Raw genomic sequence first — 68,949 nt, forward strand, 5'->3', positions numbered from 1 at the left:
TCTTTAGCGAGCAGGGCTGCATCGGTCTGGCTAACCTCTGGCTTGTCTATAAGTACCATCATGGCTTATACTTCTGTTCATATGGCTGCATCGATCCGGTCGACCTCCAATGCGACTCTAGTGTAAGCTAGTTATCGACTCTTGTCTAGTTCAAGTATGGCTGCATCGATCCGGTCGACCTCCACTGCTTGAACTAGATTAAGGTCAAGTTATCAGCTCTATCTAAGGGTGTCGTCCTTCGGGTAGATTCATTAAGTTACTGATCTTGCTAATGTTTTTCATTGTTATTAGTTTATAGCAATATCAATCTGTCCGGTCGAGATCAAATTAGATTAGCCTTATATTCTTTCAGTTAGTTGCTCGCTTTACTACGACATGATGTTTTCTTACTCTGAGCGATGGATTATCCTTCATAGGCTATTTTTACTTTGATCTTGATCATGCATAGTACACGATTAAGGCATGAGTAATCTTAAAGAGGTTTGCTAGCTAGTTGAATCTGGTTTATACTTCACCATTATGGTTGCAACAATTAGGTTGATCCCCACTGATGGTACTGCAGATTGGAGGATGCTAGTTAGTAGATTTGTTCCTGGTTAGGCATGACCTTAGCTATTTGCTATGCTTGCATCGACTAAATTGCCGATCGCCTGTGTGTTAACGCCTACGGTGTGTGGCCATGATTCTGTTAATCATGAATAGATCTATGTGCTTTAAGGGTTTGATTTGTTGTCTCATGGCTGCATCGATTTGGTCAAACCCCACTATTAAAGATAGCAGGTTGAGTCTGAGGAGCCCATAGGTTTGTTCAAGTGAAATAGCCGATTCATCTGAGCCTTCACGTATAGCATGTCTTTCAGAAAGCCTGTCGAAGTATAGATGAGTTTGTGGATTCTTTGGTTTTTAGTTTGTTACTATCATCATAGCTAAAAATCAATTCAGTCGAACCTCACTGTTAGTGGTAACAGATTAGATTCAGAGCATTTGTAGATCTGTTCATATCAGATAGTCGATTCATTCGTATGCTATATCTTTTTCTGATTAGATTCATTGGCTCAATGCTTTACACCGACAACATCTATCTAGTTGATGATCTTATTTACATCTATGAGTACTATACCATCAATATGAAATTAATCACTGCTCACGAGCTTTACAATACGTAACAGCCAATTTTTGTGCGGATCGGCTATTTAGTCGCTCTTCTCATATAGCTGCTCCTGAAGCAGCACACTTGGAACTATCTGAGCATAGACCGGCATGTTCCATCTTAAATTACTAATAAATTTTCTCTTCTTGTCAATTATAGGGTCAAATTGATTGGCACGTCTCAAGAGGAGTACGTAGGACCGATCATCCCTTTGTTGAAGCCAGGCGGATCTCCAGCTCCATCGAGCAGACCCTTCTGTCTTGCTCATGTACCCAGCATGATTGACACATATTTGTGCCAACAAAGACACCTAAAATTGGTCTTTCCACTAGGTATGGCCTGTATGAGTATTTGGTCATGTCCTTTGGGCTGGCAAATGCTCCTGCATATTTTATGTATCTGATGAATTCGGTGTTCATGCCATCGTCGAGCTAAGCCATCACCTTCAGTCTCTTTCGCACACATTAGGATGAGGAAGCCTAGACCTAACATCTGGCATGACGAAGACTCACCTCTCACTACCATCTCGCCAAAATGCTGTGAGCACCATCGTGCTCTATGCACCACCGCGCGAGCATGCACGTGGTCAGAGCTCGTCGTCACATCACCAGAACCCTAGTCACCTAGGTTAGCTCCGTTAGATTACCACGTAGCTATAGAGCACCTCATTGGAACATATAGTGGCTAGAGACTGCTGGCATACCACCATGCACCCTCTGTCGTCTACCATTGTCACCGGTGAGCATGCTACGGTGGACCTCTGACCAAACCGAGGGTACCCCTAGGCGCGAAAGGTCACGGGGAGTGCAGCGGTGGTGACCTTGCTGTCGGTGGCTTCACCAACGATGAGCAGTGGTCGGTCAACCACTGTGCCCTATCTCTGTTTGGCTAACAAGTGGGGTCCATTGACCTCCGGGTCCCACGCGTCAGCAGCTGTAGCTTTAGGTTTTGTTTATTCTTTTCTTGAATTTTCTGCTATCTTTGGAAAATCGTATCTAGAGCTAGGAGTGTCCAAATTGAGTGAACCAAATTTTGTTGGATTCCTCATGAAGTGTAGTATTTGATAAAAATATGGAATCCACTATTTCTAGTATTTTTCTATGAGAATAAAATAGAGCTAGATAAATGCTTTTTGAATGTTTCCAATATTGTAAAATGCATAACTTGAGCTAGGAAAGTGATAAAAATGTGATTCTAATTTTGTCGGTCTTGTCTTGTCATGTACTACCTAGGAAAAATATTGGTTGCATAGTGATCTTGCTAGAAATAGGAGTTTGCTATTTATCTTGAATAAGTGCTAGATTCTTATGCTATTTTTCATGGTAAAAACTTGTATCCAATGAGCATGAAATTTATTGCATAGTGTTCTTGTGCTATGATGAAGCTAAGAAAAATATGAATTATGTTGTTTGACACATTTCAATAGGATTTCTTATTTATGTTATTATTAAACATGTTGCCTTGTCATTTCTTGCATAGTGTTTGTGGAATTTACTGTACACTTATGCTATATGTTGGTTATTTTATGTAATTATCTAAATAAATTAATAAAGGCATGAAAAGAATTTATTTAGGGATGGCCACTATATTTTCTAGTACTCATTTGATGTATGTTAACTATTAGTAACATTGGTAGTGCTCAAAGTACCATTCATGTATGTAGTGAAATATTATTTTTCCTAAAATTCACTTATAATGACTTTTCTGGATAGATTCTAGAGTAAAGCAAATTACATGGTAAAGATAATGTTTGCTATGAATCTAGTCTATAACAAAGTTGTATATAACTCACTTGTATAGCTCATGTTAAATTTTAATGGCATTTGGCCAAATGATTTGTGAGTTATGACTGCTCAAAGTTGGTCTTCAGAACTAGTTGTTCTCTAGAATTTCTAGACCAGATTTGAGAAATGTGATTGTTTGACCTTATTAACTTAGGAATCATGAGGGGATTATTAAAGATTAATTGTAGCTCACTTCATCAGCTTTCTAGATTGTGTTGTTGCATGTCTTTTGGGTCAGTACAACTCCAGTTATCAATTAAACTAGCAGCTGTTGTCTACAGCCCTAAATCTGTTGAATGCAGTGAATGACTTGATCATTTTATATGAGTTGATGTGATGATTTAGATGCTTAGGATGATTAAGATAAGTTGTTAGTTGTAGGTGCTAGACCTCTTACTGAAGATAAACAACTTTACTTTAGGTTGTTAGAGTTTGATGAGTGTGTAGTTCTTGTTTTTAAGAAAAGATATGCACCTACTCAGTAAAGTAAATATTAATCTTGTGTCATCATATCATTCATGTGTCCATCTATACATGGTTGTACCTTTTGTCATCACCTTCCATCTCTTATGCATTCATGACTCTTATGCTATGCATATGCATACAATAGGTTCCCCGGAAGGAGTGACGCTTCACGAGTTTGAACCCGTGCATCAGGACCAGTAGGCAGCTCAGGAGCAAGAAGTTCAAGCAGAAGGAGGAGTCAACGTAGATGATCTCCCTGAGTGTTCTGACCACCAACCTTCCTCGTTCTTGAAAGGCAAGCCCCGGAGCATTATAAGCCTCCTATGTTTTTACAAATATCACTTGCGTCCTTTATGTTTGATGCATTAGGTTATAAGAGTTGATTGAAACCACTTGTTGCATATATTATCCTTGTCCAGATAAATATATCTTGAATCCTTGGTAGGTCTAGGATTGAATTAATGCTTAGCCTTGCTTAGTCTGATAGAACTCAGGTGATTTCCTGTCACCTAAAACATATAGGTACATAACTGATCACGGTTGGCTATAATTGCTATCGTGGAAATAACCATGTGTTGATGAATAAAAAGGAGACCGAGCGAGATTTTGATAGAGAAGCACAAGGCATGGAGATCTTGGTGCCTATCTATCCCTGTCTGTGTCGGTTAAGAACCGATTCATGGTACGTCCTCATGTCATGTTGAATGCATGCCTAGCACTTAGTTGACCGGATAAGTCATTCCAACTATGAAGCCAAGTAGCTCAATTCAGGCCGGGCCCCGGTAAGTGAAAGTGCGCACACTAGAGGCAGTAAGGATGTGTGGAGAGCCAATGGCATAAGTCCAAGGGTGGGTTTGAGTCCTGATCTTCCTAGCAAATTGGTAGAATCTTTGAGGGTGCGGCGCTGATCGGGCCCGCAAAGTTGGTTCCTGAGTTGTACCAAAGGTGACCCAATGCGATCCTAATGAGGGAAGTATGGGTTTATGTTAGGAATAATTCCCCAACTGGGTAGGAATTGATTCGAATCACTGTCTCTCCTAGATAGTGAGAACTTGACTGAGCAGCGGCAACGTAGAGTAACTTAATGGAAACTTGTGGGTTATGATGATGCTCGAATTATTCTTATAATTGGATATGGTTACAAATGCTTGTTAGCTTAATCAAGTGATTGCTCTAGTACAGGTGCTAATCTAGAGATGCTTAATTGAATAGGTATTCAAATTGATGCTAGAGATATTAAATCTTCAAGTTATGTTACATAAGCTTTTATGCAAAATGTTGTCAAGCTAACTCCATCGATAAAGCCTTGCATACTCCTTGGTGTCATATTATTTCTAGTTTATGATTGGTAAGTCTAGCTGAGTAGATTCTCATACTTAGGGTTTATTCCCTCTTGTTGTAGATGACATGATGTACCATGGGTACTGTAATAACAGCCTTCATCCTACCGTGGATGAGGACTAAACCATGGGGCATGGTACTCATGAGTTATCACCTCTGTTCTGCTTTTGTTGGAATGACCGTGTTACTAGCATGTATCTAAACTAAGAGTGATGTTGATGTCAAACTACTTTGCTTCCGCTATTTAAACTTGGTTTGTAATAACTATGTGAACTCCGATGTATGTGAGATAATTGTGAACTATTTGTGAACTGTGATGTAACATGTGACTGGTAATGTTGAATCATGTATGATCTTGGTTTGTATGTTGGTTTGTTTGATATCCCTCGTGATTTCACCGGACTACCGGGTTTATATGGGCTCAAGTATGATGGTTTGATCACCTCTGTGATTGCTATTATACTTGTGCTCTTATAAATTGGATGGTTCTGTTATAGGCTTGTTTTTCGAGGGCTTGTGGGGCCAGTATTAGGGCAGACTCCATGTGGGTGTGGTTCACTTCCCTGATTGCCGCCACATAAATAGTTCCCTCTACCCAAGCCAGCCCCTTACCTTGTTCTCACCTGTTGTCGTTGTTCCTACAATCTAAAGGAAAGATAGAAGGAAAGGGGTTGAGTTCATGAGGTTTACCTATAGATCGTGTGCGTTGCTGCTATCACCATCTGATCCTTCTTTCGCCTAAATCGTAAAATGGGAGAGTGGGTACCTTCATCGGTGATGGAGGCAAAGCTGCAGCACCTCGTGGTGAAGGGTCTCCTTCCACCGAAGGAGGTCACCGGATGGAGGGCTCCTATCGATGAGGTGGTGCCCCTCCCGTAGCCAGGGGAGGTGGTGTCGTTTATCGACTTCCACAAGCGTGGGTTTGGGATCTTGGCATCCAACTTCCTTCGTGGTTTCCTTCATGAGCATGGAGTCCAGCTATAGCACCTTCCTCCTAATGTGGTGTTGCAGCTGGTGGGCTTCATCATCATGTGTGAGACCTTCCTAGGGATAGCTCCCAACAAGGACCCGTTCTATAGGGTTTTCGAGGTGAAAACCCACAAGGTGCACGGTTCTAACGGTGGCGCACTTGCTCCCATGGGCGGGATGAACCTTTAGATGCGCCATGGGTTCTCTTGTTGTTATCCATGCTTGCTATTGAAGTCTTCAAAGTTAGGTTGGCATGGCCACTGGTTCTACATTTGGGATGATGCCATCACGCCCCTTCCTCCTTTCTCCGATGTCGCACCGGTGAGGTTGACCTCGTGGAATTGGGGGTTTGATAGAACACGGCTATCAAAGGTGACATTGATCCTAGAGATCCTCGAGGGCTAGGTATCGGCCGGCTTGGATGGCGTCGTAGTTTTGCAAACCATGGTGGAGCGGCGGGTTTAGCCATAGAAGCAATGAATGACCCTGCAATGTGATTACTCTGGGTCAAAGATCCGACCTGTGAGACCATGGAGATGCTCAAAGTTTCTAAAGTTGTGAAGTGGGTCAAGGGATTGATCTCTTTTGGGACCGTTGTTGCGGCTGAAGGTGTGGTGGAGGCATTCTCGGTGAACTTCTGGCCTAACCTGGTAAGCCGCCTCGATTTGTCTTCCTTTCTTCGTTGAAGGTTGTTGGGTGATTAGTTTTGTTTTCATAGCCTATGCCTTCGTTCAACTCCCATTTCCATCTCCCTTATCCTAGAGGCGCCGAGAGCACCGCTCGGGAATAGGCGGCCACTAAGCAGAGGAAACACCTCAGGCAGCAGATGGCGTTGAAGCATATGGAGCATCAGAAGCGTGGTGATTCGCTGTTAGACAAGGACGATGATGAGGAGGAGGAGGAGGATTCTGAGGGAGAATCTGAGGACCTAGCAGCCCTTTAGAGCACCCTCGATGTCTTGCGTGGATTCGACGATGGTGTCGGACCGAGCAGTACCGATTGCTCGGCAGGCGTCATGACTAGGGAGAGTTTCATCTGGAAGTGGGTGTCTTCGTCACCTTCGAGGGGGCCGAGCCCAAAGCATCCCTATGCCACCACTGATGGCATCTAGGACTCCTCATGTGTGGCTCTTGTTGCCCCCTTCTTGATGGGGCCTAAGGCTCCCATCCAGGGAGAAGATATCGAGGACGCAGTGGTGATGGGCGTCGTGACTAGGGTGGTTGGTGAGGTTCGGTGCTCTTCCTTGGAGGTGCCTGGGGGGAGTGTACCAAAATCTCCTCCAGCACCTTTTTGCTAATGTGGGGGTCGAGCTCCCTACATCCCTAGCACTTCACATGGGGATTTCTGAGCCCGAGGATGCAGGGGCCACTAGAGGTCGCGGTGTGGAGGAGACCAGCCACTGTTCTAGTGGTGTCAATGTTGGTGCCTACTTTTGTGACCCTTTTCTGCTAGGTCACTTGTGGAAAGGCGGATCATCGTACCCTTTGTGGAACGCTCCACTAGGTACGTTGTTCTTCGATTTCTCCCTGACCGTGCTTGCTAGTGATGCTCGGTTGTCTGATCTTCGTCAATCTTGGTGATGCGGGGAGCCACTTCTAGGGTCCTTAGTCCTGAGATCTTCAAGGAGCAGTGCACTCCTTCCTATGCTGTTGGAGTCATTGGGCCACATCGCTGCCCCTAGGATGGTGATTGGGCTCCCTTCCATTGTGGCCCTTCATTTGCCACTTGAGGGGGAGCTTGACTTGGGCGAGGGCTCTCTCATGTGGACCCATCCCATGTGTTTCTGTGAGGCATTGTTCATGGTGGATGACATGTCTGAACAAGCCATGAGGAAAGTTGCCTCCCAAGGCCACGAAGGGGTCCAGGTGACCTTGGCCAAGATGGGCGACGCAATCGTCGTGGTCGCCCAGCTAGGCGCAGAGGCCCGGCGTTAGATGATCGACAAAGTGGCGGTCTAGGCATAGGTGAGCCTTTTCGTCTTTTGACTCTGTCGTGCCCATTTCACTGTTGCTGCGATTGTCTGATCACCCTTCTTTTCTATAGGGGTTGATGAAGATTTCAATGGAGAAGTCTCGGTTCTTACGCCTAGCCTATCAGGCGCAAGAGGGAGGTGCCGATGACCATGGTAGTATGGATGTAGTGGAGGCAGAGGTGCAACATTGGCATGGGGAGTTGGAGGCCTCCTAGAGGTCTAAGGAGGAGCTGACCTGCTGGGAGGCATAGGCTCGGTCCTAGATCGAGGCTCTAACATCCTAGGTGGACGATCTCAAGGACATGATGGTTGTCCAAGAGATGGAGCTCACCTCGGCTGGTGCTCCTCAGGATGTGACCGAGCAGGGGCATCATTACCTCAAAATTGAGTGTTAGAAACTGTGCTCCACTTGTAGCGATGAGTCCTCCTTTATTCTACGTTGTATCTCCACTCTATCATCGCATCTGGTCATGAACCAGCTATTTCCTTTCAGGGTTGTGCACGAGGGCGCTCTTAGATCAGGAAAAGAAGGTGGTTACGAACCAGAAGGTGCTAGAGATGGACAACCAGCTAGCAATGTTGACCCCCTCTGGATGGGTTCTCTACGACGTCATGCTTGGCGCTAGCCAAGGGAGTGCCCAGCTATCACCTTGCCTTGACGAGGCTGTCTCCAAGTGGATTCCCTGATTTCTAAAGGGGGCTCATTGAGGTGCTCACGCCACCTTGACGTCAGTTGGCTCACACTATGAATGTGTCGACACTGATGTGTTTGGATGAGGATGTGCGCCGGGGCAGTCCGAGAGCTACATCCTCACAATAGGTAGTGTTGTCGCTCGAGGTGCGGAGGTCATCATGAACAGAGTACCAACTGCCACTGTTCATCTCCAATTCATGGCTTTCGATGCATGAAGGTCCTCTAGTGTAATCATCCGGCATTTTGGGTACGACTTTTCTATAACGAAAAAGTATGGATTTTGTATGGACGGCACATGGTCGGCGCATTCATTTTGCCATTTTGCTGCTTTTTTGTTTTTCTTTTCATTTGAATTGGAATGTACTTTGTCCCCCCTAGCCCAGTGCTCATGGGTGCGTGTTTTAACCTAGGGGCTAGACCACAGGGCTAAAAGGTGCATGATCCTTTAGAGCGATGAGGCATCAAGGGTAGGTCGCAGATCCGGCATGATGTGAGAAGAAAGCTCTCGTGCAACGAGATTTTGAGATTTCTTTCCTTTCGCTCCTTTCGCCCTGTTTGAACGAGTTCCCTATCTCCTTTCAGACTCGTGCGAGTAAGAAATCAAGGTGTGGGTCTCTAGCTTGTTATGGCATGAGACGCCATCGGAAGGCGTTGAAAGTGGATCGGTCGCTGGGACGATGGCAAATAGTGTTGCACCATAGGCTGTGTCTGTGCGCCTATGTGTGTAGTCTCTACGAGTGAATCATGTTTGGCTACAAGCATGAGTTGGATCGAGCCACTTGGGAGTTAAGTATTTCTGAGTCGGAATGTGCGGGCATCATGGTATCTGGTTTGCGCTACTAGTGGGCCCTAGGTATCTATAACAATTGGCGAGCTTGTATGTGTATGTGCACATGCTTAAGTAGAGAGGCTATGGTCAAAGTGGATGTGACTGACCGAAGTACCGGAAGCTGTTCTGATGAGCTCCCGAGCGTCTACTCGTGATGAAGCCACTATGATATTCGGGCCACGAGCTGATGAGGATGCTTCTTCAGTGCTTGGGATGGTTGTGGCTGGCGCGGATCGTCCCTTTAGCTCACTTTGGGTTGACCTTTACCGGCTCGACATCCTCGGCAGGCCTGTGAGCCCCCGAGGGTGACTTCTTTGAGTTTGGCCCGTTGTGGCTTCTGGCCGGGAGGGCTCGTGTATTCTGATGCTTGAGCCTTTGTGGCACGACGACATCATGGTTGTTGCGTCCCTACCTCTGGGTGCGGTTGCCACTCCCAATGAGGGGCTAGTGTGACCTGTCACTATGGAAGTGGGATCTGAATGCTATGCGGTTTGGTCCGCTCGACGAGGCACGCGGTGCGCTCAGGGAGCCTAGTTCCTCGGATGCACGTGCCTCCAAGTGATAGCTAATAGTCTGCTAAGGCGTGATGGGTGGTTTGTCCATCAACCAGGGCTGGGCTCTAGTTTTGGGCTTGGCCCTTTGAGGCATGGTGCCGAGCAACAACCTGACCACTAATGACGTCGCCACATGGCGGCGGGTAATTTTGTCGTTCATGCGAGTCCTGACACGTGCCATCCCATTGGTTGTGGAAACATTGTTTGAGGCATGGTTCTACCATCGAACCTAGGTTTCCCACACTGGTGATGAGCACTGACCCATTGGTGCGGATAACCTCGTGGTTTCCCAAAAGGATGCGACCGATTGAGGCCATTCCCTGGGTGAGTTCGTCACGAGCCACGAACTTCTGGCTTCCTAGACAGAAGACCTGGCCATGGCCGGTGACGAGTGAGGGTATGGGCCCCCTACGTAGATGGACTCTAGGATGCTGCCATAGAGGGTAGTTCCAAGAGTGTGTCCGCCGAGGGCCACAAAACCTAGATCTCCATGGCGGAGGTTTGGGTCGTGGCTATAGGCAGACATGGGCACTGGCTCTTTGATGCCAGTGAACTCATAGTTTTCATGGCGGATATGGCCACCATAGGCCATTCCATGAGCGAGTCCACCGATGGTGCAAGGAGCCATCGCTTCCTTCTCAACAAACGAGGGTGCGCGACTGTCCCCTACCTAGCGCGTCAACTGTCGGTGTTTTGTAAACTAGACTAGTAAATTTATACGATTTTCGCATTGCTCTAGGAAGATGATGGTAGCATCTAAAAGATACGAGGATGTATACTGGTTCAGGCCTAAGCCCTATGTCCAGTCTTAGAGATGATCAGGTGCGTGTTTCTCACTTGAATGCTCTAAAGTTCTTACAATGGGGTGCAAGAACAATGGAAGAGGTTGGAGAGCTAGAGCTAGGAGATGGACTGCTTGAAGGAAAGCTCTAGAAACCCTACTACGATGGAGAATGAGTAAAATGATAGAGGATGTCTGAAGATGGTGCCCTGGCTGCCCTTATATAGAGTTCGGGGCCAGGGCTTGTACAAAGTAGTAGGTTCTCCCGACCGAAGGGTCGTGAGCCTGAGGGAGGCCCTAGCTAACTTGGCTTGCAAGCTATGTCATCTTGTGGTGCACGTCTGGTCGTGGTTGTCGTCACTGTCTTGTGGCCACGTCGTGGCATGGTGGTGCGTTGTGCTACTGTGTCGGCCATGGTGGCACTGTAGGCACGGTGGGGTGCTAGCCATCCTGTACGACGTGGTCTCCGGCATGGTCTTCGTCATCACTTCCTAGTTTCCTAGGGCGTCGTACAAGAGTTGGTAGCGGCCCCCAGGTCGTCGGTCACCTTGTTGGACAATGGAGCTGAAGGCCACGATCTCGATCGTTGGGATCGTGGTTTCCACCGGTCTGGATGGCCTCTAAGTCAAGGCCTTCGTCGTGGATCCCATCCCATAGTGGGTGGAATCATACATGCATCTTGTCGGGCCATATTTGGCCGGTGGTTATCGTACCAGTCGTCACCGCCTTGGGCGGTGTTGTCTTGTCTGAGCTACGTGACGCAGGGATGGCGTCTGACCGGACCGAGGTGACCGTTGTCCCCTCGGTCCTTGCGGAGTCAGAGTGACATGCCTACCCTTGTCAGAACGAGCGTGCCTGGCTGCGATCGACCTCTCCCCGTTCCTCCCAGGGATCGAGATAGTGGAGAGGTCGTACGTCTCTCGTACGTTGTGCGGCTGAGTCTGATGAAGGGGTCATGGCCGGCCCTCGCCTTAGCGCTTGGCCTGATTTTCTTGAATCAGCTGGGCGTCGGTCGTTCGGGCTCTAACTGGCTGATGTATCGTGAGCCGCTCGGCCTGCTAACTAATCGATGCCTTGAGACACCCCGAGGTTATAACCCTGATACTATTATTTCTGGCTAAAGTCTTGTGACAAAGGAGCCATGACTTCACTAGAAAAGAACAGGGGCCCACAATGTTTTGAGCATTGATGATATCCGCTCTAGCACAAAATGAGTTGAAGCATCGTTCAGAATTAGACAGTCAAGAGATGTTCCAAACCCCGCTACACTTCGAGTGCTCTTGTCAAACAAATTTATTATAAGAATTTCTCAAACATAATTTTTCTAGCACAGCTTCTATATATAATAATTTATGGATAACATAACTTATATATCTATATAAATATTTGTTGTTCTATGTCTTTCAAAAAATATTCTATACAAATTATCCCGCACAACTTGTTTTGCATAATTCATTTTAGATAAACATTTAGACTTAAAAAATGTTTATGTATTTAGGAAAATGTGTTGGTTGATATAAAAAAAGGAAAGATAAAAATGGAAGGAGAAACAAAGAAAACAAGAAAACTATGTGGATGTATTGTCGCTAAACTCATAAGCAGCTTAATTATATGTATCTAGCATAACCTTTTTTACATATTTTGTTTCGGATAAACTTCAACCTTAAAAATTGTTTAGAACAAAAAATGGATAGGTTAATATGAAAAATGAAAAGGAAAAGAACAAAAGAAAATAAAATAAAGTAGGAAAAAGGAATTGAGAAAAGTGCTTAGACCCTTGTCAGGACCATAGACAAAAAAAAAATAGCCATAGACCACGGACAATACATTCCTGCTCCACACTCCCACACGTCGCGCGGCACGGCACCCGCCCACCCGGCTCAACCTGCCTGTTGGAGACCATGAATTGTTCGGTCACTAAACTGGATTTGTGTATGTTTTATCATTAGGCCCCTTTATATCTCTTAATTTCTTTATAACTAGAAATGAGCATATTATGGACCTATAAGATTTTAAAAAATGGTACTTTGTTGTAGAGGAATTGTGTAGAAAATGTAACTGAGGTCCTAACTCCAAACTCATGACGATGTTTCCTTTTGTCATATGTATACCTACCCTACCCCCCAAAAGCCTAAAACCAATCAAACACTTTTTTTACATCCTCTGATCAGAATTTCCATGTGCTTTATGTCCGTTTGGTATCAACGTGTTGGAAGGATTAGCTCCGGCAATACCTAGCAGCTAATCGTGTAAGAAAAATCAGATGGTAGCACATGAAACATATGATTTATATTGGTCAGGCACATGGTGCCCTAGTCTAGTTGGGGGTGATGCTGCTTCTCTGTATTCGTATGCTCGGTTACATGGGCTACTGCTCCTTCTAACTATGCACTAGAATGAAGTAGATGGATCCTGATCGTGAGGCCCCTACCCCACCTTTATATAGCCTAGGGGAGTTAGGGTTACAACGAGTGCGATCGGCTAACGGATTGGATTCCTAATTCATTATACAGAATGCACAATAAATTGATCATACTCCATCGTCCAAATAAGACGGCTTCGGATATCCTTGATCTCCAAGTTGATGGATTCGTCTGGCCTTCGTGGGCATCCTTTGTCGTGGCTTTCAGTCTGATAGATGCATGTAGTCGAATATACAGACGGTGTGGGTACCCCTGGTCTATATATCCGACACAATGTTTATGGACCTATGATTGATTTGTCGACTGATGTGATCAGTCAACTGAAAGAAGGGAGACTTGCATCATTTAAATTTTTAGCAAAACCTCCCAAAGCTTATGTTTGTGCTATCCTATAAAGTCCAAAGTGAGAGATAATGAGTCAGGCTATAGATCAGGGCTTGATTTCACAACACCCGTCCTTCTAGCATGTTTATCCACATGTCGGTAAGAGTTTTAAATATCCAAATCAACTTTGCTGAAAGCTCAACTGCGGATCTATATCGAAAGCTAAAGAAGTAAAAGATGGAGATGATCGAACTGGCTGCTCAATATATAAGGCTTGCAGGGTGAGAGCAACATTTTTTTAAGAAAAAAAACGGCAAGGCAGAAAAACTGCCAACTATATATATTGAAGAAAAAACTGAAGCAACCCAGACAGAGTACTAGAGTGCTAGACACTGCAACCAGTGGCGGCGCCATTTGAGTGCAAAAAATAAATACACATAGTATACATGTATATTCAATTTTCTAATTGGACCAAAAGCCCACAAACGAACTTGTAGCAGCGAGCAGGGCAACCTGGCCAAGGCCCAAGCGGCCAGATTGCTCCCGTCGGCATCTCCCATTCACAAGTCCTGACTCCCGTTCTTCTAAAAAGAAAGTCGGAACTCCCGTCCAACTCCCAAGCGGTGGCGACGACGCATCTTGATCGCTGTTGCGGCTGCCGGCGGCGGGGGTGGGCAGCCGGCGGCACATCTCGATCTGCTTCTGCTGCGGTGCCGGGTGGACGGTAACCAGCAGGCAGCAGCACATCGTCGTCGCAACTGCTACTTATGATCAAGGCATTGGTTACACTTGCTACAAAGTTTTATACTAAGCATTTCACAAGTGATGAATTATCAAAACTTCCATGGCAGCTTACTGTGTACATTTCTCATATGCGTAGAGATGAAAGATTTAAAAATTTAAAGAACCTATGTGAGCTTTCAGTTAAGCTTGTGGAGACAAAAAAAAACATGAACAATATTATGTTGTTTACAAGCTTCTTAAGTGGTGCTAATTCTTTTCGTAGCCACTATTAGTGTTGAAAGGGTGCTTTGATTTTTTTTTTAATATTTGGCATACCCAGCTGCAAATTCCTGGCTCCGCCACTGACTGCAACAGCAAAACAAGATCTCGAGGTGGACCAGCAACAACAACAAGCGCGCCAGGTGCGGATCCAGCGATCGGGGGGTGCGGATCCCATGGAGCCCCTAGAGCCCCTCCAAGAATTTTTTGAGGAAGAGAGGTTAGAGGTTGAAGATAACGATAAACTCATAACTTCAACTTCAGCCCCTTTAACTTTCATCATAGATCCACCACTGAAAATCGCTTCTCTTCTTCTAAAGTACTGCACATGCATGTAGGGATCCTTGTCCTTCATGTATCAGTACCTAACTTTTGAAGTTTCCTCGGAAAAGAAACAACTTTGAAACTATTATTGTCAATGCAATGCAAGAAGTCACTCATGAGCTCATGACTGAAGTCCTATGACGTGTCATAAGTTCCATGGACTCATATACGAGGCCGCCCGGCATACGGGCAATACGGGCGAACAAGTGCAAATAAAGCTGCCTGTGTGGCTGTGTCCTTGTCACCGCAAAAAGGACGATCAAAGGAGGAGACTATGATATGTGCGTCAACAACTTTTACATCTATATCAGTCGACCAAACCAGCTTTTAGAATTTTGATACATACATGCATGCACTCCATGTCTCCTTTTCGTCGATCAGAAACTCAGAAAAAGTGTTTACCAGAAAGGCGTCCGAATTTTTTATTTTTGACCCTGTTTTTTTTAAGTTATTCACAAATATGCCTCTGGTAGTATGCTTTCAAAATCACGTCCAAACTAACACCCGACGCACAACCACGTCCAAACTTTAGAACTGGCACTTCATAGCCGATCTTACATAGTTCTCCCACTGGTCTGCACACACAATTGGGATCACCTTAATGGAAACAGGGATCCTGATCTTCCGTCAGGTAGTGATAACTATCGTTGTGGCGGAGAATGACACACCGATCCGGCTTCAGATCGAAAGATCGAACCCTGCAATCTTAGCACCACAGCTCCTCTGGTTATCAACCGAGACACGAATCCGGTTGACCTCGCCAAGAAGGCTAATCCCTGCCTGGGCAACGAAGAACACAAGCAAGAACAAGAAAGAAAGCAACCAAATTACAGATGAATGATTAATCTCACAAAGTTAGGGTCTCACAAACCGATGAACGGCGAAACTGTTCTAGACAGATTAATCTAAGCAAAACCCCAAAACCTAATGATAGCGGTGGCGTATGATTATAAAGGTCTTAGGGTCGTCGCCTACCCTGGATGCGCCCCCTAATGGGCCCAAACACGATACACGGTCCAACGGACCAAAAGACAGTGTCATAACACCCTAACAGATTCTTGACGCTGACTTGTTTCGACGATTCCCGTTGATTCTGAAGGTATTTTGATGTGAGACCACTTGGATTGGCTTCCTTATCAAATTTGCTTTCCAACTATATGTGGATCGTCGAAAACGGAGTCCGGATGCGTCCTGGATGACCAGTTTAAGGCAGACTAGTCTTGGAGGCCGAGGCAGACTCGAAATCATGTTGGACCGGACCTCCGGTTTCTGTTGAATGTCCTTGCTGGTCATCAACGCCTCCACCTCTTCCTATAAGTCCCTTATGACCCTCTCTAATGTTCCTAAGCAAGATAACATCATTAGGTAGTAGTCTATTCTCAAAAGTATGAAAAGGGTCGCTTAAGAACGAGCTCACCTCTAAATTGAGTTGACGCATTCGAGCCCGGGTCATTGGACCTCACATGACGGTTGGAGGATCAGTGGGTACATCTGAATGAGTGATATTCTCATCACATCTTCCTTAGGATATTAAGAGGGGAACCTAGGTGAAGTACACCCTTCACTGCAATACCATCATCATCATCAGCTCTATGGCAATGTAGCTCTTCCTGAGCCCTTGCAACCAACTCACTAAATGAAGGCTTCTCATTGAATAACACATGCACCCTTTGCATGTCAACAAACTCAACATATCCATAGCGATCTCTTTCCATGGTGCCTCCATGATATATGCTCACTAGGTTGTCCATCTAGTAGTTTAAACAAAAATTGAAATACAGTTCGTTTACTCCAAAGTAGCTACTATATAGTACATCTTTAATACATACTAACCAACTTCACCCTAAGTATATAAATACAATCTATTAACTACCTAGCTAAATCCTACCTAAATAACTATGTCACTAGCTGTCTAACTATATTTATCTCACTAACTAAATCAACTAGCTATCTAATAACTATATCTATGTACCTATGTCACTAGCTATCTAACTATATCTATCTCACTAACTAAATCAACTACCCACATCATCAAATTTACTAGAAACTACCAAATAATCAAAGTAGCATTACAATTCAAACTAACTAAGTACCTACATTGCATATTAAAAAATTTTACCTGTCCAAGTCAATGCAACGAATAGAGCACGCGACGTAGGAGGCGAAAAGAGCTCTAGCGGTTGTTGCGGCCTTGCAGCAGGACACCAGCCCCTCCCCTACGGGCGAGGAGGGGCAGGCTCGCGGACGCCGGAGCAGGGGCCGTGGTGGTGGCCAGGCAAAGCAGGCCGGAGATGCAACGCGGATGTGGACGTCGGGACCGGAGCAAGACGGGGGCGCGGAGGACGGGATCGACGGCGAGGTCGTGCCGCGCTGGGAGCAGGGGTCGTGTCGTGGCCGGGGTCCTAGGAGGGAGCAGCTATGCGAGCGGCGGACGCGGCGAGCCAGGACGGACGAGGCGCCGCAAGCGGGCTAGGGCCGGCGCGAGCGTAGGCTGGGAGGGGCGGCGCGCGGGACGGCCGGGGCTCCGTGCGGCGAAGCGGCGTGAGAGGGCTGGGGCCGCGGGCGGTCGACACGGCGGGGGCCGGCGAGGGCGCGGGATGGGAGGGGTGGCGCGCGGCCGGCGTGGGACGACCGAGGCTCCGCGCTGTGAAGCGGCACGAGTAGGCTGGGGCCACGGGCGGCCGGCATGATGTGGCCCAGGAGGGGTGGCGCGCGGCGGGCGCGGGACGGCCGGGGCTCCGTGCGGTGGCGGGCATGGCAGTGCAGCAGCGGTGGCAACGCCCTGGCTCAGGAGTGGTAGAGAGAGAGGAAGGGACAAAGGAAGGGAGTTAAGACAGGGTACGACGCCAATGATCTTGGCGTCAAGCTCGGCACCAAGATCTACAGCGCTAAGGTGGCTGTCAAGTCACCGCCACGTCTGCGTCGATGCATATGTCAGCCCAAGACCTAGGCGCCAAAATATTTGGCGCCGAGACATGTAAACTCGGCGCCACCAACGATAGCGCCAAGATAAGGGTCCAGATTTTGAAAGAATACCTCTAAGGGTATATTTGTGAAAAACTTTAAAAAAAAGCCAAAAAAATAAAAAATTCGGGAAAGGCGTCGCGTGCCTTAGATGGCCCCAATCATGCATGGTCGTCCTCCAATTTTTATATCCCCCATCCAACTAAATCACAGTGTTGGTTTTCAAATAGGAGCAGTGGTTAGTTTATAATTTGCCATCCTCAAGCTCTAATGAAAAGGCCGCGTGATAAAAGTACCGATTGAGGGATGTTAGGGCGTTAGCCAGCCGCCCACTAGACACTATCATCGTCACATTCTCTCCACTACTCTTTGCGACACATGCTCCGATGTTAGGGCGTTAGCCAGCCGCCCACGAGACACTATCATCGTCACATTCTCTCCGCTACTCTTTGCGACACATGCTCCTAGCCTTCCATGCATGGAAAAACGATGCGATTGCTTGAGCTCTATTTAATATTATTGTACTCTACATGTTAACTCTTTTTTGTCTTTGAAATAGGCACAATCTGGTGTACGTTTGTTCTGGGAAAATGTAGCATGCAAATATGTTACGTAATAACTTGTTATACAACCAGACTAAAAAGGTCCTTTAGTCAAGGTTGGTAACACTAATCGAAACTAAAAAATCTACATTAGTCTGAGGTTGGTGTTATCAACCAGGACTAAAGTGTCAAGCTCTTAAGTCCGAGATGCATTGGTAACAAAAACGTGGACTAATGTAGACCCTTTAGTCCGGTTTGGTGTTACCAACACCAAACCGGGACTAAAGGTCCCCCAACGCCAAGAAACTTGGACCCGAGACTAATGCTTAAATTAGTCGCGGGACCAATTCTAGCCGAGACTAATGTGCTGAACCGAGGTTCTGTTCTCTACTGGCGATATTATGTAATAATTTGTTACGCAACACACTTATTACTTTCTAATATCTGCTGGTGATTGTTGGAGGCTGTGTGGGTAGGCCAGTTGACAACGCAAATGCAGCACGTACACAACAACCAATGTAGAGAGAGAGAGGAACCCTAGTCCTGCCAATCCGATGTTTACAAACACACCAGCACACATAAAGGTAGCAATGCCTTTTGGTAGGCGCATCTCGATCGATCGCGAGCTCGAGGGAGCCGGTCAGCCGGAGGCGGCGGTGGAAAGAACTCGGCAGAAAGAAGGTTTGCAGCCAACCCAGAACCCACCGGTCACCGGTGGGCGGTGCGTCGCTGCGCCGATTCGCTTCGGGGAAATTAATAAGCCGCGACCACGAGCAAGCAACAAGCGCGGACGTGGAGGCCACCGGCCACGAGCCGTGGTGGTGGTCGCGCGTGTCAGCGTGTGCATGCAACAATGTGCATTCCATCCTCGTGTTGTAAACGTAACGTCTAACGTAGTGTCTGCTGGGCAAAATATTTCGCTCACCAACCGGCCGGCCAGGAGGCAGGAGCTTTTTGCACGATAGCTAGCTGGCTACTTCCTCCGTCCCGTTAAGTTTGTCGCTGAAGGAATGAGCGTGCATACCAAGACGAGAGAAGAAAGGCTAGCAAATCGTACGTGTTCGACAGATTCCAAGTTTTATGCTACAACATGCCTTCATTAAATGCTTACATCATGTCAATGCTACAAATACATTCACCATATCAAAACTAGCCACGCCACTAGTACAATAGTATTCACCGATTAAACAAATGGGCATAAATCGGCAAACAGTGAAAAGTAGCTGGGTCTCTGTTGCTTTGCTTTCCTAGGTGTGGGCCCCTCGTTAGCTAGAACGACAATCTCGGTGGGACAACAGCCGAGTGCTTCAGCGACAAACTTAACGGGACAGAGAGAGGGCGCTGGCTAGCCAGGAGGCACCACCACTCCGCAAAGATCAAACCCCAAGAAATCCGAGCACATCAAGTGGTCAGAGCCCATCAGTGTCAGTGTCAGTGTCAGTGTCAGTGTCGTCGCAGCTAGCAAAGGGAGATTCCCTTTCCCGCTCCATTCTCATCCAACGGCACGCCGGTTCTTCCCGTTGCTCACTTTTTCTCCCACCAAACTAGTGGTATAACGCCACTCATGACTCATCGAGTCGTGAGTCATCGCTCATAGGCTCTATAGCCTATGTATGGGCCAAGGCCTCTTTACCCTGACTGACACGATTCATTGTGCTAAAAGAAGAGAACACGTGCGTGCGTGTGTGTATATATTCTTTTTGTCGAACACACGTATACATTGATACTAGTAAGTACCCCGCGAGTTACCGCGGGGTAATCCAAGAACCACAATTGGGTGTTGATTGTGAAATGTTAAATGACGTTTTTAAATTTCAGATAATGTATAAAATCATCAATCAAATAGCTAATATACACACTTTCATATAAAATATCTTGCAATGTGGCTTTCTGAAATTATATTTTGGAATGTCACTTTGTAATTTGATATAATTGTTAGAGCTGAGATCATGGCAAGGTGGTAACATGGTTAAGTGAAGTCATGAATAATTCTTTCATGCACCATGACATATGAATATATAATTAGGTGGGACACAAAGTAGATATGCTAAGGCTATCTCCAACAGTTAAAACGCAAATAGCAGACCTATTTCTTCATTTGGGTCACGCAACACGGAAGGGTCACGCACCCAAACACTCCCGTCTCCAACAGCCAACGCATCAACGCCCAGCCAGACTCGCGGCGCGCGTCCTCACCCTGCGGCGCTTGCGGAGGCGGTGGCCGCTGCCGGCGTCGTGCATCCTCCACCGCCACCACCGACTCCACCACGTCACCGACGCCGCCGCTGCTCCCCCTCGACGCGACCCCGCCGGGCGAGGCCTCCCGGCGCGGGCAGGAGAGGCCGCCCCATCACGGTTCCGGATGGCGCCCCAACGAGTCCCCACTCCGGCGGCAGGTGCGAGGCCTCCCGGCTCGGATCCGGCGAGGTCCTACTCCGGCGGCAGGCGGGCGAGGCCGCCCTGGCGCGGTTCTGGTGGCGCCCCACTCCGGCGGTAGGCGGGCGAGGCCTCCGGCGCGGATCCGGCGAGGAACCTCCTATCGCAGGCAGGAGAGGCCACCCCGGTGGTTCCGACGGGCGGTGGCTCCGGCCGGTACCGATCCGATCGGGTAGTGGCACTTCGTTCTGCTTCGCTGTTGTCACCTCATCTGCTCCACCCCGACGCCTGGTCCCACCACTACCGACCGCAAGAGTTTTGCGTCGTGGGGGAGAGACAACGCATCTTTGCGTTCCGGCGCAGCTCGTACCCAAAATAGGTGTTCTATTTGCATATGCCGTTGGAGACTGATTTTAGTACCAAAAACACTATGCAGTACCCAAAATACGTTTGGATCACGCTTTGGCTATTCCGTTGGAGACAGTCTAAGCTGTTGGCAGAAATCACTTAACATGCACATCATTCCCTATACAGCAGTATAGAAAAAAGTAGAACGTTTTGTGTGAAGCAACAATTTATCGCTAAGTTGCACTTCTTTGTTTCAATTAGTAGGACCGTTTAAGTATGGTTTACAGAAGAGGAGCTGCACCTAATGGTCATTGTCAGGGACTCAGGTGCTTAGTGCGAAGTATCACTGGAATCTCATGCGCCCACGTAAGACATCATGTAGATCACTTGCAAAGTATTCATAGCTTCGAGATGAAATATCACGAAATTTGAATGCCTCAATCACTATAGGAAAGAATAACCGAACAGTTAGAATGGTTGTATTAGGAAATAAAGAAATACAATTCCTATGGATGCAAAGAGATGAAGCAATGAATCTGGATGATGTCTTGCTTCAGGTGGCAATACTGTAGCAGGCATTGGACATAAAATAGATTGTACCAAGCCGAAGTATTGACGTGTGAAAGGATAAACAGACTCGGTGGTTCAGTGTCAATACTTAATTCGGCTTGGTAAGGTTTGGCAATTCAGTTGGCATGCTTGCAGAACTCCAATGTAAAAGATGAGAACACTATCGAACAGAACGCGGCAAAGCGTTTTCAAAATGGTGACCGAGCATGAATTTGAGGTGAAGCGATGCAGCAACCTCACTGAGTCCAGTTTCTTGTGGAATAACATAACGTTTAGTCAACCAATCACATCACAAATTGAACTAATCAAATAGTGGCCTATGCAAACTTAAATATAATATCTGATGAGTGCATACTCAGCTTGCTCTGAGTTGAGTCCATGTGGTAGTAGTGCCGGTTGGGCACCACAATGAAACCGAGCCCCCACACTGCTGTTTTTGTATCTGTAAACAAAACAACACATGGAGCGGCGTTAAAGCAAAATAAAATGCAAAAATATCTTCATGCGCTGTAATCGTTGGTACCTGAAAATCATCGTCTCAAAGAGCATAGGCACACATTATGGAGAAATGTGGGATAACATATATATGCTAATCGAGAAGAAAAGAGACTACTCACCTTAGGAAATTAGGAGGAAGAAGAAATTTGCGGGCATAGGAACACTGCTCTACGTGATCTGCTGTAACGCGCAAAGTGAGAATAGGCATTATAGCCAAACCAATTGAGTAAGCAAATATACTGTACACCTAGCATCTGTCTTCTTTCATCCAGGAACTTTATTCTAAGCACAAAAGACATCAAGAGGTGGTTGGGAGAACATAGCAGAATTAAAACTCTAATCACCAATTCACCATTCAATAGAACAATTATAAGGATATGTGTTCTATGTACTGGCAATACTTAGTTCACATAGAAGGGAAACTGTTTTTGAGTCTTTGAGAAATACTGTATGCTTTACTGGTAACCAATGCAGAACACAAAGGTTTAACCGAAAGTGTCATTAAGAAAAAAATAGCACATATATGCTCATGGAGTAGAAAAGAGACTACTCACCTTAGGGAATTAGGAGGAAGAAGAAATTTGCGGGCGTAGGAACCGTGCTCTATTTTTTCGTGATCTGCTGTAATGCACGAAGTGAGAATAGGCACTATAGCCAAACCAATTGAAAAAGTAAATATACTGTACACCTAGCAAGAAGACCACAAATTATGATGCAACCCTGGAAGCAACAATGGACGTAGGCTATGGAAACAAACCTGGGTCATCACGTCGTCCATCAGACTGAGGGAAAGGAGGATGAGTGACTGGTCTTCTATGGCGCACGAAGGACGTGGGCTTCTTCCACTTTCTGCAAAGGAGAACCTCCCTGATGGGTAAGGTAGATCTAGTTGTATCCAGGGGCGGATCTAAGTGGGGCCTGGGGGCTCCAGCCCGCCCCCCCCCCCCCCCCCCCCCCCCCCCCCCCCCTCTGCAGCTGATGTATCAATGGAAATACGGGGAGGGTGAGAGAGAAGAAGAGGTGGAGGAGAGAGAGAGAGAGAGAGAGGGGAGGAAGAAGAGACCAGCTAGCCGCCACCGGTTGTATCGAACAACGTTCTACACGAAGGAGATGCAAAGAAGGTGAAGGAGGACAATTGCGTGAGCTAACCTGGGCGAGCCGTCGGCTGCGGCCGTGACGCGCGCGACGCCTCCGGCTAGGGCGGCGCCTGCCGTGGGGCCCTCTGGCGTGCAGCCACCAAGGAGCCCCCGCCTCCCCCATGGACCTGTTGGCTGTGGCTGGGGCCTAGCAACCCGGCGCAGGGCAGCAGGGTTGGCCGGAGACCGGAGTTGCAGCCGGAGCAGGCGGCGTGGAGCATATGAAGAAGGCAAGGCCGGAGTTGCAGCCGGAGCAGCGGGCGTGGACGCCGTGACACTGTGCTGGGACTCGGGAGCGGTAGAAGAGGATAGCGATGGGAAGGACAAGCGTACGGGCGATAGAATGGAGACGATGTGGCGGCATAGGAGAAGGGAAATTGGTATACATACAGAAATAAGGGCAAAGATAGATTCGACCTCTTAATTTTTACTATAATCAACAACTTACCATCCGTTGCACCCATATCATACATCATACACGAAAGTAATAAGGTTAGTTACAACGTATTTAGTTTGCATCATGAAGCCACTCGGAATTTATCCAAACCTAATACCGGACCTAGCTCTGGCATTTGGTTCGCTCATGTAATATTGTAAACAACATATCATATATTGGTCCTTTTTTTTTCTCGAACAGACATATATTGGTCTTCGACTCTTGTTTTTTTTATTATAAACAACAACGTACCATCCAGTTTCGTCCATTTCATGCATGAATGTTGTTGTTGTTATTGTTATTATTATAGTGCAACAAAAATGGAGAGAAAATGAGCACATCTGCCTCTATACCATAAAACCTCTGGCTACTGATGCTAATTGATTGAATCAAGTAGGAGTAATAGAGTGTATGTCCTACTCATTGACGACAAATCGACGAGCACCACTTTAACCAAGTGGACTGATGCAGAAAATCTAGCATCATAATGCCTAAGTAATATGTGCTGCACTGGAACTTTTTGGTAAACTTGTTAAGTAACTAAAGAAGAAATATATATAAGTGGTATTTTCATAGAGATACATTGGGCGGAAAAACCAAATTCGAAAGCCACATAATTGTCATTGAACAAATCATACAACTCGTTACTCCCTCCATCAACTTCTAGAATTGTCTTAACTCAAATAATTCTAAATTTCATCACATTTATAGAAAAACAGTATATTTAAGACATCAAATAAGCACACTATTATGGAAAAATATCTAATGCTATATCATATTATATTAATTTAGTGTCATAAATGGTGATACTTTTTTCTATAAATTCGGCTAAACTGAAAAATGAATTTAGACAACTTTATTTGAAAGTTGTTGTTTTTTTTTTTGACTGAGGCAGTACTATCTATAAAAACGGCATCACGTAGGAGTACTATTCATCATAAACTTGTTGTGTCATCCGTCTTCGTGCTGTAAGCCTGTAAGAGCATGGTATGAGGAAATGGGTTAGTAATAGCCTAATCAATCATAGCGATTCAAAGGTGGGTCCTAGTGAGGCCCATTTTTTCTAACCCCGGCGACAATCCAGCTCGGATGTCAACCATCCAGTCGTCAGTCGTCATCATTCACCATTTTTTTTTCTCGAATACGCAAAAGCTTTATGTATCATTGTATTAAGTAGAAGAATTTAGGCAAACATACAACATGCTTGTATCGAGCGCCGTAGGAGGTCAACCTAACACAGTCGTAGCCGGACCGTCCTAGCAAGAGACCTCTAGACTCGATATTATATTAAAGGAAGCAACCAATACCTATACCTGCACAATGGTGCGACCTAGGAGGTGGCCTTGCGTCTTCGTGACTGCCTGGACACAGCCGGGAAGAGCTCGTCAAGCGCTTCGGCCTTGGACGCAGTCAGGTCGTCGCCGAAGAGCTTCTCATAGGCCTCCAGCTCCAACACGGATGGCGCTGAAGGATCCTTAGTGAAGCTCATGCGCTGCATGATCAACACCTCACCTCGCTTGGAAGCAGGTACTCGAGAGAGGGGCTGAGCCTCCAACCGCCTGCTCCGCCGCGGTATCATTGGCTTACCAGGAAGCTGCATTGGAGGATTACGAATCAGTGGAGAGTCCCTCTTACGCGCCTACTTCGTTGATAAAGCTATCGATGCAGCGTTTGACGGAGTCGTCGTTGTCCTCAGCCGGGTGGGTATCCACCAGCGGTGAGCTGGGAGGGTGTGAGTCCACCGCCCCATGAATGGGGCGTGGAGGTGGTGTCTGCAACACACCGGACGCCACTGCCGCTGTCCTCCAGCTGGATGGCCGTCACTACCGGGGCCTGATCTTGTGGTTGGGGGACCACCGGTGGAATGAGGCCAACGCGCAGACCGTGGAAATGCGACACGCAGTGACGAAGACACAGATACCGATCAACGGCTGGGACCATATACCGCCAAAGCCATCCATGGCGGTGGGCCGGTGGCGCTGGGATGTGCCGCTCTAGTGCTGCCACCATGCAAGCAGAGCCACAGATTTTGCAGTGGAAACTTGCAGGCAACTACAGAGTGATAGGCGGCAGCTCTCCTCAAAAGTGGAAACAACCCAGGGGACGTTTCTGGAGTTTGCAATAATTCTGAAAATACTCACATTTTTTCTGGTGTGAGTTACTATTTTATTTTTATTTTTTCTAAAAAGAGTCCTTATATATAGAACTCAAGTGATTCAAGTAGTCCAGCCACTCGTGCGATGTGGTGGCTAAAATCTCATAAATTTACAAGTGAGAACAAATCATGTGATTTGAGTGCCTTTCTCACTCGGATGGTATGATTGTTTAAATCGCATGGTTTATATATATGATAGGAGTAAATCATGTGACTTCAAAGGACTCCATCGCACGAATTAGATTAGCCAAGATAGACATAGGCCAATTTTATATAATCTTTAGTTATACAAATTCTACCTAGGAATTACACCAAAATAATCACTGTGACTTCAATGTGAGTATAGTGTAAATTCAGTATAAATTGATAGTAACTAAAATTGGGAGGTGTGGGAGGGAAGAATTCCACCTGAATCTTAGTTCCTTTCATGCATGCAATTTAGGAAGAAGAAAGAGAGAAGAAAAAAAATCACGTCAACCGAGCTTGATGTATATATAGCAAAACTAAATAGATTTTATATACTGAAACAAAACAACATATGTAGGCCCTATTCGGCTTACCCCATATTCGGCTTGTTCAGCTTTTTTTTCAGCCGGAACAGTATTTTTCTCTTACAATAATTCAGCCAGAAACCGTGTTTTTCAGTCAGTTTCAGCAAAGTTTCAGACCAACGAACGGGGCCGTAGATGGCAAATAATCAAAGTAACAAAAATATAGAATTATTTTATGGATTGCAAAATAACAGAACTACTTAGCCCTTCAATTAACCAAACATATCAACATAGAAAAACAATCTCCTCGCCAGCGGATGATGGTCACGTTGTCAGCGTATGTAACATTGATACTCGCCAGGTGTGGTGCCCCGGCCCTGAAGCTCCCCGCGACACAATTACGACTTATTTGCTTGCTGATCTAAGTTGGGGCTTGTTTGTTTACTGACCTAGAATATGCCTGGCCCAAGCAGCATTCTCAGGCATTGAACCAACACGGCTAATTAAGGATGGATCAAGCTGCCTGTCCAGCAGCCCCAGGCCAGGGCAGCAACCAAACACCCCTTTGGTGCTGAGCCGCCGAGCGAAGGAAAAGAAAATCGCGTGGCCGAAACAAATAAATTACTCAGCAATATATGTATAGCTTTAGTGTAAAAGGATTGTTCCCTACATGAGCGAAAATATAATTTGCAGGTTTTCAAGGTCAATTCACATAACTTCTCAGGTTTCTTCCGTGTGTTTTTTTTTTTATAAAAAAAAAAAACAGGTGCAGTGGGCCACATATAGGGCATGTTCGGTAGCTTATATGCTATTTATGGTCAAAATAAGTTGAAATTTTTTTGCAACTTATTTCGGCCATGCTCGTTCCCGTTCGGTTCCTATTTTCTACTAACCGATCGAGCACCATCAATTCCATAACCATGAGTGGATTCCTTAGCCCTGGCACTCTCAGTCTCAGGTCAACATCTGTGGGAGTCTAAAGTGACAGTATACAAACATCGTAAAGGGAGTTGGCCAGCGAGGCCTCGCCAGTTCGGTTCCTATTTTCTACTAATAATAATGCACTTCCGCTACCCAACACACAACGAGGCTTTCTGACTTGTGCTTGTTCATTCTGCCCTGCCCGCTGGCCGCCACCCAAAAGAAACCATGTCCGTACGCATGGAAATTACTTGAAAACTTCGGAGATTAACGTGACGCCGGTTTTTCTACACTCGCAAGCCATGGCCTCCCTCCCTTTGGTGGACAACGCAGAGGCTAACCACATATTTTAGTACTAACTTGAGTACTTGACTGACTCATCAATCACTTCACAGTTCACACAACGAACCAACTGGTCCTGGCAACTGGCGTCCACAAAACCCAGCTCGAGACCCAGCACAAGATCCTCCCGGCGGCGTTTCGAGCAAGAGAACTGTCTAAAAGTTCAGCGAGCGAGAGAGAGAGGGTGATCTGAGCACCGATCGGCGAGAGGCACGGTGCGGTCACCGGCCGGCCAGCCAGCCATGGCGACCTACGACAAGGCGATCGAGTCGTACAAGAAGGCGGTGACGACGGCGGCGTCGCTGGCGGCGTCGGCGATGCTGGTGCGCGGCGTGGTGAACGAGCTGGTCCCCTACGAGGTGCGGGAGTTCCTCTTCTCCGGGCTGGGCTACCTGCGGTCGCGCATGTCGTCGCAGCACACGGTGGTGATCGAGGAGACGGAAGGGTGGGCGAGCAACCAGCTGTACGACGCGGCGCGCACGTACCTGGCGACGCGGATCAACACCGACATGCAGCGCCTCCGCGTGAGCCGCGTCGACGAGGGCAAGAGCCTCATGTTCAGCATGGAGGAAGGCGAGGAGATGGCCGACGTCCACGACGGCGCCGAGTTCAGGTGGCGCCTCGTCTGCCGCGACGGCGCCGGAGCCGGCGGCGGCGGCGGAGGCGGCCACGCCCGCGGCGGCGGCGGCGGCGGCGGCAACTACCGCGTCGAGGTCCGCTCCTTCGAGATGAGCTTCCACAGGCGGCACAAGGAGAAGGCCATCGCGTCCTACCTCCCGCACATCCTCGCGGAGGCCAAGAAGATCAAGGACAAGGACAGGACGCTCAAGATCTACATGAACGAGGGCGAGTCCTGGTTCGCCATCGACCTCCACCACCCCTCCACCTTCACCACGCTCGCCATGGACCGCGAGATGAAGCGGTCGGTCATGGACGACCTCGAGAGGTTCGTCAGGAGGAAGGAGTACTACAAGCGGATCGGCAAGGCCTGGAAGCGCGGGTACCTGCTCTATGGCCCGCCTGGGACCGGCAAGTCCAGCCTCATTGCGGCCATGGCCAACTACCTCAAGTTTGACGTCTATGATCTCGAGCTGACCGAGGTGAACTGGAATTCCACGCTGCGGAGGCTGCTCATCGGGATGACCAACCGCTCCATCCTCGTCATCGAGGACATCGACTGCTCCGTCGATCTGCAGCAACGTGCAGCAGAGGAAGGTCAGGATGGTGGTACAAAATCCAGTCCTTCTCCTTCAGAGGACAAGGTAACAAACAAATCCTGCCCTGTCTTTTGGTTCCTTGACTAACTTTCTTTTGCCGTGCTCATGTGGCTTTAATTTGGGCAATTTGCAAAACAGGTGACACTATCTGGGCTGCTCAACTTCGTGGATGGCCTCTGGTCAACAAGTGGGGAGGAGAGGATCATTATCTTCACAACGAACTACAAGGAGCGGCTCGACCCAGCGCTTCTTCGGCCAGGCAGGATGGACATGCACATCCACATGGGGTACTGCTGCCCAGAGTCCTTCAGAATCCTGGCCTCCAACTACCACTCCATCACCGACCACGACACGTACCCTGAGATAGAAGCACTAATCAAGGAGGTGATGGTGACTCCAGCAGAGGTCGCTGAAGTGCTTATGAGGAACGACGACACCGACATCGCGCTCGAGGGCCTTATTCGGTTCCTCAAGGGAAAGAAGGGTGATGCCAAGAACAGCCAAGGTGAAAACGTGGAGCATGTGACCAAAGAGGACGAGAAAGAGATGATGCCGACCAAAAAAGATGACCCCCCAGTCGATCAAAATCTCAATGATGCAGGCAAACAATGACGCCAAAGTAGTGTGCATATCAACTCTTTGTTCGCTTTTCTTATAATCCGTCCTTTTTAGCTTGTTTTTTCAGCCGGAACAGTATTTTTTCTCTCACAACAAATCAGCAGAAACAGTGTTTCGGCTTGTTCTTTCAGCGAAGCGAACAGGGCCAAATGTTAGTACCACATCAGTAGTGCCACAATAACCTGCTGAAAATGTATCGTTTTGATATTAATAAGAGGTCATTGTTTTGGAGCTGCAGAGTACTCTGGTATTATGATCCTCTGTTTCTTTCATAAAACCATATGTATCACACTGTATGTAAGTACATATAGGGTGTGTTTGGTTCACTTTCTCCACCAAGCCGGGGCTTTTATATTTTTATCATTATTAAGATTGACGCTCATTCGATTATCAGTCTTAGAATGGCACCTACAACTTTACCAGATGAGAGAAGTTTGAGTTCTTGTGTCAAGCTAGCGAAGCGAACGGGGCTCATGTTGACTGGGCGCCAACGTGTCAAGCTGACGTGGCTTGCCACATACGCAAATGTGGTAAATTAAGAACTCAAACTTCTCTCATCTGGTAAAGTTGTAAGTGCCATACTAAGAGTGATAATCGGATGAGCACCAATCTTAATAATGGTAAAAATGTAAAAGCCCCAAAATAACCCAGGCTAGCTCTAGCAAGCCTTAACTAATGCAACCAGCACTTGTTGTTGGTCTGTTCTAGACAAGCCTGGCTTGGCAAGATCGTGTTTGGTTGCCAGACTAGTTCGGGTGCATTCACCGCTTCTTTGCTAAGGTGAGCTCACCTCCATCTTCTTTGGTTTGGCAATGGTGGGGAAGAAAGATTCGCTGGCGGAGGAGGCCGATTCGGCGGAGGAGGAGGCCGATTCGACGACGAAGGAAGTAGATTCAGCGGCGTCTCTCCAGATCCCGCCCGAGGAGCACTGGCCCCTCACCTTGCCCGTCTCCTACAGATCCCGCCCGAGGACGCCGAGGAGCTAGCCGGCACGTGGATTGGATCCCGTGCGGACGCTAAGGAGCTGCGCGGTGGGGAGGCCTGGAGGTGACGCCCGCTACCAAGGGGCCTCGCGTGCACCGCCGCGGGCGCTCGGGGAGCCGCATGGGCGCCGCATGGATCCGTGCGAGAGCTCCTCCTCTTCGGACGCGGTGCTCCTCCGGTGCAAGGTGAAGCCTGGGGTAGCGACGGCGGCGCTCCGCTGGGCACGACGAGGCGGCGACGCTCCACCGAGGCGGCATCCAAGCTCCTCGGTGACGCGACTGCGAGCACGGTGGGGAGGTGAAGCGACTGCGAGCGCGGTGGGTAGGTGGGCGGCGGCGGCGCTCCACTGGGGCGACGTCCGAGCTCCTCGGTATCGCTGCGAGCGCAGTGGGGAGGTGACACGACTGGGAGCGCTGGGCTTAGCAAAGGCTGGCTCCAGGAGAACGGTCGATCCTGGCGTTTCCGCGGAGCGCCTGGCTAAGAGGCCGTTGTTGCATTAGCTAAGCCTGGCTTCAGGGTCCGACCAGGTAACCAAACAAGGCTTGGCTGCATCCAGCAAGCCTGGTTGGGTAACCAAACACACCCATAGGCCCTGTTGCATTCAGATGAGTATGTGCAGCAGCTTTAACGTGCCATTTTACATATAAACAATCAGTATTGTCAAAACCTGACTATAGGGCGTTTTGCACACCGACTCTGTTTCCCACAGCAGATCAATCTTCAGAGTTGCTGTTCACAGCATTTTCTCCTTGTACCTTATTTTCTTCTCGTAGATCATATTCAACAACTAGACCAAGATTATCAACAAACTTGTGGTACACCTGGCACCCTGCACACTGTTTGTGCAGTGTATGTTAGTAGAACATAAATTTACAGCATGCGCAAGAAAACATAAATCATACAAATGTGAGGAGTAGGTCTCATAAAGTGATCCAAAATGAGCAAAGCAGTAGGTCTGGAGTTTGCACTTGCACATAAATAAAGGCGCGGAATAAAGTTTACCTGAAGAAAAACTGTCCCTCTTTCATAGGCTACTCTGTTTATCAAGCGTTTGGTCCTTTCACCACATGCATTGCATGTAAATTGAACAAGCAAGCTTCTTCTAGGAAGCTTTATATCAATAGTCGTTTCCTGGAACATCACACAAACAAAAGTTACATATAGGACATTTGCTTCCTGAAACATCACAAAAAAAAGTTACATATAGGATATTCTGGCATACAAACTATACTTCTGCTGTTTGCCGCTTCACTATTCAATCTGCCACTGAATTGAGCAGCACTTATTCATTTTCTGAACCTAGTTTGTTCCTCAATCAGCAAGAAATTTGTTACTTTGTTTTTCATGCAATAAACCGCTGAACTATATATAAACTGCAAGACCTTATCATATTATTTCTTTTTCATATTTTCACACATCACATTGTTAGATTGATCTCTAATCTCAAACTGGGGCCAACGGCCCAGTTGGGCCTTTGATCCGCGCCCTGATCGGAGGCGCCCAGCCCACTATGGTTGAAGGGCCCCTGTCACACTGCGCAATAAATAGATGTGGGAGTCAGCGGCTCAAGTCACGAGGTTCGTCTGAGCCGAGCTCCCCACCGACAAACCCTAAACCCGATCTAGAGGGCGCGCAGCCAGTGACGGGAAGCCACCAGCCGCGCCGCCAATGGACTACGTCATCCGCGGCCACTACACTGCGCCGCCACCCGTCTTCCCCGACCGTCGCTGCCCTAGCGCAGACATCGACTCCATGGCGGACGTGAGCAGGATCCTTCCTCCACTGCGGTGTCAGGTTTGACACGTCCATCTTCTACCTCTCCCTTTCTCTCGTTCTACCTACTGTTACTGCACTAGGAGACTTTCTATGATTCATGATACTATTCAACAGCAAGTACCTGGCTAGATCTATGCTTCTAGTGATCCTATAGGTTTAACAATGGTACCAGAGCTTCGTTTAGGTATAGATCTAGCTTATCAGTTTAGAACCGTTCGGATCTAAGAAAAGAACAGAGGTTCATCCGAACCCTAACCCGTCGGGGAACAAGAACAGTACCCTAACCCGTCGGGGAAGATGAATAGTGACTCCAGTGAGTCAAAACTAGCCAGATTCTATTGAGTAGATCTCGGTATGGGTACAAATAGAAAAGAAAAGAAATCAAATCAAAGAGATGAACCGAATCGAATTGGGAAACGAAACCCTAACCCTAGATCCTCAATCGGTTGAATCCGAGAAGAACAAAAGAAAGAACTCAAATCAGAAGGGGAAGAAGGGGAAGGGGAGGCCTACCTCGCTGCTGCCTCGCCGGCGCGCGGGGAGAAGAAGACCGAGCCGGGGGCGCTGCTCGCTGGGCTCTGGCCAAAGGGGCGCCGCGGCTAGGCCGCTCGACGGCGGCGCACTCACCCGCTGGGGAGCGCGCACGCCGGCGAGGGGCCGGCAACGGCGCCAGGGCTCTCTGCTCGCTCTCGTCGTCGTTTGCTCGTCGCTCGGGCGATTCAGGGCTGAGAAGGGGAGAGAGGAGAAGGCCGAATGGCCGCTAGGGTTCGGGGACCGCGGCCGGGAGAGGGTTTTGTTTGGCCGAAACGACCGGACGGCCGTCGGATGAGATCTAACGGCGATGGAAGAACGGGCCAACTCACGTCCCATGCGGGCGCGTGCGGCCGCGGCACTTTGCCGAACCAGGCCCACGTTGTGGCCTGGGTGCGGCCAAGCGCCGCGCAGAATAGTGGGCTGAGCCGGTTTTGGCCGGTTTGGGCCGAGAAAGGAAGAACAAGAGCCCGGTTTCGTATTTTGCTTTTTCCAGAAAAACTGAAAAATAGAAATTGGCTCAAAAGAAAATAAAAAAAGTATTTTTTCCCTGTGGGTAAAATTCAAGAAAATGAGTTCATTTTTTTCGCTGCGTATTTAAAGTTGTTATTTTCATTATTAAATTCGAACGAACCGGAGAATTTAATTTAAAAAATGGATATGTTTTTAGTTTATTATAATATTGTTATTATTCTGACCAACGTTGATTAATGGTAATATTATAATGTTTTGTCATGCATTAATTCTATTTCTGCCCAACGATGATGTAGAATTAGTGTAGAGGACAATTGTATGTTTTAATTTTGACCAACGTTGGAACTAAGACATGCAGTTGTTATTATTATGTTTATGTTATCACTCTATATAATTGTGTTCTCAGGTGGAATACAACTTGATGGGTTATATCACAGAGATCCCCACTCTCAAAGGTGATAACTACACGGAGTGGAAGAAAAAGATTGACCTGGCCTTTATCTTGGCTGAGGTGGACTAGGGTAGTCACCTTACCGTGTCCCACTGAGCCTGTGGCACTGGTGAGGGAGACAAACGAGGCTGATGCCGCTTGGGTAACCAGAGAGAGGGATTTTGGATCCCAAAAGATATCCTATGACCTTAAGCATAGGAAATAGGGTCACTGTCAACAAGAAATGTATGGTTGTGATAAAGAACACGATTGAACCTGTAATTGTGGGCTCAATCCAAGAGTGTGACACCGTCAACGAGTACCTCGATAGAATAAAGAGTTAGTTCACTAAGCTCTTCAAAGACATATGCTACCTAGCTGATAAAGCAGCTGGCGACAGAGAGGTACTCTGAAAATAATGGCATAAGAGAGCACATACTAAGGATGAGCAATTTGGCATCCAAGCTAAAACCAATGGATCTGGCTCTCAAGGAAGAGTTCCTTATCCATCTGATTTTTATTTCCGTGCCAAAGGACTTTGACACTTTTGTTGTCAACTACAACATACAACCCGAGAAGTGGGACATGAAGAGACCCATGGCTATGCGTGTGCAAGAGGAGGAGAGAATAAAAGCTGCCAATGGTGACACTATCAATTATCTGAAAGACAACAAAAAAAGAATACTAATGCTAACTCCTTCCCAAAGTCAAAGGGAAAGGGTCCCATGCTGCATCAGCTCTAGCAGAACAAGTTCACAGTAGAGAAAGACCAGTGTCTCTATTACAATAAGACGGGACATTATAAGAAAGATTGTCCCGACTACTTAAAGATGATCATGACAAAGAAAGGTAAGAACATTATTACGTTCATAAATGAATCCCTGTATGTACAGTATTTGAAATCTACTTGGTGAAATAACTCAGGTGCAACTGTTTATGTTGCTAATTCTTTATAGGGATTCCGTTCAATGAGGACAACATAAAGAAGCGAAAGACACAGTTAAAGTTGTAAATAGAGTCCGAGTAGATGTCGAAGCCGCTGGCGATCTTTCTCTAGAGCTTGTTGATGGCTTCACACTTTTACTTAGAGATATTCTATATGTTCTCTCTTTACAGAGAAACTTGATTGGTGTTTCATGCTTAGACAATGATGGATATAATTACCATTTTGGGACAAATATAAGATAATATTTAATAATGCATGTGTTGATATTGTTATCTTACAAAATGAGCTTTATTTATTATCACTATGTAATGAAGTGAATGTTGTATGTGAAGATAGGGAACGTTGCGTGCGACAATGAGAATGTACCATCATTTGTTGATGTAAATAGAAAACGAAAGAGAGCTCATGATGCGTTGTCAAAATTATAGCACTGTCATTTAGGCTATATTTTGAGGAGGAGAATAGAAAGACTAGTTAAGAATGATATTCTTTCTTCATTAGAGTTCTCAGATTTAGAACAATGTAGAGAATGCATAAAAGGAAAGTATGTAAAGAAAATTAAAAAAAAAGATGTCAAACGAAGCGCTAGGAAATATTATAGATTATTCATACAGACATCTGTGGTCCGTTTCCTATAAAGAGTGTGGATGACTATGATTCGTTCATAACATTCACAGATGATTACTTCCCGTTATGGCTACATTTATCCAATCAAAGAAAGAACAGAAGCATTAGATAAATTTAAGATATTTAAGACAGAAGTTAAAAACCAACACAATTTAAAGATTAAGATAGTTAGGTCCGACCGTGGAGGAGAGTACTACGGTCGACATACCCCATATGGCCAAGTTTTTGGACCTTTTGCAAGGTTTTTACAGGAGAATGACATAGTAGCCCAGTATTCTACACCGGACGAACCTCAGCAGAATGGAGTAGCTGAAAGACACAATCGTACCCTAATGGATATGGTGTGCAGTATGATAAATTACTCCACCTTACAGTTGAGCCTATGGATGGAGGCATTAAAACCGTTATTTATATTCTCAATAGAGTACCAAGTAAGTCAGTGCTCAAAACACCGTATGAGTTATGAACAGGAATAGTACCCTCACTAAACCACTTACGTATGTGGAGAGTCCTACTGAGGCTAAAGTATTTAACTCAAACATTAGAAAGCTAGATCCCAAAACAGTAAGTTGTCATTTCATTGGCTACCTAGAATAGTCAAAAGGTTTTCATTTCTACTGTCCAAACAGACATACAAAGTTTACGAAAACAAGACACGCAGTCTTTCTAGATGATGAAATGATGAGGGGGAGCATGGTAGCTCAAGAAATTGACCTTGAAGAAAAGAGGATGTATGCGCCCACTTCGATGATTCATGAGCAATTTTTTTCACTACCTGCTATCGCTGCACCAACAGTGCAAAATACTGTGGTGCCAGCACCTTTTGTTATTCCGCCTGTGGCAACAATGAATGACGATGAGGAACATGTTCTTCAGGATCCTGTAGAACCTATTGCCATACATGAGGGAGAGCAACAACAGCCTCAAACAGAAGATGTGCCAAATGTGGAGGCCCCTAGAAGGTCTCAAAGAGTTAAAAATCAGTTATTCCTGCTGACTATGAAGTATACAACACTGAGGAATTTCAAATGAAGAATAATCCCAACTCATTTGAAGAAGCCATGAGAAATGATCATTCATCAAAGTGGCTCGAGGCCATAGAAGATGAAATAAAATCTATGAATGCTAATAAAGTTTGGGACTTGAAAATAATTCCTAAAGGAGCCAAAACAGGCTATAAATGGGTCTATAAAATAAAACTTGACTCTCAAGAGAATATAGAGAGATATAAAGCGTGACTTGTTGCAAAAGGCTTTACGCAAAGAGAATGAATTGATTACAATAAGACATTTTCTCCAATCTCATATAAGGATTCCTTCAGAATCATAATGATATTAATGACACATTACGATTTAGAATTATATCAGATGGATGTAAAGACGACATTTCTCAACGGAGATTTGAAGGAAAATGTTAACATGACACAACCGAAAGGTTTTGTCATGGAAGGAAAAGAACGAATGGGATGCCGCCTAAAGAAATCCATTTATGGATTAAAACAAGCTTCAAGACAGTGGTACTTAAAGTTTGATCAGACAATAAGAAATTTTGGGTTTAAAGAGAATGTTGAGGACAATTGTGTCTATGCAAAGTTTAAGAATGGAAAGTTTATCTTTCTCGCCCTGTATGTCGATGATATCTTTCTTGCTAGTAGTGATGTCAGTCTACTACTGGAGACAAAGAAGTTTTTGTCCTCAAGATTTGATATGAAAGATCTTGGTGAAGCCTCGTTCGTTCTAGGGATCAAGATTCACCGAGATAGAAGTAAAGGGGTATTAGGACTGTCACAAAAAACATACATAGAAAGAATCTTAAAAAATTCAGTATGTACAAATGTAGTCCCTCACCTGCTCCTATAGTCAAGGACGACAGATATAGGGAATTAACAATGCCCTAGGAACTAATATGAGATCGATCAAATGAAAGCGGTTCCATATGCTTTAGCTGTCGGAAGCTTGCAATATGCTCAAGTATGTACACGCCCTGACTTGGCATTTGTTACCGGGTTACTTGACAGATTCCAAAGCAATCTTAGAACAGAACACTGGAAATTAATAAAGAAAGTCTTGCGTTATTTGCAAGGAACGAAAGACCTCATGATGACGTATAGAAGATCTGATTCACTCCATATAGTGGTATATTTAGATTCTGATTATGCAGGAGATGATAGAAAATCTATGTATGGATATGTATTCACTCTCGCAGGGGGAGCTATTTCATGGAACAGCTCAAAGCAAACTGTCACTACATCGTCCATAATGTATACCGAGTTTGTAGCATGTTATGAGACAACGGGGCAGGTGAACTGGCTAGAGAAGTTCATACCCGGTTTGAAGGTGGTTGACGACATCTATAGACACTTAAGTTATACTACGATAATAATCCGGCAGTACAGTATGCTCACAACAATAAGTTAAGTGGTGCTGCCAAACACATTGACATAAAGTATTATGTTGTGAAAGATAAAGTCCGGGATCAAGTCATAAGTCTTGAGCATATAAGTACCGAAAAGATGCTCGCGGATCCGTTTATAAAAGGCTTACCACCCAGCGTGTTTAGAGAACATGTAGCCAGCATAGGTTTAAGGGAAAGCCTATAATTCCTGGATAAAAGAAGGCCCAAAGTTAAGTATCTATTTCAGAACAGAGTGGTGTGTTGTAGAGGGCGCACAGCCAGTGACGAGAAGCCACTAGCCACGCCGCCACCGGACTACGTCACCGCGACTACTGCACTGCGCCGCCACCTGTCTTCCCCGACCGTCGCTGCCCTAGCGTAGACATCGATTCCATGGCGGACGCGAGCGGATTCTCCTCCACTACGGTGTTAGGTTTGACACGTCCATCTTCTACCTCTCACTTTCTCTCGTTCTACCTACTGTTACTGCACTAGTAGACTTTCTAGGATTCATGATACTATTCAACAGCAAGTACACGGTTAGATCTATGCTCCTAGTGATCCTATATGTTTAACACACATATGTATGCTATCAACCTACCAAATTTGCAATATACAAAATGTTTGTCTTTTGAATGCCATAGTATGCAAGAAACCCAAGCAATGAAAGACCTACAAGAAATGTACACAAAGTACAATCTCAGTAAACAATTAGCAATTTCAAATGAACGGGCGTGTTCATATATACAGTTTACTAAGCCAATCAGCCAATGGACAAAGAAGACATGGTGCCAGAAACCCACAATTATTCTGACAATAGGAATCATTAAAGTTGATATAGAATAGCTAGCACCCTACATCAACGTATCAGGCTGAATCTCATCAGTTATCCAATTTCAATAAATAGTGGTCCAAAAGCCTAAGCAATTACTGTTTCCCCGTCGCTGGTGGCTACCCAATCCAATCCATTCCCTAATCGCCTCCGCTAAATAATTCCAAGGAACATGGAGCATCCATAACCCAGACCAATTCACCCCTGACAATCATAGAGAGGAAGGGCAGAGAGTGCCTAACCGTTGGCGACGGCACCGCGTCCGAATTGGCCTCGTCGGAGGAGGAAGCAGAGACAACGAGCCTCCTTGGACGGTACGAAACTGCCAACCTGCGCGAAGAGAGACGAGCTTAGACACCCGCGAACCGAGCCGAGACGAGAAGAACGAGCTAGAACGGAGCGCACCGCGGTGCCGACGCCCTGAACTTCGAGGAGGAAGCGGCAAGTGACACCCGAGGAAGAGGGGGAGGCTTCCGGCGGGTCGAGGAGGAGGTCCGCAGCCCCGCCGAGCAGCAGCCGTACCCCGCGGCCGTCGTCGCCATAGCCGCCTACTCGGCTGCTCCTGCTTGGATTCGCTTGCCTGTCAGCGAGGACCGAGGGGAAAGGAAGAGAAGAGCGAGGGTGAACCAGTAACTGGGCCGCCCACCGTAGCCCAGGAAAGGTCCGTTTGACACACCTCCCCCCGCACCTGTTGGCTAGTTGAGAAAAAGTCAAACATTACCTCCCTTAATTTTCATGCAAATCCGTTTTTCCTCCCTGAACTCTAAAATCGGACAAAACACATCCCTCAACTTTTATAACCATTCATCTTACCTTTCTGGCCCTGTTATAAGCAGTTTTGAAGGCGGTTTTGTCTTTTTCTTTTTTATTTATTTCGACTAAATGTTTGAAAAATCACAGTAAATCATAAAAAAAATCATAAAATGGAAAATCTAATTTTATTGAATCCACATGAGTAGATCTACACAATGAACATATAATATGGTATGCTTTAATACAAAGTTTTTGTTGTGGCTTTAGATCTATGTTTTTCTGTAATTAATTGGAATAATCCATAGTTGCAGTTTCTATGGTCCAATTGTGATGAAATTTTTATGGTGGGCTAATTATTGTATGATTGAACTGTAATAAAAATTTCATACTCATGGGATCATGTATAGCTTAGTTATAGATTTATTTATATTTAACAAGCATAAACCTAAATAAAATATATAACTAAGTTATACATGATCCAACGAGTATGAAATTTTTACTACAAATTAAGCATACAATAATTAGCCCACCATAAAAATTTTACCACAATTGGATCATAGAAACTGCAGGTATGAATTATTCCATTTAGTTACAGAAAAGCATAGATCTAAAGCTACAACAAAAACTTTGTACTGAAGCATATCTATATGTTCACTGTGTAGATTCCAACAAAATTAAATTTTCTATTTTATGATTTTCATGTGATTTACTATGATTTTTCAAAGATTCAGCCGAAACAAATAAAAAAAGAAAAAAGACAAAACCGCCTTCAAAACCACTTATAACCGGGCCAGAGAGGTAAGATGAACAATTTTAAAAATTGAGGGAGGTGTTTTGCCCGATTTTAAAGTTCAGAGAGGAAAAATGAACTTTCACGAAAATTGATAGGGGGTAATGTGGACTTTTTCCTGGCAGTTGCTGTTGCCGCAGCCCGCAGCGGCCATTCGAATTGAGTCTGCGTTTGGCCTCTCAGCCCCTCTCCTCTTGAGTTCCTCGTGGTTTTTAGTGATTCTGCGTTTCTGTCGTCCCGTGCAACGCGACGAGATTCTGGCCGTGATACATGTTCCGGTCGTGCCTGAGTCTGAGTTAGTGAGTCCGATGCTGACGGTGGTTTCCTTGCAGCTCATGCGCCAGCGCCAGCGCCACCGGGCTTGCCCGTGCCCTCTCCGGTCTCCGCCACTCTCATCGCACATTCGCACTCGTTGGCCATCTGCCGCCCCGTCCCCTGATCCGAGAAGAACCTCCTCGCGTAATTATGCATCTGATTCACCATTCACGTACCCAGCAGTGCTGCATTTCTAGTCCAACAAACCACACCAGAAATACCAAGTTTTGTACTCTATAAATTTATGGCATCAAAGCCTTATTCTGAATCTCTATCTACTCTTTTAGTTTTATATGGACAGCTCTGGATGCATTTGGAATTGTGGGGAGTAAAAAAAATGACCTACTCTATACCAGGCTACCAGCCATGGATACATTTGGAATTTAGCATTACAACGTATGCTCTTCTGTAGTCCTCACTAACAACACTGTTGCGATGTAGCAGCGTGAGCACAGGGGAGCTGCAAGGAACCTACGAAAAATTTCCAAGCCTCACCACCTTTGGCAGCTGTAATAGAAGATCAGAGCTTCTTCACCGTTTCTTCCACTGCACGTTCATAGTACCTCATTCTCTGTGTAGCTTCCACTGCACTGGTCAAAATCCTTCTTGTCAAATGCCTTCTGGAAGGAATCAGACCAGGTTTCAAGCTTTTCCTTAATCTGGAAAAAGGAATAGAAAAAACTATGATCCCAGAAATCATTTGAAACACTATCATGATCCCTGGTTATGGTAACTTTAGTCAGAGATCAGAACCTGAGATTGGATCTTCTCCAGGATTTGAGAATCACTGGCATCGCTGACAGCTTCCCGTATCTCCATCATCTGCAAATGATTTATTATTGATTTATAGAGAACATCCTCATCTTCATTTCGTGCAAGTTAATGGGAAAAGATGTATAAAAAAATCATTTGTGTTGTTGCTATATTCATCTCAATTCAGAGTTCATTCATTTTTGTACTTTCCATAGATGTTTAACAAATTGAGGGTGTGTTCCAATCGTTTCAATGTTGTTCACAGTTATAAAAAGATATATGAAATTAGAAGGATGATTATATTTACTGCATGCCAACACATGTATTCCAAGATGAATGAAATTACCTCCGTAAGAAGTTCTGGATCATTGATAGTCTTGTCTTCATCGACATGTATCCCCACGAGTTTCAACTGCCAAAAAGTTAGTACATATGAGATGCTTCCAAAGATGAGTATAATGCTTATGTTTATTCATAGTGGAGAAACTTCCGACAGAGAAAATCAAAGGATGTAATTACCACATCACTAACAAGCAACACACCCAGCACAAAGTTGTGATTATTTGTTACTCTGTACTTCTTTTCATGTACACATAGGTGAAGGGTCAACCAGACAACTTCAAAATACATTAAAACGAGATGAATCTAAGCATATGTGTTTCATTATTACACATCACTGAAATTTTTAAGCATTGCTGGATGAACTCACCAAGTACAATGCCCTTGATAAAGGTTTGCTGAGTGTGCGGTACGCATCAATCACAAGTGCTGACTGCTCCGCAGCATAGCCCCTCTCTTTCTAAATAATAAATATAAGCCATTCAGAAGTAATTTAGAGAGGTTAACATTAAATATGGGTATTTCTATGAATGCCAGATGGACAGAAACCTCAGATTTCGAGTGAACTAGGTCAGGATGTAACTTCTTCTGCCAGTCCTTGTACTTCCCTTCCAAGTTATTATCCTTTATATTATATTCTCTTTTTCTGAGGAAACCAACGAGAAAAAACATCAGCATCATATGTTCAGTGGCACAGAAACATTACAAGAAAGTAAAAATGGGAGAATCTTGAAACATGTTGAAGTTTCATTAGCTTTTAATAAGCGTAGAACTAAACAAACATAAGTTTATGAACAAATCTCCAGATAAGTCAATCAATAATTAACTAACTACGGTAGGAATATGGAAAATATCATATTAATACTTAATAGCATGGAGCTGACAAGGATAGAAACAATTGTGTCTAATTGCAAAAATGTTTGGCAAACTGATATTGTGTCACAAAAAGTACACATTAGAGGCAAAAGTGCATACTCTGTTAACTCAGTAAAAGTAGACTATGGATTGTCAAGTATATATGTTCAAATAATGGCCCAATTCCACACTTACAACAACCTTTCGTTTTGGAAACATACAGATTGCACATAAACTAAAAAGAATTGTCTTATCAGGGTCCTATAACTTAATAACATCACTTTCCAGATGATTCACAAGAGCTACAGCACAAATCAACCTGCCAAGAATGCCATATGGAGTATAAAGCAACAGACAAGGGTGTCACATTCTTAAGTAAACCCAATGGTAACTGACACTCCCCTCTGATTGAAAAAAAGTTTTATGATCCTTGGCAGTTAAACATTTACACAATCAATAAATAAGCAATCGTGTGGATTGATGGCATAAGGTTAATGCTATTAGATTTATCATGGAAAATAACTGCATAGCTTTATTTAAAATGACAAGCTTAGGAATGTTATCAAAGGATCGTCTTATAGAGCATGCTGATATCATATACAACTTATATTTGGATTAGAGCGAATAGTTGATCAATCCTAGCCACACATGAGTGAAGTTCTAAGCATCCGTGTAATGAAACACTAATAAGACACGTGTTTATCCTTCTTGTTTTATGGGGTTCTGGTCTTCTGGATCCTTTCTTCATCGTGCTCAAGGGGGGAAAACAACACTAAATTTCATCCCTAATTTCCACGATTTTCACTGCAGAGCATAACAGGGCACACAAAAATACATAGAACAATAAGCTGCAATTCTGCAGCGCAAACACTACAGCTCCAGGATGCTAGTGTTACGATTGCAGCAAGTCCTCATTAATCAGCAAACAGAGACTTAAATTGCGAAGGCATCGCATCATTCAGCATCAAACCCAGAATTCGGAGTAAAACCTATGAGCACCGAATCTGCAGCCGCAACGTAATTCAAAGGCTCGAGATTCCCGGAGCTACTCACAGGCCAAATATTTGGAAGTAGTCGACGGCGGGGTCGACGGGCTGCACGCTCCTGCAGGACCCGCAGGAGAGGAACGCGCCCGTCGCACCGCAGCTCCAGCACGCGCCGCCGCCGCCTGACTGGTTCGACAGGCTCCGGAAGGGAGCCCCGACAGAAGCGGAACCCCACAAGATTCCAAGATTGTGCTGGGACAGGGGAGAGCAAAAGGCGGGGGAGGATGAGGCGGTGGGCATAGGAGGCAGCGGGCGTCGATTAACGCGGCAGCCGGCGGCGGCGGCTGCAGCGAAGGTGGTGGCGGAGCGGCCCGGCTCCAGCGCGGCGCCACATGGTCTCTGGCGGTGCGGGTTCGGGTGCCGTGCGGCCCAGGCAGATGCCCACGCGTCTACTTTCTAGAAGAAAAATGGTCGAAACTAGGGCAAATGCTCTCAAATTGTTTGGAAATCAACGGATTTTCAATAATGACTAGCGCGTTACCAAGTTGATTGCATTTCCAAACAAACAAATTCTACACCAATAGAAAATTGACTAGGCTGATTCACCCGCTCAGCTGCGCGTATAGGGGGACGAAAAGATTGAACAGCACCAAACAGCAGTCGAAACCTGGAGAAGCAAAAAAAAAAAAGGAAAAAGAACAGGGGCCGTATCCCGGCGGAGAAAAAAAAAGAACGAAAAAAGCAAAAAAACAAAAAGAAAAGAAAAAGTGAATAGTAGCAGAAGGGCTGATGAGGCAGGGATTCTGGGTGGTTAAAGGAAGTGTGTGTACCAGGGTAGAAAAAAAAGAAAGAAAAAAGCAAAAAAACAGAAAGAAAAGAAAAGTAAACAGTAACAGAAGGGCTAAGGAGGCAGGGATGCCTGGGTGGTTAAAGGAAGTAGTTATTTATGCTTATGCAGCCGAAAAACATATCAAGTGTGGCTTTGCATCGTCAATCACCAAAGGAGTTATAATGTCCTTTCCAATAGATCGAGGATCATAAAATGACTCTCACTACGTATATTGATCTACCGCCCATTAATATCTTTTAATTGAAGCGGAGAAGAAAAGGCAAGAGACTCTCCGTATATTTTTTAATTGCTAGGAATATAGATTTTAGTGAAAAAAATATCTTCTAACAGTCTCTTTAATTGCTTATCTAAATATAGTCATTTTATATTCTGAAAATTCTCGCTAGCAAAAGATAGAAAACGATAATACCTCTTTAGAGTGCAAACATGATATAGAAAAAATTATTAGAGAGTGAAAAGATATAGAAAACGACTTTACACAGATGACTTTCTAAATGACGATTTAAAGAGTGAGCTTTATAAACACTTTTAAAATGCTCTAAGTCAAAGAGTGGTTTATAAAAATTATAATAAGACGGGTCCACCTATCATCTCATAGGCCATGTTCGCTTCGCTGAAAAAACAAGTCAAAACAGTGTTCCCGCTGATTTATTGTGAGAAGAGAAATACTTGTTCTAGCTAAAAAAGAGCTAAAAAATACGGATTATAAGATAAACTGAATAGGGCCATAGAGAGCACCGGGCATACAAGTGGATACATATATCATGTGTTTTCTGTTTTAATACAACTAAAATTAATTTTTAAAGGCATCTTTATTTTTATTTAAAGATGGTTGTATCTAAAGCTACCTCTACATAGCGCCCCAACTAACGTGCCATCTCAGTTATTTTTATTTTATGGGAACCTAAATTATCAAAGTTATGTAATGGTTGTCACATGTGTACTCCATAAAATTTTGTACGACGCTGGTAGATTTCACGGTTTTGACGTTTTATAAGTCATCATCGAGTAGGTACTGTCTCGTGAAGTTGAATCAGCGCCCGACCAAAAGATTCAGCAATTACTCAACACTGTAAAATCAAAAGCGTTCCTTTGCGTGCAACTTGGATCCAGACGTGAATTGTTTCTGCCAATGTACTGCATTGCATGGATACATGTGGAAAATAATCTGACAATGGCTCCGTTTGGATCCTTTACCAAACCTCGTCTCTTCTTGCCCCGTGGCCATTGGCGGATCCAGGGGGGGGGGGGGGCTGGGGGGGGCTGCAGCCCCCCCCCCCGGGAGAGTGATTTTGCCTTGATATTACTGTAGAAAAAACGTGATTTCATCGTTAATCTTCGACATTTGTTCTAAATCTCTATTGATTAGCCCCCCCTGAGATGCTCATCCTGGCTCCGCCACTGCCCGTGGCCAACGGCTCCTCGTACCGGTTGGTCGGGATGTCTAGTCGGCACTCTCGCGTGCAGAGTTCGAGTATCCACGGGTACGCTCGCTCATCTGTCGGATTTAAAAAAATCCTCTCATTTGTTCAGAGTTTTTCAAAGCACAGGTTAATGGATCGGTCCACTTATAGGGTTTCTGGCCCCTATGTAAGGGCGGAGCATGAGGTTCGGGGATTTTCTCAGCCTGTGTGAGAATGTCTTTTTCCTTAAGCACAAAGTTGCGAGGGTTGTCTGCCCACCGTAGGCCGAGTTTTTTTTTCTTGCTCAGTGAGGAAATATAGAAGAACTAAGGGTTTGCTTGGATGGTGCTTGGCAGGCAGCTGAAGAGCCAGGCAGCAATGCTGGCCCCATTCGGACGAAAATGGAGCCCTGGAATCAGTTGACTGGCCAGACAGGCTTCGTTCAGCTTACTCCGTATTCGGCTTTTTTTTCAGTCGAAATAGTATTTTTCTCTCGTACCAATTCAGTTAGAACAGTGTTTTCAGTCAGTTTCAGTCAAGATTCAGCAAGCCGAACGGGCAAGTTCTCAGAGTGCAAACCAAATAACTCCCTGAGTGTTTGGTGGAGATGCAAGCTGTTTTGGAGCTTGTGCTAGCAAGCAAAATCTTCGTCTTATCATGCTCAGTCTACCAAGTTTGTTTTAGAGTCTGCGCTAGTGAGGCAAGTCTATGTGTGAAACCAAACACGTACCTTAATAATGGTGGGTCATTTTAATATTCTTTTTAGTTTTTTTATTTGATTTTTTCGTTAGCTTGTCCAAGTTTAACCAATGCAATAGCATGCAAAACTAACTCGTACACATAACAACTTTATTTTCATCATAAAAGTCTTGTTGCAACACGTATGATATCTTTTATTTACTCTATAAATACATCATTTATGTAATGGAAATGTTGTGTGCTGGATCAGCTCAATAGACCTTCCGCGTCCGTCCCTTGAGTTGCTCCTGTTGCCCACCTCGTTGGTCCACGCGCTACTCCTGTTCCGTCGCTCGCCCCGCCCGACCACGCCGATAGGCGCCGCCAACGCAAGGAGCATTGATCAGGCCAGCCCTCCGGCATCGCCTCCTACTACGGCTACGGCGCCTTGACACAGACGCTGGAGATGGTCGCACCGGATACGATGCACGTTGCAAGTGTACATTTCAAATGTTTAAGATGCTTTAGAGGTATGTTGCAAGTCTTTCATATGGATGTTGCAAAAGTAGATCATGATGTTGTATATATTGTAATGGTTGTACAAGTATGTTGCAAGAGTCATCTCCAAGGTTTCATCTGTTTTTGAGACGTAGGTTGCAAGTGTGTTTATCTGGATGTTGCATATATTTCACACATATGTTGTAAAATATTTTATCTAGATGTTGCTTATGTTTGCAATGGTTTTCAAGTGTTTTGCAAGTGTATCAGACGCATGTTTTAAGTGTTTCATCTGTCTTCAGACGTATGTTGTAGGAGTTGTATCTAGATGTTTCAAAAGTAACTTAGGTATTGCACACGGGATGCACGTGGGAAGCAGGAGAGGGCGCGAGCAGCCCTGCGGCACGGGCCCTGCGTGGGCACGAAAAGGAGGCGCGGGCGGGAAACAAATCGCCCTAGGCAATGGTACCGTCCGACTGATAAGTATCCGATCGGATGTCCGAACGCCGGTAATTCCGTTTATCATGTAATATAAATCATAACCGTATTTCGATATAAATCTAAAATAGCGCCTTGTTTAGATGCCACCAAAATTCCAAGTTTTTTCACTCTCTCTCCATTACATCAATTTTTAGCCGCTTGTATGGAGTATTAAATGTAGGTAAAAAAATAACTAATTACACAGTTTAGTTGGAAATCACGAGATGAATCTTTTGAGCCTAGTTGGTCCACGATTGGACAATATTTGTCAAATAAGACGAAAGTGGTACTATTCATCGGGTTGAAATTTTTTCAGCATCTAAACGAGGCCTAGCATCAATTTTAGATTACAAGAGTATAAAGACATTATTGGGAAATGAGTCGAATGAATTAAAATACGCTGACACCCCCGTTTGGATGTATTGTGCCAGCCGAATGGCAGGCGTTTGGATATTCACGGAATCACGTTTTTGAAACCTGTCCCAATTCCAAGAGACCCGCGCGCTCAATACCGAGCTCCCGCCCTCGGTTTTGGCTGAAAACGCCGACGCCCTACGCTTCCTTCCCCTCCTTTTTTTCTCTACACGTCCGCGTTGGGTGAGCTCCTTCTCGAGCAGCCGCCCCCCCAGAGACTGCGGTGGGTCGTCGGACGGACCTCGACGGCGGCGAAGGTAACTCCACCATCTTCTTCGTGCCTGATCCAATCTTATATTCTCGATTTGTAGGGAATCTCTCTTTGTTCCTCTCAATCCCTCCCATGGCGCTCCAATCCTCTCCCTCCAGTGGAGCCCCTTCCTCTGCTGAAAATCCCGCCCCACCTGCCTCCTCCCATGGTTGCGTCGCCTTCCCTCCTTACCTCTCTCCTATGGCGCCCCCTCCTATGCAGCATGTCCGCTCCTTTCGTCCCCCTCCCTCTGCGTTCCCTCCCCTCCCATGGCGCCCCCTCGTGTACAGCCAACACATCCCTTATTCCCATCCACTATCCCTCTCCCATGGCTGCTCCCTTCCCCTCTTCCTCTCATGGATTTCCCTTTTCTCCCTCCCATGGTGGTTCTCCTCTATTTTTATTAACCGTACAACATGAGCAAGGCCAAACTTGCTGATCATTTCTCTAATTCTGTAGGTAAATCACAGGGGGAGTAGTAGAATTCTACAGTAATCAATCAAGCGAAGGTAAAGTTAAACATATCTAATTTTGGGTAATGTGCTCTCTTTTTTGCTCTACAACGTAGACATCCAAACGGAGCCGCTTTCCCGTTCAACATCGTGCTCCCCCTCTTTTTCGAGGAACCCCCGCGCGCGCTCTGTCTCTCTCTCTCTCTCTCTCACCCAGCCTCTTTGGCGTGGCCTTTATTCCAGGCTCCCAGCGGCTGGGACTGGGTGAGCGCCGACGCCGTCCTACGACAGTTGCCCAGGTCTTCGTCGGGCCCTTTGCCGGCGACGAGCCCCACCAGGTATGGCCACCCCTTCCATTCCCTTCCTGCTGTGGGAAACCGAGCACCCCCAAACCTAATTTAAGTTATTTGTATTCGGATCTAATCTAATTACAAGTGTATACATGTAACATACTGTTCCGAAGGAAAAGTAAACTCTGAATTTTTTGTCCAGGGTAGAATTTTCTGTAAACCACGAAATGGCTTTTGCCGCAAGGCTGAATCTGAGAATGCAGAAAGAGATTAAGCTCCTACTGGATGATCCACCCCATGGGGTTTCTCTTAATCTTTCTGAAGATGACAATGTCTTATCATCATTATCAAGTATTGAAGCCAGTATGTCCTTTTATATTCTACTATTTTTTATTTACTTTTAATCGTCTCTAAATTTTCACTGCAACTTTGTATGCTGATCCCTACTCTTTAAATCAAGGAATTGAGGGCCCTGAGGGGACGGTTTATGCTAATGGAGTTTTCATTCTGAAGATACAAATTCCTGAAAGGTGCATCTTCTTTAGACATCAAAACCAAACACCTATGCCTCACTGAAAAACGAGAAGAGAACCTCACCTGTATCCCCCTATAATATCATTTCTGATATTCAAACTTTTGTTGAGACGCAGGTATCCTTTTCAACCACCCAATGTGACTTTTGTTACTGCCATTTATCATCCCAATATTGACAATGGAGGACGCATTTGCCTTGATATTCTGAATTTACCCCCAAAGGTAATCAATAGGAATTTCGCACATGCTCAATGATAGCTTAGAAATCTCAGAGATTCATATTCAGTTGAAATTTCAGAAACTCTTATTCGTAACCACAGCAGTCTTTGTCATTGATGATGATGTTGTTGCACAGGGAGCCTGGCAACCGTCACTCAATATTGCTACTGTTTTGACAAGTATTGGCTTGCTGCTAAGTGATCCAAACCCGGATGATGGGTTGATGGCTGAAATAGTAAGAACATTTCAGTGACAGTTGCAGTATGATAGTGGTATACTGATACATAATGCACTTAAGCTCATCATCCAACTATGTTTTTTTTTTCTGAGACAGAGTCGAGAATACAAATACAACAGACAAGTTTTTGACATAAATGCTCGGTTATGGACAGAGAGGTATGCTAGTCCTGCTGCTGTTGGTGCTAGCGCTTGGGGTTCTGTAGATGCTGGTGTCCTGGTAAAAAAGCATTGAAGTTTCATTTTGCTAACTTTGTGTTCCGACATTATAATATAACTCTTGATATTTTATTGAGGGTTTGTTTTTTCTTTCTGAAATTTTAGGCACAGAATACGCAAATGGAGGGCACAAATAACCTGGGATCATTGCCAAATACTTCTCAAAAAGTTTGTGAAGGGAGTCAAAGGAAGATGCGGTTACTGGGACAAAAGTTATCACTAAAGTCTGAAAGATCTGACGAGAGTATGAAAACTGTCAAGCAAGATCCAGTTGCTAGCCACTTACCATCCATGGCAGGATCCACCTATCCCAATGCTTGTTTTTCTGATGCTTCAGGCAGACAGAATGATACATCAGAGAACATGTCTGTCAGTACTGCTAGTGGAGTGGTTTCAAAAGGATTTGCAGTTACCTGGCCAGTCTGTCAGCAAGGCAATAAAAAGGATTTGCAGTTACCTGGCCAGAGTCTTTCTGTTACCTCAGAAGCCCCTTGCAAAAGCAGTGATGGCAGTGATATGTTACCTAATCATCTTCCAACATATGCATCTGGTGCTAAAGATCACGCCATGCAATCTTCTGATGGCATTTTAGAGAATAGTTTGGCAAGGAGAATTGGTGGATCTTCAGCTAGTGCGTATAAAGCACCAGAAGGAAACCGAAGGAATATCAGAGCACTGAAGTTGTCACTGAAATCAGTAAATCCTGAAAAGAAAAATGATGATCAAAATGAAAATATGGCACCAAACCATCTGTCTTCACAGTCAGGATTCAGCAATTTGCAGAAAAGACCCTTAGATGCTGTTTCAAGGAAAAAGTTCAGTGGGGGTCCTGCACTGGTTCAACAGAATCCTAACACTGAACAGCAACTGTCAAACACTAACATGGTATCAAATCAAGAGTGCAATCAAGGTCTAAAGATGCAACGTAGGAGGCTGTCACTGAAATCTGAGCTGCCTAGAGTGGACAATGCCTGTGAAAAGGATTCTAAGCCACCCAATCATCCCCTAAGCGATAAGAAACTCAATGAACTGCCATCAGCAGCAGCAATCCCCAAAGGTGAGCCCGTGGCACCCAATGAACTCCCATTGTCGGCACCAGCAGTTCTGAAAAGTCAATCCAAGGCTCTTGGCTTTGCTGGTGGACAGAAAGACTCCAGCTCAGACAATTCCTCCGCCAAAGAAAACACAGTTGCCATCGAGAACGTCGTCGTTTCAGATAGTGAAGACAGCGCGGACGAACGTGAAAGGCCCCCAAGATCAAGGCTATCATTGATGCGGAGACGATTGGCTGGAAAGTTCTGAACCTAGTGTCACCGCAGAACTATTTCTATGCTGCGTTGTAAATTTTTGGAAGACGAGTATTCGAATTTGCTCAAGTAAAATCATGCTTGTGTTTGTGGTAGATCATGCCCTATATGTTATAAGTGTTAGACAACTCTGTCGCCCTACAACGTGGTGGGGGATGATGCTCTGTTTGTGGTGGCATTCCTTGTGTTGGTAACAAAATTTGAAGAACGATTTTTGCCTATGCAATTCAGTTTTAGCAGCTGTGTATGTAATCTATAATGCATTCGACCAGTATTGGTGGTTCTATTTTTTTAATCAGATGTCTCCGAAGGGCATGCACAGTATATAATGGATTGGCTTGCACAAGTTGACAAGAGCCTTCACCTTCTATGGAGTAGCTAATTTTTTACGCTAATAATCTCATTTTGCGCAGAAAAAGCGCTCGGCTAGTAGTACTACATTACCCTGGCACCAGTTACCGAAGAGACGGCGGTTCCGTATCTCCGTAAACTGTCGCACGGCGCCGCTCGTGGGTCTATTCCCTGCGCAACCACCTCCACCGGCGCCGTGCTCTCCGTCCCGGCACCGGCAGCCGCCCGTCGACCGCCGCCCCGATCACCGCCCTCAGCTCCGACAGCGGCCTCCGCCGCCCACGGTCGCTGCCCCTGGCGTCCTCCGCCCCCGGCCGCGGCGCCCCTCACTTGCGCATTTGGATCGTGCGTGCGCCTCTCTCCGGCCCTCCGCCGTCCAGGACTCACCGCCCCGGCCCCGCGTTGTCCACAGTACCTGACCTAAGCAACTGCCCCGTTCTTCCATCTCCGGGCGCAGTACACTCTATAAGCCATGGCCACTGGAGTGATGTGGTCCTTGTACTTGCTTGTGTGCTTCCAGTTCGGTCCGGCACGCTCGGAGTCGCGGGTACTTCAGAAGCTCGACACCGGCGGCGGTGGCGGCGAGATCGGTGAGGCGGCCTCATGGCTTGAATGATTCTGCGTTTCTACCGTGCTGGTACGCTGACAGTTTCCCTTGCAGCTCGCGCGCCGGGCGCTGCCCGTGCCCTCTCGTCCCCTTCCATCGCGCACGATGGCCGCCTCGTCGCCTGCTCCGGGAAGGACCTCCTCGGGTTCGAACCCAACGGGTCCTTCGCCTGGATCGTTCCCCTCGGCCACATGTGCAACGACAGCATCAGCCCTGTATTCGAGGGAGAGCAGGTAACCCACCGTTACAAACTAGGTGGCCCGTGCGTTGCAACGGGAGACAAACAAAAGTTTTAACGCCAACACAAAGAGGAGCACTCATTCAGCACAGGGCACAGCAAGCGAAAAAAGAGACATGCATGTCCTAGGAAATGCTGGCTTGTTTTCCTTTCAAGCGAGCCCATGAGAAACCATCTTTGTTTCATTACAACTATCATATCTGATAGCTGGGCAGACTGAAAATTGACTTTTACAAGAAATCAGGAATGTACGGGTGGTTTTTTTTTCCAGGGCTATCAAAAACTCATCAACCACTATTTATTATATCATCATACCGTGCTATCTGTTTTCATTTCATAAAAATGTATAGATGACACAACAATTTTAATGCATTGAAAATTATTGAAATAAGTCTGCAAGACAAAGGGGTTTCCGCGATCATATACTTCCTCATACAACAACTATCATCTATGTACTGCTAGAGATGTGTAAGCACCATATACAAATCGTAACCTGGATGATCTCAGGCTTTATGCGGTGCTGGTAAATATTCCACACTGGTTTAAATCATCATAAAAAGATTTATCAACTGTATATATATATCAGCATCTCAATTTCTGGAAATACAATCTAGCGTGGTAGCCTTTATATTTCTGAAGCACTTCCTCTAAAGCACCATCTTTCAAAAGCATCTCTGCAGGCACCTAGGACTAGGAGGATCTGAACTCAGTCAGGGTAGCATGCTTGATCTCTTGTCAGCTGTAAACGAAGAAGTAGAATTAAGAAGGAAAAGAGCCCCACATGGTAGGAAGAGTTATAGCACAATGGTGTAGATCGTACATTCCTACTCCAAGGCTCAGCAAAAGGCAAGTAGTCAGATGCTGCTAAAAGAGTCAAAGATCATTGTAATAGACCTGCTGGATACACACAGACATTTAGGATCACATCGATAAATGCTTCACTGTAGTTTTGAACCCTGGAAATAGTTGTAGTTCAATTAGAGGTACATTTATGATTGACCATACATCCACATCTGATGAAATAGCATATCTGCTACTGGTGTGTGCAAAAAATAAATGCAAGCAATCTGTCAGAAAGGAAAAGGTGTATACTATACATACAACACGAATCAAAGGAAATATTTGATTTTGTTTTGCCAGGGGCCAATAGCGAACTCAGTTACATCCATTTTGGCAAAATATGAACCATTTGTCGAACAACAATTTAATTATTGTTATGATAGACACAGCAACTTTATGGGAATTCTACAAAGGCGGTGGAGGAAGGAGATGATACAACCATGGCAGGAATGCACAAACCTGGGTTGCACAAATTGATGAACGATCATTTTGCACATGGTGCTTTTATCAACCTGAATATGCACCCAGCAACACTTGCACCTGAAACTGCATTAGGGTGTCACAAACAATTGAAACCATTTTGGTACACAGGTTGGCCCTCTTAAGGTTTAAGTTCAACGGAAACTTTCTAGAAATCATGACTGACATGGAATAGGATGTACCTGTTTCTTGAAGCGGGTCTAGATGGAACTTCGTATAGTTGGATAGCATAATACTGTATCACAGAGTCACTGCCATTTAACACCAGCAGAGATACATTGTTAGTATATATGAAATGCAAATCCTGGAATCTAATCTTCTCCTTTTTACTGAGGAAACATGAGCCGATGAGCGTGATATCTGATGGTCAGTTGTGTTGGACTGTTGGCTCTTGTCTGTTCAAATTAATTGTGTGGGTTGTGCTGCAGGTGTATCTGGTGGCAGATGACAAGGTCATAAAGGTCACGCCACAGAACATGCACACTGCCGAGCCAGCATTGGAGGTTTTCTTCAGCCACAATGCGACGTCAGGGAGGTCCGAGGAGATCATTGGCCTGGCCATCAGTGGCAGCTACTCGTCTCTCTTCCTCACCATCAGAAAACGGGGACTATTCGCCTTCTCGCTCCGAGGCGAGCTCCAATGGAGCATTGGGCCTGCACTTAATTTGTTCGATTACCGTCTTGGCTGCAAGAGAAACGTCTCTGGCTGCTATTTCGATTCAGCTCCTGTTCTTGATCAGTGCGAGGGGGCACTTTATGTAAGGCCCATACCAGTGCATATTATTATGGTTTACACTTGCCATAGTTTTGTCCACTTTCTGTACTAGCTCATTGTGCAACAATCATGTTCTTACAGATATCGAACACTGAAGGCCAGCTCTATTCCCTATACATTGACAACCGTGGGATCAGATGGATCCAAGACTTGAGTTCACACGGCAAAGTGATGACAGTTGCACCAGGAAACAGTGCGTGCCTATACATCGTCTTTCCACGGAAGTCTATCGTGGTGGGGATTGATGTTTCAACAGGAAGCATTTCTTGGACGCAGAATATTGGTCCAATCAGTACTGAGAAAAACTTACCAACTGTCGATTCCAATGGTAAAGAAATATCTTATATCATTATAAACCGGGCCATATTCATTTTCTAATCATTTTCAATGAATTTCACTGTATCAATAGTATTTTTCTGTTCCGCTATTCTCTTAGAAGAATTAGTTTAGTCGGTTATCCATTCTTCTTGTTTGCTACAAAGTCATCAATTTGCTATCTCAAACAGTTTTGACCACACCTATGTACTAGTTTGCTATATGCTGTCCTTTTCTATTCGAGTTTGCTGTATACTTCAGTTATGGTAATATTTTCAATTTATGTAACAGGTTGGATGTCAATTGGTTCGCTAGATGGGACCCTCTACTCGATTTCTCCTGATGGTGACATGAGAAAGTTTCTTGCAAAAACAGCAAATGATTCAGTGATTCATGTAGGTCCAGTCCTTGACTGCTCAGGATTTTCCATGTATGTCGCTAAGACCATAGTGGAAGGAAAATTAATCCAGACAATTGGTGATTATACCTATGTATCGGCGAAGAAGCCATCATTCATTTTGTTCACGTTGTTGGCTCCGGCAACTGGAACTATTTACTGGACTGGAGAGTATCCTGGTTTGTTCCTTTTTATGCCTATATAAGTCATTTTGAAATGGCAATGCCATTCTTTTCGTTGAAAGTTATATTGAATATCACATGAGATATTGATTGTCTTCCAGGGGAATCATCAAATTTGCTGTCCAGTAGTGATCTGAATGACTTTACCATAGACGAGACTGTTGTTCTAACTCTTCTATCTGCAGCAAGTAAGTCCTTGTATATATATACTGGAATTACACATCTCAAGTTAATTGACAGTGTTCCAAATCAACTAATCTGCAACAACTTCCTCTCCTGAAATTTCTAGAGACAGGGATCAGCAACACCACGCAGTGCTACACAAGAAGTATGTTTATCTTATGCATCACATTTGTTTGTCGGCATAATGTGGTCCTGACTTCCTTGTGTTGCTAGGGCAAAAGATTGCTTGGACTTGCAGGCAAGCCAAAGCCGAGTTTGTGCAGGCTGATCCAGGTGAAGTTCAACTGCTTCCCCATCTGCTTTTGTTTCAAAATTACGCCATTACTGACTGAATGACTTCTGTCGATTAGGAGAACCTAGCTATGTTCTATTGTTGATCTTCCTACTTGTGGTAATCGTAATACAAGCTGTAGCCATTTTGTTTTGCTGCATCTTTTGGAGGAAGAAAAGGCTCCAAGACAATGGATTGCAGAAGTTCCTGGAGAAGAGGGTATGCACACTGGAACCTGTGCTTATCCTCCAATTTCATATTGTTCAGACTTTATAGCTTCTCCTAGACCTCACTTCCATCTCCTGAAAATGCAGCGCTCACTTCACAGCAAGAGGAGAATCTTAGGAAAGAAGATCTCGGAGCTCGAGCAGAAGGCAGCTGAAGATGCCTCGTCAAATGAAGCTTTGGGACAGCTGGGTGAAATGGTGAAAGCCAAGGAAGGCGTGGAGAGAAAGCTGTACGGATCATACAGCCTTGGCAGGGACGAGCCCGGCTTGGAGCAGCAAGGCTCCTCCTTGCCACTGTACCATGACAAGTACAGGAGTCATTCGTTCCACAGCTCACAGAAAGAGAGCATTACGATTTTCAACATGCTAAGTGATACTTCTAGTTCAGAGGATGGTACCAGTAGCTGCTCTGATGATAGCGAGAGTTGCAGTGGTACGAGCTCTGGAGAAATGGAACTGGATGAGTCTAAGTCAGCAGAAGAATGCTGGGCCTTCCGACACTGCAAATGTTGAGGAGGGAGTCCAACATGAACTAGAAAAACAGCACCAGCATTGCAGCGCCCCATAACCCTTGTTGCTGGAAGGATCAGAGCTAGAATTGATTGCAATTCGTAGTGTAAGGAAAATGAACTCTTGGCCTATTTACTTTGGATTTTGGTGTTTGATGACCAACACAACCAAATTGGACTAATTAATTTGTAAGTATTTGTTTTATAGTGCAATAGGGTGTAAGACGTGACTTGGACGAAGGCGACGTGATGATCCGATGATCAACACCATAAGCAAGACCTTAGGAGCACAAGAAAAGACACAAGATATCAAGCAAAGTCCAAGCACGAAGATAGGAACCAAGCCGGACGCAAGATCGCGAAGAAACGAGCTCACAGAAGGCACAGGACGCTGCACAGGACGCTGCACCGGACGCTGCACAGGACGCTCCAATCAAGCAATAGCAGAGTCAACAGCAGCGACAGGACGCTGCACAGGACGCTGCACCGGATGCTCCGATGCACAGGACGCTGCACCGGACACTGCACAGGACGCTGAGTGCCAGAGTCCGGTCAATCATCAGTAATGTTCCAGAGAGCCGTTTTCGTGATCGGACGCGTCCGGTCATCATTGACAGGACGCTGGTCAGAGTCCGGTCAGTAGCAGAAAAGCGGGATTTCGTCCCCAACGGCTATTTTCTCAGTGGGGCTTATAAATAGACCCCCCAACCGGCCATTTGAGTAGTGTGGAGCTGAGGAAACATACCAAGGGTGTTGATACACCATTTTAGTGATCTCTACTTGTATATTGCTTAGTGTTTTATTAGGTGATTAGCATAAGTGCTTTGCGAAGTGCTTAGGTTGATTAGACCACCGCTTATGCGCTTGCTCTAGGTGTTTGCCTAGTGTTTAGTGAGGTTTATACACCTCTTGCCACCCCGTGCTTGCGAGCATAAGTGTTGTACATCGGAGGGGCTTGAAGTCTTGCGAGATCACACCAACCGCGTTTGTGGTGTGGTCGCCACCGTGTACTGGAGGGAACAAGGCCCACGGCGTTTTCGGCCAGAAGCTTGATAGTGAAGACGGCGGTGAGCATCCGGGAGAGGCTTGCCGAGAGGCACATCGGAGACCCACTTGCGCGTGGGGAAGGCCCAAGGCTATCCACGGAGTTACCCGACCGGGAGCTTGGCCCTTGTGAGGGATTTCTTGCGAGGGGCTCCAACGAGGACTAGGGGAAGCTTGCGCGCTTCTCGATACCTCGGTAAAAATACCGGAGTCGTCGACGAGAGTTTGCATATCTCTATCTTGCTCTTTAGCTTTATTTACTTTGGATTTTGGTGTTTGATGACCAACACAACCAAATTGGACTAATTAATTTGTAAGTATTTGTTTTATAGTGCAATAGGGTGTAAGACGTGACTTGGACGAAGGCGACGTGATGATCCGATGATCAACACCATAAGCAAGACCTTAGGAGCACAAGAAAAGACACAAGATATCAAGCAAAGTCCAAGCACGAAGATAGGAACCAAGCCGGACGCAAGATCGCGAAGAAACGAGCTCACAGAAGGCACCGGACGCTGCACAGGACGCTCCAATCAAGCAACAGCAGAGTCAACAGCAGCGACTGGACACTGCACAGGACGTTGCACCGGATGCTCCGATGCACAGGACGCTGCACCAGACGCTGCACAGGACGCTGAGTGCCAGAGTCCGGTCAACATCAGTAAGGTTCCAGAGAGCCGTTTTCGTGATCGGACGCGTCCGGTCATCACTGACAGGACGCTGGTCAGAGTCCGGTCAGTAGCAGAAAAGCGGGATTTCGTCCCCAACGGCTATTTTCTCAGTGGGGCTTATAAATAGACCCCCCAACCGGCCATTTGAGTAGTGTGGAGCTGAGGAAACATACCAAGGGTGTTGATACACCATTTTAGTGATCTCTACTTGTATAGTGCTTAGTGTTTTATTAGGTGATTAGCATAAGTGCTTTGCGAAGTGCTTAGGTTGATTAGACCACCGCTTATGCGCTTGCTCTAGGTGTTTGCCTAGTGTTTAGTGAGGTTTATACACCTCTTGCCACCCCGTGCTTGCGAGCATAAGTGTTGTACATCGGAGGGGCTTGAAGTCTTGCGAGATCACACCAACCGCGTTTGTGGTGTGGTCGCCACCGTGTAGTGGAGGGAACAAGGCCCGCGGCGTTTCGGCCGAAAGCTTGATAGTGAAGACGGCGGGGAGCATCCGGGAGAGGCTTGCCGAGAGGCACATCGGAGACCCACTTGCGCGTGGGGAAGGCCCAAGGCTATCCACGGAGTTACCCGACCGAGAGCTTGGCCCTTGTGAGGGATTTCTTGCGAGGGGCTCCAACGAGGACTAGGGGGAAGCTTGCGCGCTTCTCGATACCTCGGTAAAAATACCGGAGTCGTCGACGAGAGTTTGCATATCTCTATCTTGCTCTTTAGCTTCCGCATTTACATTGATTACTTTATTAAGTTTGCGGTAGAGATAGCAATACACTAGCAAAACCTTAGTTGCACATCTAGATAGTTTATCTTTTGCATAGGTTTTTGCTAAGGTAAGAAAAAGATGCCATATTTGGCGTTAGGGTTGTAAGTTGCCTAATTCACCCTCCCTCTTAGGCGTCACGGTCCCTTCAATTGGTATCAGAGCCGGTTGACTCATATTTGGACCTTTGGCTTAACCGCCATTGAGCCGACGCTATTGTAGAGTGGTTGGGATGGATACCGCTAGGCCTTCTCAATTTGATGGCACTTTCTCTACTATAAGGCTAGAATGGCTTGCCACCTTGAGACGGTTGATTTAGGTGTATGGAGAGTCACTCGTGATGGGATGAAACCCATTAAGAATTTCGAAAAACCCACAAAGAGTGACGAAAAAAAATATATTTTAATGCTAGAGCTAAGAATTGCTTGTTTGAATCATTTAGCATGGACGTGTTTAACCAAGTGTTCACCTTAAATATGGCACATGAAATTTGGTTAAAACTCCAAGAGCTCCATGACGGCACAAGTAATGTCCGTGAGCAAAAACATTGTCTAGCTAAGCAAAACTATGATTCATTTGCTATGAATGATGATGAGCTTATTCGTGATATGTATTCTCGATTGAATCTAATTATCAATGAGCTCCATTCAATAGAATTATTAAAGCTAGATGATGCGGACATCGTGAGGAAGATCATCTCCGTTCTACCACAAAAGAAATATGCAAGCATCATCACCATTCTTCACAACATGGAGAACTTGAGCACCATGACCCGGGGCATTGTCATTGGCAAGTTAGTGGCATTTGAAATGTCACGTAAGATGGATCAAGGAGAAGCATCTTCATCAAGCAAAGGTAAAGCTCTCGCTTATAGCGAGAAGAAAAAGATGAAGGGCAAGAAAGTTGAGTCAAGCTCAAGCTCAAGCTCCTCAAGTGAAGAAGAAGAAGATGATGATGATGATGATGATGAACAAGAATCAAGTGATGATGATCAATCTTCCTCTTCCACCTCCGACCTTGATGAAGAATCAATCAAACTTATCAAAAAGGTGGAGAAGATGATCGTAAGGCTCAATGTCAAGGGTGTGCCTATCCAAATTCAAGACCTCGTTTTCACTAATCAAAGAAACGAGCAATGAAAGAGGGGATGCTATGGATGCGGCGAGTTAGGGGCACTTTATGGAAGTTTGTTCAAACAAGTCCCACACCCAAGGACAAAGAAGAAGGCGTGCAAGAACAAAGCCCTCACATCAATAAGGTCATAGGATGATTCTTCAAGTGAAGAAGATCATCACAAGAGACGAGGGCGTAAGCACTCATCATCAAGCTCTTCTCGTGTGTGCCTTATGGCACGAGGTAATAAAAGCTCATCCTCTAGTGAGAGCGATAGTGATGATGATTTGCCTTCTTATAATACAATTGTGCAATAAAATCTTAAATATGCTAAAGTTTGCACTAGTCAACAAAAGAAACTCAAAAATTTAAAAGAAGAGCTAGGTAGTTCACAAGAAGCATATACAAATTTGCTTGAACAATATGAAAACTTTGTAAATCTCAATGTTGAACTATCTACTAAAATTGAGCAACTTGAGGTTAGTGCAACAACAAATGCATGCACAATCAATGATGAGCAACTTTTAAAGAAAAATGAAAAATTAAAAGAAAAGTTAGCTAGCTCACAAGAAGCATATAATAGTTTGCTTGCTAAAATGGAAACCATGTGCAAACATTGTGATGAACTAATTAATAAAGTTGTTAATCTTAAAGCCGTTAGCACAAACCCCACCAAGGCATCTAAAAAGAAAAGTTCTATCTTTAACATGTCTAAAAATGATGCATCTACTTCTTGTAATGATTTATGTTTAGACTCATCTTTGTGCAACCAAGTTTGTATTGAGAAAGTTATTGTAGATACATGCACACAAGAGGTTGCAAAGGAGAATGAGCAACTCAAGCAAGAAGTAGCTCGCCTCACCAAGGACTTGACTCAAGTAAAAGGCAAGGCAAAGCAAACCCAACTTCATCAAGATAACACCGTCAAGGGAGTGAAGAAGCTTGATGAAGGACAAACTGTGGTTTGTTACGTGTGCCACAAGGAAGGTCACAAGTCCTATGAGTGCAAGGTGAAGAATGGGGGAGGAGCAAAGAAGAAGGAGAAAAAGCAAACAAGAAAGCTCTCCGACACCTACACCAACAAGGTGGACAAGAAGGCCTCCCTCTTTTGAAGAAGAAGAAAAATGACAAGGTGGTGGTCATCAAGATAAACAAGCAAGCCAACAATGAGGTCAAACGCCTTTAGGTGCCAAAGGAAATCATTTCCAACATGAAGAGCATCAAGAAGGTTTAGATTCCGAAAGAGAAGTAAGAAGTCCGTCGGAAATCGGGGAATTTGGAGACTTGGCAAAGTTTGGGTGCATTTTATGGGGTGCATCATGATGGACAAAGTCATTGCCAAGTAGGTTAGTGAATACTATGGACCCAAATTCTCCTTCCCATGTTAGGTAACTAGATGTCATTACTTTCAATTAGTATTCATTTCAATTGGTTTTGTTTCTCAATAGACATACTCTTAAAGCATCTAGTTATCTTTCATGTCTAATGTTTGCATTTACATGCTTAAATATTTTGTCATGCATTCAATAGGTATATCATATGGTAGGCTTGCTCGGTTTCATTATCAACCATTGGAGCAAACCTACATGGTTTAAAATTGTTTAGGATCACGGCACGTAGCTTGTTTTACAATTAATTATCTAATATGTGCCAAAGTTCAAATTGTAGATAATCTCTCCCAAATATCATCTTTCAAGTGGTATTTTGATACTTAAATCAATGTGCACAAATTTAACAAGTATTCAACACTTGTGTGCACAAATTTAGGGGAAGCTTTATCTACAACTTGAATGCTTTAAGACTAACACTTGTTCAAATGGTATCAATTTTTTTCAAACCTATCATATGTGTAGTAGTCTCATTGTAAGGAAATTGGAGTCCTCGGAGTTAAGCATCATTCTTCAATTGGCATCATCATATTGATTTCATTTCATATTTATATGCTTTCTCCATGTATTATATAGATTAAACTTTTTTGTACAATAAATTGCTAATTATACATATGCTTTGCTTTCTACCATATGTATGCATATATTTAGGGGGAGCTTAGTCTATATAATGTGAGAGTCAAATTTTGTGATCCATTTCACTCTATACACAAAGGATCACGAAATTTGACCCTCCCTTATGCTACTAATGTCTTTCTTTTTCGGTGTTTGATGCCAAAGGGAGAGAATTTGAAGGACCAAAGACAAGCATTTAGTTACAAGAAGTAATGGTCCGAGAAATGGAGGGAAAGTAAAATTATGGGTTAGTCTAAGTAATGGGAGATTTTTTTAGAAAGCTAGGCTTTAATCCATAATATCATATGGGGACATTTGTAAGGACAAGACAAGCATTTAAGTAAAGTTTCAATTAGTATCTATCAATTAGTATCATATAACCTTGCCCTTTGTATTGCATCTTAGCAAGTAGGTAGTTTTTAACTTCCAAATTCTTATTATTTGCTTGCTTTGGTCGTGTTGGTATCGATCACCAAAAAGGGGGAGATTGTAAGGAAAATGGACCATTGGCCCATTTACTTTGGATTTTGGTGTTTGATGACCAACACAACCAAATTGGACTAATGAATTTGCAAGTGTTTGTTTTATAGTGCAATAGGGTGCAAGACGTGACTTGGACGAAGGCGACGTGATAATCCGATGATCAACACCATAAGCAAGACCTTAGGAGCACAAGAAAAGACACAAGATATCAAGCAAAGTCCAAGCACGAAGATAGGAACCAAGCCGGACGCAAGATCGCGAAGAAACGAGCTCACAGAAGGCACAGGACGCTGCACAGGATGCTGCATCGGACGCTGCACATGACGCTCCGATCAAGCAACAGCAGAGTCAACAGCAGCGACCGGACGCTGCACAGAACGCTGCACCGGACGCTCCGATGCACAGGACGCTGCACCAGACGCTGCACAGGACGCTGAGTGCTAGAGTTCGGTCAACATCAGTAAGGTTCCAGAGAGCTGTTTTCGTGACCGGACGCGTCCGGTCAGTACTGACAGGACGCTGGTCAGAGTCCGGTCAGTAGCAGAAAAGTGGGATTTCATCTCCAACGGCTATTTTCTCAGTGGAGCTTATAAATAGACCCCCCAACCAGCCATTTGAGTAGTGTGAAGCTGAGGAAACATACCAAGGGTGTTGATACACCATTTTAGTGATCTCCATTTGCATAGTGCTTAGTGTTTTATTAGGTGATTAGCATAAGTGCTTTGTGAAGTGCTTATGTTGATTAGACCACCGCTTATGCGCTTGCTCTAGGTGTTTGCCTAGTGTTTAGTGAGGTTTATACACCTCTTGCCACCCCGTGCTTGCGAGCACAAGTGTCGTACATCGGAGGGGCCTTGAAGTCTTGCGAGATCACACCAACCGCGTTTGTGGTGTGGCCGCCACCGTGTACTGGAGGGAACAAGGCCCGCGGCGTTTCGGCCGAAAGCTTGATAGTGAAGACGGTGGAGAGCATCCGGGAGAGGCTTGCCGAGAGGCACATCGGAGACTCACTTGCGCGTGGGGAAGGCCCGAGGCTATCCACGGAGTTACCCGTCCGGGAGCTTGGCCCTTGTGAGGGATTCCTTGCGAGGGGCTCCAACGAGGACTAGGGGGAAGCTTGCGCGCTTCTCGATACCTCGATAAAAATACCGGAGTCATCGACGAGAGTTTGCATATCTTTACCTTGCTCTTTAGGTTCCGCATTTACATTGATTACTTTATTAAGTTTGCGGTAGAGATAGCAATACATTAGCAAAATTTTAGTTGCACATCTAGATAGTTTATCTTTTGTATAGGTTTTTGCTAAGGTAAGAAAAAGAGGCCATATTTGGCGTTAGGGTTGTAAGTTGCCTAATTCACCCCCCTCTTAGGCGTCACGGTCCCTTCACGTAGCATTTCTGGAAGGACAATATATTGTTTGTTGAAGACATTGGGAGTTACGTGTAGTTTCAAATATTGGTGTAGCATTAGTTAATAATATATGTTCATACGAAGCATATGGTTATCGCAAAGAAGCAGCTTGCAAACCCTTAAAAAGTTCATAATATAAACTTTTTAACATATAAGCTATGAGGTCTGCTACTACCCCCAACATAAAATTAAACTTGTACATGGAGAAAAAAGAACTTGTACATGGAACAATTGAAATAATCTTATTTTTAATTTTGCCTTCATTTTATTATCTTGGTCACTTGAGTGTACAGGTTGATACTGAAAATGTTTATGGTCTCCACTTGGACAACCTTCAGAAATGACAAGAATGGGCACTGCACACATAGAAAACACCAATTCCCTAAGCTGCTTAAAATTATTGTTGCCTCTCTGATTTCAATAGCAGTTAGTAGTAAGATGGAAAAAATATAAGCTTAAGCAGGAGAGAGAAAAAAGGAAAACTGTGCCTCAAGTTAATTTAAAAATCAGCTCATGTATCTCCCGTGAGCAAATGTTTACAGTTCCAGTAACTTAAAATGGATAAAAAAAAACTAAGAAAAAACATTAGGATGGATTTCGACTAAACTCCAATTAATATGAACATCTCTGTCCGTTGTAGGCAGTAATAAGATGGAAAAAAAAATAATAAGCTTAAGCAAGAGAGAAGAAAAGGAGAACTATGCCTCAAGTTAATTTAAAAATCAGTTCATGTATCTCCCGTGAGCAAATGTTTAAGGTTCCAATAAGTCAATATGAATAAAAAATGTAAATAAACATTAGAATGGATTTCGACTAAACTGCAATTAATATGATAAACTGCAATTAATATGAGCATCTCTATCCACTGTAGGCAGTCTCTCCTGTGCATCTTAAATGTTTCGATGACTGGATATTTGCCGTGCAAATCCTGGCTGCAAGGAATTGAAATGCAATGAGAGGCGTCAATAAAAACTAATACAAGCACTCAAAAGCCTCCATTAATCTTGTGTAAAGCAAGAACTAAAGAGTTATATGCATATACCTGAAGCAGCTTGGAAGAACCTTTCTTCGGTGTCTCTGTTGCTACATGGCTTCGAGTCTTTCTTCCATTGGCAGCAAGAACTGAAGGGCTGTTGCCTCCGATGTCCGAGAAAGTACGCTTCTTTGCAGTTGGTGCTGGTGATGTAAACCGGTGGCTGGGGCTTTTCAGATCGCTTGCAGCTGATGCGTCTCTCTGTGCCTTTCGCTGGCTCGCCCTCGTGGCAACTCTTCTATCACATGTGGCTTCTTCACAGTTGTTAGGAGCCTTCCTGTTGATCATGTCACGGATGAACTCGTCCTTATTCTTTAGCTGTAATATGTGCTCCTTTTTCATCTTCTCGATCTCAGACTCCAATGTCTTCACTTTCCTCTGCAGCTCCCTGACCTGTGTGTTGCCGGCTATAGGCCTCTTGGAGTCTAGTGTGTTGAAGTGGTTCCCAGCCAAGATAGATCGTCTGGTATTTCTTTGAGTTGAGCCTGGAGTTGCAACGTGAGACGAGGGAGCAGGAGATTGTTGTGGCAAGGTTTTTGAAGCAAGTAACTGAGCCTCGGCAATCAGTACTTTCTGTTGTTGCTTCGCCAACTGCTCCCTCAGCACACTGTTTTGCTTCTGAAGCTCCAGTACAAGCATAGTTTTAGAATCTGGTTGATCCAGAACCTCCTCATTCACAGTGGTTTGGGTCTGCAAAACAATAAGATGATTCCACTTTGTCATGAGTTTTACCTAGTAGAATGTGCAATGTTTTATTCACAAATTAACAATCTCAAACCTTTGTTTTTATCTCCTTGGCACGATCAGCCCAATGAAGCGTGTTTTGTGTCTCGCCAAAGGAAAGATGAGAGGGGCTAATGTTGGCAATCATGACGGTGTTGCAGGATCCTCCAAGTGAGTCCTTCAAGAGTTGGGTTAGCTTGGAATTGCGATATGGTATGTGTTTCTTACCCTCCACAAGGGCATTAACACAACTGCTCAGTGCAAGAAGAGAGCGGTTAATGTTTGCTCCTTCAATCGACCTCTGTGTGCGTTGATCTGTTGCCAGAGCTCTTTCAGATCCAGCAAGATCAATGAGAGACAGTTTTCCGACTTTTAGGTTAACTCCATCCAAGGATCTATATTCTACGGCAACCTATAAATTTCCAAAGGTAATGTCCAAAGGTGGTGAGTGGTTTTACTATAGAAACTATTTCCCCTAGGTTAAGTATGTGTATGGATTTTACCTGCAGTACCGCATGAGAACGTGATGAGGTCTCGTTTACTCGAGTTGGTTCAGTTGTGCGATTCTTGTTGCCTTTCTGAAGTAATTCCATAACCTGGAAAACAAGCATATATAATCAACTAAGAGGGTTCCTCTCATTTTTGCTTGAAAGCCACTGCAAGCTAATCATGCCCAAGAAACAACTCATACCTCGTCTGTGGAGTATACACTTCTTTGGGTAAGACCAGCAGCAACAGTTCCCTGAAATGCCGCATTTTTTTTTGTTAGAATAGCATTATTAAGGAGGCTTATCAAAACATGTGGAGAAAATGTACAAAAAGGGCATATGTTCAGAACTGATGCATTTGACTACTCAATCCACTGATAATAATTAATTTAGTACATACATACCATTGTCTGAACTGAGGATTTTCTACAACAGGGTTAATCTTTTACCATATCCAGTACTTACAACTAACTACTAGCTAGGAATCACAATAGTAATTAAATTCACTGAACAAAACTTGCTTTCAATAGTTACAACATGGACAAGCATTTCAGTTCATGTACCTGCTTATCTTCTCTCAGGTTAAGGGGGCTACCAGGAGACAGCAAATCCCTCACCGTCTCATTGTATATCTCGAGGTATGACAGCTTAATTGAGTGGTTCCTCTGCGTCACCTTGGAGAACAGATCATGTATTGCAAGCACCATTACGCCAGGGTTTTCCATTGTCCCAAGCATGGTGTAAGTCTTACCAGCCCCTGTAGCTCCATAGCAGAACACTGTCCCATTCCTACCTTGCAGAACACCCTCCACAAGGTCTGCTGTTCTGCAGGACCAGAAATGGAGAAATGAATTATGGGCAGATATTATCTGGTGTATGATCTCATAAACCTGTACAGTTTCATCAGTAAATTTCATTGTCATCATAAGATAACTAAGGAAACAATAATATGAAAATTGGATGCTACATTTGAATGAAATTTTTTCCCTGAAATTTTTACATCAAAGAAGCAAACAATAGTATAAATCTGTCATGAAGTAGGACATGAGCTTTTTTTTCCCATGGAGTTTTCTTCATCAGGTAAGCAAAGCACTACTATAGTTGCCATGACATGAAAATCCAACATAATCTTATCAACTTGTGTGCATCTAGTCTGAATTTTGCTTGTTATCTTTCATAGCAGATTTCTTTCATTAGCAGATTGTGCTTGTTATCTTCACATATATAAGAAAAATAGTACTTGTCTGAATTTTTTTTTTGTCTTATCCGTATCGAGATGAGTAGGCAATAATATGGAATGTGTGCATCAGTTGAAAATTGGGTGCTCCCTTTGCATTTAATGTAAGCGTAGGATTTTTGTGCTCTTACGAGGTGCTGTAGACTTCTGCCTGCGTCGTCGAATCAGGGAAAACCGAGTCGAAGCAGAATTGGGAATCGCGCACACGCTTCAGCCGGAGGTAGTCGTTCTCTGAGGCGAACTCCGTGAGGGACACCTCCTTCCTGTTGACGATCTTGACGCAACTCCTCGACCCGGCCTCCTTCTCCTTCCTCGACATCGGGCGCAGCCTCACGAACACGAGGATCCGGCTCTCCGCCGCCTCGGCAGTGCCGGCCCCGGCCTCCCCGGCGGCCTTCAGCTTGCCGCCCACAGCCCCTCCCAGAGAGAGTTTCCTCGCCGGTGGCACCGGAAGCACTGGGAGCGCCGGCACCGCCTTCTTGATGGGGCAGGACATGGCGTTGGCGCCGCGGCCCACCACGTTCTCCTTCGCCTGCGGCGCGAGCACGACAACGTGGCTGTCGTTGGACGGCGCTCGCTCCTGCGGAGGAGCCACGTTCTCCCTCAGCACCGCGGCCTCGGGGACCAGAGCGAAGGCGTCGTAGCGGCGCTTGGCCACCCTGCCGTCCTCCTCCTCGGCGTTCTCGTCGTTGGCCACCTCGGTCGCGTTCAGGCACCGGATGCTGCGGCGGAGCTGCCGCGCGGCGGCCCCTCCACCCTGCGACGCAGCGAGCAGCTGCTTCTGCTTCTGCTGCTCGTAGTCCTGGGTGAGCGCGCGGAGCTTCTCCTTGAGCCCGTGGTGGTGGTGGCAGCTCTTGCTCGCGTCGTGCCTCGGAGCCGGCGCGGCCGACGCGGAGCCCCACGGCAGCGCGCCCGCGCCGTCGCCGCGGGCAGCGGAGACCCGCGACCGTGTCACGACCGGCATCTGATCTCCTCCTCACCAGATCTGAGTGTCACAAGCCGCTGCTCCGCCTCAGCATCGAACCGCGCACCCTTCTCGAGACAGGAGATCCAAGAAACGATCTTTCACGGAAAATCCTCCTCGAATCCCAGACAAGATGCTCGAACCAGCGCACCGAATCGACGATCGAGTTCCTCAACGCTGAGGAGCAAAATAGACCCTCAAATTTCGCCAAATCTTCGGGCTCGATGGGGTTTCTGGGGTTCTTGATCTGGGGGACCTGATCTAGGAGGAGGTCAGGGAGAGGCTTTCGTCTGTTGCAGAGGGAGTGGTGATAATCGGGGTAAGCTGGGGAGCGAAAGGAAGGCTCCAGGACCGTCGGATCAGTACTCGCGCGGGGACGGACGGCGGGTTTGAAATCCCAGGGAGGGATCGGGCTCCAACGGTCGGGTCCGTGGACCTGGTCCTGCCCAGACTGCAACGGTTGACAAGCGCTCGCTGGCAAGCGGGGCCCGCAGGAGAGGGACCCATGGTGTGCTCATGTACATTTTGACTTGGAATGGCGGTGCCGGTGTTCAGTTCATGATGGTGCGGCGGATCAGCAGCCGGTAATTTGACTATCGACGTGTGGTTTGGCAGTGATCGTGATTTGATTTGTGAGCAGGAGCAGCAATGCAGCATCGAAAGGTCCACAAGCACCGGCAAGTAAATTTATAGTAATGCATGTTAGGCTCGGATAGTGCGCTAAAGGACACAAGATTTATACTGGTTCGGGCCGAATATCCCTACGTCCAGTTTGTTGCTGCTCGTGTTATTAGCAC

The 68,949-nt window shown here is 45.4% G+C and overlaps 7 protein-coding genes and 1 long non-coding RNA gene across 14 annotated transcripts; 3 read left to right on the top strand and 5 right to left on the bottom strand.

Moving 5' to 3' along the window:
* Window positions 1-17,014: 17,014 nt before the first annotated feature.
* Window positions 17,015-17,368, bottom strand: LOC136460751 (predicted GPI-anchored protein 58). Its single transcript, XM_066460332.1, has one exon. The coding sequence runs from the start codon at window positions 17,366-17,368 to the stop codon at window positions 17,015-17,017; it is 354 nt and encodes a 117-aa protein (XP_066316429.1).
* Window positions 17,369-20,985: 3,617 nt separating this feature from the next.
* LOC136458471 (uncharacterized) lies at window positions 20,986-23,392 on the bottom strand. 3 transcript variants are annotated; one of them, XR_010760008.1, is made up of 6 exons: window positions 23,060-23,392; window positions 22,668-22,759; window positions 22,465-22,528; window positions 22,030-22,087; window positions 21,773-21,854; window positions 20,986-21,286 (listed from the first exon to the last, which is right to left on the bottom strand). It is a non-coding gene; the product is annotated as an uncharacterized lncRNA (long non-coding RNA). The 3 variants fall into 3 exon arrangements; XR_010760007.1 differs by having other exon boundaries at window positions 21,768-21,854; XR_010760006.1 differs by having other exon boundaries at window positions 20,986-21,854.
* A 3,897-nt stretch (window positions 23,393-27,289) lies between these two features.
* Window positions 27,290-29,422, top strand: LOC136456210 (AAA-ATPase At3g50940-like). The gene is made up of 2 exons (XM_066455997.1): window positions 27,290-28,653; window positions 28,747-29,422. Exons 1-2 carry the CDS (start codon window positions 27,634-27,636, stop codon window positions 29,218-29,220), a joined length of 1,494 nt encoding a protein of 497 aa, XP_066312094.1. The 5' UTR covers window positions 27,290-27,633; the 3' UTR covers window positions 29,221-29,422.
* A 1,358-nt stretch (window positions 29,423-30,780) lies between these two features.
* Window positions 30,781-38,854, bottom strand: LOC136456211 (uncharacterized). Its single transcript, XM_066455999.1, has 4 exons — window positions 38,626-38,854; window positions 38,463-38,550; window positions 31,213-31,341; window positions 30,781-31,046 (listed from the first exon to the last, which is right to left on the bottom strand). Exons 1-4 carry the CDS (start codon window positions 38,760-38,762, stop codon window positions 30,924-30,926), a joined length of 477 nt encoding a protein of 158 aa, XP_066312096.1. The 5' UTR covers window positions 38,763-38,854; the 3' UTR covers window positions 30,781-30,923.
* A 1,442-nt stretch (window positions 38,855-40,296) lies between these two features.
* Window positions 40,297-43,534, bottom strand: LOC136458472 (iron-sulfur cluster co-chaperone protein HscB homolog). Its single transcript, XM_066458408.1, has 6 exons — window positions 43,079-43,534; window positions 41,720-41,816; window positions 41,541-41,630; window positions 41,178-41,243; window positions 40,832-40,900; window positions 40,297-40,737 (listed from the first exon to the last, which is right to left on the bottom strand). The coding sequence occupies exons 1-6, from the start codon at window positions 43,309-43,311 to the stop codon at window positions 40,633-40,635; spliced, it is 660 nt and encodes a 219-aa protein (XP_066314505.1). The 5' UTR covers window positions 43,312-43,534; the 3' UTR covers window positions 40,297-40,632.
* A 4,149-nt stretch (window positions 43,535-47,683) lies between these two features.
* On the top strand, window positions 47,684-51,094 carry LOC136458473 (uncharacterized). 4 transcript variants are annotated; one of them, XM_066458410.1, is made up of 9 exons: window positions 47,684-47,967; window positions 48,044-48,093; window positions 48,280-48,374; window positions 48,529-48,689; window positions 48,787-48,856; window positions 48,977-49,082; window positions 49,216-49,314; window positions 49,414-49,536; window positions 49,641-51,094. In XM_066458410.1, the coding sequence occupies exons 4-9, from the start codon at window positions 48,554-48,556 to the stop codon at window positions 50,835-50,837; spliced, it is 1,731 nt and encodes a 576-aa protein (XP_066314507.1). In that variant the 5' UTR covers window positions 47,684-47,967; window positions 48,044-48,093; window positions 48,280-48,374; window positions 48,529-48,553; the 3' UTR covers window positions 50,838-51,094. The 4 variants fall into 4 exon arrangements, with proteins under 4 accessions (XP_066314507.1, XP_066314509.1, XP_066314506.1 ...); XM_066458412.1 differs by having other exon boundaries at window positions 47,956-48,093; window positions 49,641-49,779; window positions 49,873-51,094; XM_066458409.1 differs by having other exon boundaries at window positions 47,956-48,093.
* Window positions 51,095-51,467: 373 nt separating this feature from the next.
* LOC136458474 (protein GAMETE EXPRESSED 3-like) lies at window positions 51,468-56,942 on the top strand. The gene is given in 12 exon segments (XM_066458413.1): window positions 51,468-51,783; window positions 51,855-52,033; window positions 53,787-54,116; window positions 54,215-54,461; window positions 54,740-55,024; window positions 55,129-55,215; window positions 55,317-55,355; window positions 55,424-55,483; window positions 55,561-55,700; window positions 55,796-56,191; window positions 56,193-56,324; window positions 56,426-56,942. Coding segments are annotated over 11 exon segments (1,965 nt in total). The 5' UTR covers window positions 51,468-51,665; the 3' UTR covers window positions 56,277-56,324; window positions 56,426-56,942.
* Window positions 56,943-64,192: 7,250 nt separating this feature from the next.
* Window positions 64,193-68,422, bottom strand: LOC136458475 (kinesin-like protein KIN-8A). Of its 2 annotated transcripts, XM_066458414.1 has the most exons (7): window positions 67,320-68,422; window positions 66,515-66,776; window positions 66,155-66,205; window positions 65,967-66,059; window positions 65,519-65,875; window positions 64,750-65,430; window positions 64,193-64,639 (listed from the first exon to the last, which is right to left on the bottom strand). In XM_066458414.1, exons 1-7 carry the CDS (start codon window positions 68,150-68,152, stop codon window positions 64,598-64,600), a joined length of 2,319 nt encoding a protein of 772 aa, XP_066314511.1. In that variant the 5' UTR covers window positions 68,153-68,422; the 3' UTR covers window positions 64,193-64,597. The 2 variants fall into 2 exon arrangements, with proteins under 2 accessions (XP_066314511.1, XP_066314512.1); XM_066458415.1 differs by lacking the exon at window positions 65,519-65,875.
* Window positions 68,423-68,949: the final 527 nt, after the last annotated feature.

Source organism: Miscanthus floridulus, chromosome 6, assembly GCF_019320115.1.
Source record: "Miscanthus floridulus cultivar M001 chromosome 6, ASM1932011v1, whole genome shotgun sequence".
NCBI lineage: Eukaryota > Viridiplantae > Streptophyta > Magnoliopsida > Poales > Poaceae > Miscanthus > Miscanthus floridulus.

Coding starts and splice junctions, on each gene's coding strand:
- LOC136456210 (XM_066455997.1), top strand. CDS start 27,634: ATGGCGACCTACGACAAGGCGATCGAGTCGTACAAGAAGGCGGTGACG. Junction 28,654..28,746: donor CTTCTCCTTCAGAGGACAAG/GTAACAAACAAA, acceptor TTTGCAAAACAG/GTGACACTATCTGGGCTGCT.
- LOC136458475 (XM_066458414.1), bottom strand. CDS start 68,152: ATGCCGGTCGTGACACGGTCGCGGGTCTCCGCTGCCCGCGGCGACGGC. Junction 66,060..66,154: donor GTGTATACTCCACAGACGAG/GTATGAGTTGTT, acceptor CTTGTTTTCCAG/GTTATGGAATTACTTCAGAA. Junction 65,431..65,518: donor CCAAGGAGATAAAAACAAAG/GTTTGAGATTGT, acceptor ATTGTTTTGCAG/ACCCAAACCACTGTGAATGA.
- LOC136460751 (XM_066460332.1), bottom strand. CDS start 17,368: ATGCCCGCCACCGCACGGAGCCCCGGCCGTCCCGCGCCCGCCGCGCGC.
- LOC136458473 (XM_066458410.1), top strand. CDS start 48,554: ATGGCTTTTGCCGCAAGGCTGAATCTGAGAATGCAGAAAGAGATTAAG. Junction 48,690..48,786: donor ATTATCAAGTATTGAAGCCA/GTATGTCCTTTT, acceptor CTTTAAATCAAG/GAATTGAGGGCCCTGAGGGG. Junction 49,537..49,640: donor CTGTAGATGCTGGTGTCCTG/GTAAAAAAGCAT, acceptor CTGAAATTTTAG/GCACAGAATACGCAAATGGA.
- LOC136458472 (XM_066458408.1), bottom strand. CDS start 43,311: ATGCCCACCGCCTCATCCTCCCCCGCCTTTTGCTCTCCCCTGTCCCAG. Junction 41,817..43,078: donor TACTTCCAAATATTTGGCCT/GTGAGTAGCTCC, acceptor TGGTTTCCTCAG/AAAAAGAGAATATAATATAA. Junction 40,901..41,177: donor ATCCAGAACTTCTTACGGAG/GTAATTTCATTC, acceptor AATCATTTGCAG/ATGATGGAGATACGGGAAGC.
- LOC136456211 (XM_066455999.1), bottom strand. CDS start 38,762: ATGGCGACGACGGCCGCGGGGTACGGCTGCTGCTCGGCGGGGCTGCGG. Junction 38,551..38,625: donor TTCAGGGCGTCGGCACCGCG/GTGCGCTCCGTT, acceptor CTCTTCGCGCAG/GTTGGCAGTTTCGTACCGTC. Junction 31,342..38,462: donor ACGCGGTGCCGTCGCCAACG/GTTAGGCACTCT, acceptor GTGATGTTCCAG/GAAACGACTATTGATATAAA.